This window comes from Schistocerca piceifrons, chromosome 3, assembly GCF_021461385.2.
Source record: "Schistocerca piceifrons isolate TAMUIC-IGC-003096 chromosome 3, iqSchPice1.1, whole genome shotgun sequence".
Lineage (NCBI taxonomy): Eukaryota > Metazoa > Arthropoda > Insecta > Orthoptera > Acrididae > Schistocerca > Schistocerca piceifrons.
The window spans coordinates 49,107,331-49,179,419 of record NC_060140.1 but is presented as its reverse complement, the minus strand read 5'-3'; positions in this window follow the sequence as shown (position 1 = coordinate 49,179,419).

Genomic DNA, 72,089 nt, shown 5'->3' with positions numbered 1-72,089 from the left:
GAACTTTTAAGTGTTACAGAGTTTAGGTTAGCATCTCACTTTTGTAGATCAGAAATGGAGAAAGGAGGAGTTGCCACATTCATCAGGAACTGTCATAAATTTAAGAACATAGACATTCATAAATTTAGCCTAGAACAGCATATGGAAGCATGTGCAACAGAAGTAGAATTTCACAAAAAATCTTTCATAATGTTAAGTGTATATCGAGCACCTGCAGGTAACTTTAATCTATTCGTAAACCACCTTGAAGCTGTACTGGCCCGTCTAACAACCAAAAACAAAGAAATAGCACTTGCTGGTGATTTCAATGTAGATTCCTCAAAGACTCTCCCAGTAAGAACTTAATTCCCACTGAAAAGTTCCCCACTAGGGTAGCCAATTGCTCACAAACAGCCATTGATAATATCTTTATAGAAAAGTCCAATGAACAAAATTATATTACAAAACCAATAGTCAATAGCCTCTCAGATCATGTCATGCAGTTCCTTCTGTTAAATGTTAACACTGAACAGGATATAAAATCTGTTAAATCTGAGCTCAATAGGGTAATCAATAAGCCAAAAATTGATTACTTTAGGAGACTCCTCAGAGACATTCACTGGACAGATGTTTACAGTGCTAATGGCATGAATAAAAAATATAACACTTTTGCTTATAAAGTGCTTTCCTTATTCGAACACCGTTTTCCCCAAAAACTTACCAAGGTTAGAGCAAAGTCTACAATGAAGCCAGGGATTACGCAAGGAATACGGGTATCTTGTAAAACAAAAAGAAAACTGTAACTGTTAATCCGAAACAGCTCTGATGTTAATGCTATAGCACATTACAAGAAAAACTGCAAGATATTAAAGACTGTAATACGAACATCACAGCAAATATATTACAAGGAAAAGATAGTCGTATCAGATAACAAATAAAGACAACATGAGACATCATGAAGACCAGTAAAACCAGACATGAAGAGGCACAAATAGCATTAAGAGTAAATTATACATTGGTGACATGTGTATAGTGTTGCAGAACTTTTTAAGAAACATTTCATAACTGTTACTGAAAAGATGGAGTTGTCTGGTTCTGTAGATGCTGCTATGGAATACCTCAGACCAGACATTTCAAGTTACTTCCATAATATAAATTTGACCCACACTACCCCAGCAGAAATAACGACCATCATAAAATCTTTAAAATCAAAAACATCTAGTGGGTATGATGAAATGTCAACAAAGCTAATAAAAGAATGTGATTCTGAGTTAAGTAACATATTAAGCTATCTGTGTAACCACTCGTTTATCAGTGGAATATTTCCTGAATGCTTAAAATATGCTGAAGTTAAGACACTGTTTAAGAAGGGAGATAAAGAAATAGCATCAAATTTCTGTCCAATTTCACTTTTGGAAGCGTTCTCAAAAATTTTAAAAAAACTAATGTATAATCGGCTTTATAACCATCTTATCTCAAATGACATACTGGCAAAGTCACAGTTCGGATTTCTAAAAGGTTCTGATATTGAGAAGGCTATCTACACTTACACTGATAAAGTGCTTAATTCATTAAATAAAAATTGCAGGCAACTGGTATATTTTGTGATCTGTCGAAGGCATCTCACTGTGTAAATCATAACATCCTTTTAACTAAATTAGAATATTATAGAGAAACAGGAAATGCTGCAAAATGGTTCAAATGTTATATCTCTGATAGGGAACAAAGGGTGTTATTAGTAAAGAGACATGTATCAAGCTATCAGGCATCATCCAACTGTGAACTAATTACATGTGGGGTCCCACAAGGTTCCATTTTAGGGCCCTTACTTTTTCTTGTGTATATGAATTACCTTTCATCAGTAACATTACCAGATGCCAAGTTCGTTCTGTTTGCTGATGATACAAACATTGCAATAAATAGCAAATCAATTGTAGTCTTAGAAAGATCAGCTAATAAAAGATTTGTGGACATTGATCACTGGTTCCTAGCCAATTCCGTGTCACTAAACTTTGAAAAAACACACTAAATGCAGTACAGAAGTGGTTAAGAGTGTCCCACGAGTATATGCCTAGCATACGATGACAAGCAGATAGAAGAAGAGGACAGTGTTAAATTCTTAGGATTACAGCTTGATAATAAATTCAACTGGAAAAAGCACACCACAGAACCGCTGAAGCGTCTTAACAAATCTCTATTTGCAATGCGAATTGTGTCAGACATAGGGGATATAAAAATGAAAAAGCTGGGTTACTATGCTTACTTTCATTCCATAATGTCATATGGGATTATTTTTTGAGGTAATTCATCAAGCCAAGCTAAAGATTTCCGGGCACAAAAACGTACAGTAAGACTTATGTGTGGTGTGAACACAAGAACATCCAGCAGAAGCCTGTTTAGGGAACTAGGGATATTAACTACTGCTTCCCAATATATTTATTCTTTAATGAGATTTGTCATTAAAAATATATCACTTCTTCAAACCAACAGCTCAATTCATAGAATCAATACTAGAAATAAGAATAATCTACACAAGGACTTAGAGTCACTTAGTCTTGTACAAAAAGGTGTGGATTATTCAGGAACATACATTATCAATAAGCTGCCAGCAGCGATAAAAAGTTTAAAAACCAATGAAATTCAGTTTAAGAGAAGCCTAAAGGATTTATAGATGGACAACTCCTTCTACTCTATTGATGAATTTCTCAGTAGAACCAACTGACAAAATTCAAGCTTTCGCAACCAACGGTTGTTTCGTCAGGAAAGAGGGAAGGAGAGGGTAAGACGAAAGGATGTAGGTTTTAAGGGAGAGGGTAAGGAGTCATTCCAATCCCGGGAGCAGAAAGACTTACCTTAAGAGGAAAAAAGGACGGGTAGACACTCGCACACACACACATATCCATCCACACATATATAGACACAAGCAGACATATTCAAAGGCAAAGAGTTTGGGCAGATATATATATATATATTTCCCAAGTGGAATGTTTGCCTCTAATATATATATATATATATATTACACGTTTATTACCTTATAAATAAATTAAAATAATAGTTTTTTATTTTATATTCAGTGCATTAGTATTTGTAAAATGATTCTTACCTGTTGTTGTTGTGGTCTTCAGTCCCGAAACTGGTTTGATGCAGCTCTTCATGCTACTCTATCCTGTGCAAGCTTCTTCATCTCCCAGTACCTACTGCAACCTACATCCTTATGAATCTACTTAGTGTATTCATCTCTTGGTCTCCCCCTACGATTTTTACCCTCCACGCTGCCCTCCAATACTAAATTGGTGATCCCTTGATGCCTCAGAAGATGTCCTACCAACCGATCCCTTCTTCTCGTCAAGTTGTGCCACAAACTTCTCTTCTCCCCAATCCTATTCAATACTTCCTCATTAGTTATGTGATCTACCCATCTAATCTTCAGCATTCTTCTGTAGCACCACATTTCGAAAGCTTCTATTCTCTTCTTGTCCAAACTATTAACCGTCCATGTTTCACTTCCATACATGGCTACACTCCATACAAATACTTTCAGAAATGACTTCCTGACACTTAAATCTATACTCGATGTTAACAAATTTCTCTTCTTCAGAAACGCTTTCCTTGCCATTGCCAGCCTACATTTTATATCCTCTCTACTTCGACCATCATCAGTTATTTTGCTCCCCAAATAGCAAAACTCCTTTACTACTTTAAGTGTCTCATTTCCTAATTTAATACCCTCAACATTACCCGACTTAATTCGACTACATTTCATTATCCTCGTTTTGCTTTTGTTGATGTTCATCTTATATCCTCCCTTCAAGACACAGTCCATTCTGTTCAATTGCTCTTCCAAGTCCTTTGCTGTCTCTGACAGAATTACAATGTCATCGGCGACCCTCAAAGTTTTTATTTCTTCTCCGTGTATTTTAATACCTACTCCGATTTTTCCTTTGTTTCCTTTACTGCTTGCTCAATATACAGATTGAATAACATCAGGGAGAGGCTACAACCCTGTCTTACTCGCTTCCCAACCTCTGCTTCCCTTTCATGTCCCTCGACCCTTATAACTGCCATCTGGTTTCTGTACAAATTTCAAATAGCCTTTCGCTCCCTGTATTTTACCCCTACCACCTTCAGAATTTGAAAGAGAGTATTCCAGTCAACATTGTCAAAAGATTTCTCTAAGTCTACAAATGCTAGAAATGTAGGTTTGCCTTTCCTTAATATTTCTTCTAAGATAAGACGTAAGGTCAGTATTGCCTCACGTGTTCCAGTGTTTCTACGGAATCCAAACTGATCTTCCCCGAGGTCGGCTTCTTCTAGTTTTTCCATTCGTCTGTGAAGAATTCGTGTTAGTATTTTGCAGCTGTGGCTTATTAAACTGATTGTTCGGTAATTTTCACATCTGTCAACACCTGCTTTCTTTGGGATTGGAATTATTATATTCTTCTTGAAGTCTGAGGGTATTTCGCCTGTTTCATACATCTTGCTCACTAGATGGTAGAGTTTTGTCAGGACTGGCTCTCCCAAGGCCGTCAGTAGTTCCAATGGAATGTTGTCTACTCCGGGGGCCTTGTTTCGAGTCAGGTCTTTCAGTGCTCTGTCAAACTCTTCACGCAGTATCGTATCTGCCATTTCAGCTTCATCTACATCCTCTTCCATTTCCATAATATTGTCCTCAAGTACATCGCCCTTGTATAGACCCTGTATATACTCCTTCCACCTTTCTGCTCTCCCTTCTTTGCTTAGAACTGGGTTTCCATCTGAGCTCTTGATGTTCATACAAGTGTTTCTCTTATCTCCAAAGGTCTCTTTAATTTTCCTGTCGGCAGTATCTATCTTACTCCTAGTGAGATAAGCCTCTACATCCTTACATTTGTCCTCTAGGCATCCCTGCTTAGCCATTTTGCGCTTCCTGTGGATCTCATTTTTGAGACGTTTGTATTCCTTTTTGCCTGCTTCATTTACTGCATTTTTATATTTTCTCCTTTCATCAATTAAATTCAATATATCTTCTGTTACCCAAGGATTTCTACTAGCCCTCGTCTTTTTACCTACTTGATCCTCTGCTGCCTTCACTACTTCATCCCTCAAAGCTACCCATTCTTCTTCTACTGTAGTTCTTTCCCCCATTTCTGTCAATTGTTCTCTTATGCTCTCCCTGAAACTCTGTACAACCTCTGGTTCTTTCAGTTTATCGAGGTCCCATCTCCTTAAATTCCCACCTTTTTGCAGTTTCTTCAGTTTTAATCTACAGGTCATAACCAATAGATTGTGGTCAGAGTCCACATCTGCCCATGGAAATGTCTTACAATTTAAAACCTGGTTCCTAAATCTCTGTCTTACCATTATATAATCTGTCTGATACCTTTTAGTATCTCCATGGTTCTTCCATGTACACAACCTTCTATCATGATTCTTAAACCAAGTGTTAGCTATGATTAAGTTATGCTCTGTGCAAAATTCTACCAGGCGGCTTCCTCTTTCATTTCTTAGCCCCAATCCATATTCACCTACTACGTTTCCTTCTCTCCCTTTTCCTACACTCGAATTCCAGTCACCCATGACTATTAAATTTTCGTCTCCCTTCACTATCTGAATAATTTCTTTTATTTCAGCATACATTTCTTCAATTTCTTCGTCATCTGCAGAGCTAGTTGCATATAAACTTGTACTACTGTAGTAGCTGTGGGCTTCGTATCTATCTTGGCCACAATAATGCGTTCACTATGCTGTTTGTAGTAGCTTACCCGCATTCCTATTTTCCTATTCATAATTAAACCTACTCCTGCATTACCCCTATTTGACTTTGTGTTTACAACCCTGTAGTCACCTGACCAGAAGTCTTGTTCCTCCCGCCACCGAACTTCACTAATTCCCACTATATCTAACTTTAAACTATCCATTTCCCTTTTTAAATTTTCTAACCTACCTGCCCGATTAAGGGATCTGACATTCCGCGCTCCGATCCATAGAACGCCAGTTTTCTTTCTCCTGATAACGACATCCTCTTGAGTAGTCCCCGCCCGGAGATCCGAATGGGGGACTATTTTACCTACGGAATATTTTACCCAAGAGGACGCCATCATCATTTAATCATACAGTAAAGCTGCATGTCCTCGGGAAAAATTATGGCTGTAGTTTCCCCTTGCTTTCAGCCGTTCGCAGTACCAGCACAGCAAGGCCGTTTAGGTTAATGTTACAAGGCCAGATCAGTCAATCATCCAGACTGTTGCCCCTGCAACTACTGAAAAGGCTGCTGCCCCTCTTCAGGAACCACATGTTTGGCTGGCCTCTCAACAGATACCCCTCCGTTGTGGTTGTACCTACGGTACGGCTATCTGTATCGTTGAGGCACGCAAGCCTCCCCACCAACGGCAAGGTCCGTGGTTCATGGGGGGGATTCTTACCTATAGTGTTCATTAAAAAATGACGATCATTCCACTTGGAATCTGTGCAATGGTACATTAGCTAATTTATTTGAGTTGTAAATACTTGTCATGTATTGTTGTTTTTTTGACGTGTTCTACATCCTGGAGGACCTCCTCACTATGGATCACTTGGAATGAAAGTAAATCTAATCTAACAGTAGGCATGGATACTATAGGGTTTGTAATATTAGTAATTTTCGCCTCACAAACATTAATATACGCTCAATAGTAAACGCCTGATGGTCTACAGTTATCGAACAATTGTAAAGTAAAAGAAATGAACCATCGCATAGCAGAGACAGAGACTATTATTCTTTATCTTTGCGGTTCTTGCGCGGTGCCAGTAAATCTCTATGTACATGTATCGATTAATGGTATAAAAAAGAAATCTGTTGTTCCATGACAAATGAGGCATTTGGCGCCTCACCTTTTATTGTTTGTATTCTATGAAAGGCGGACGCGGACAAGCTGCGTTCCGCAACTGTATTTTATATTTTATATGAAAATATTGAGTGAATATGCTAATTGTTATTTTTTTCAATCAGAAAACGTGTAGTTTCTTGTAACTGATTACGAACAGACAGCATCAGGAGGATATTTTGACTGTTATGTACAAAGTATTTAACCACAATGCTCGTCTATTGTAATTCAGTATGAAAAGGTACGTAGCATTAAAAAAAGTGTGTTACAGATAGGTGTGCTTATTTTAGTAAATTAACCTTGATGATTTAGATCTCCTTATGTACCTGAATGAAAATTATTTTGTGTTACTTCATCACCAGAAATTACGATCACGCTGATAGGACGAACGCAGCATGAGGAAGAAGGAACATTATCGTTTTCCTATTATTTCTTAACCAACTCTTTTTTTAATTGTGTAGTGTTGCATTTCTTTTAAAGTCTATAAATCTTCTGGTCCCTTAGTGTTGATCCGGGTATGACTACATCGTGACTATAAAAAATGCTCAGAAATGATAATGTTTCTTCCGAACGATCTGAAATATATCAATATGCTGCTCTTAGTCAGGTATTTAATGCTCAACGTATGTTATTATAATAGTGTAATCAATAACTGATTCTGTTGCCAAGTGACCCACCAAAAGATTCACTTTTTCGACCTTTAAAAAAAAATTAAATAACAATTCTTTTTATTTTCGTCCCCCAAGAGCAACGTTACAGGTTTAATAGCGACACTGTTAGCGAAAGAAATCGTCGATGCTATGGTGCGTGGGATACCATAAACTGGAAATAATCCATGTAAAAAAGATACTTCACCCCCAGCAGAAGATATATATGTTGACCGCAGACGCGCTACCCAATTGAGGAGTAGTAGACATGGATAATTTAGTATGTAGTGGCGACGCAGTTTTTACGTTAAATCGTCAGTGTCATTGTGTGAGGAATACAGCAAACTGGCCATGGTGCAATTAAATAACGGTACTTGACACCCAGGAGAAGATTCATATGTTGAACATAGACATGATTAGTACTTGTGGAGAAATCGGCATGGATCGTTTAGTGTTTAATAGCGACGCAATGACTGTGTTAATTCGTTAATGTGAGGGTGTGATAGTTACTGTAAATTTCCACTGGTGGATCGGAAGAAAGATACTTGACTCCCAGGAGAAGATACATACATTGACCGCAGCTGCATTACGCACTTGGGGAGAAGACAAAACGTATGAATTATTTTGTAATAGCGGCGACATTTCTGTCTCAATTCGTCAATGTGATGGTGTGTGGGTTACAGTAAATATCACTGGTGTATCTGAAGAAAGATACTTGACTCCCAGGAGAAGATACATACTTTGACCGCAGCCACATTACCTCCAGCATTTATCCATTAGTATTTACTAACGACGCAACTTCGAGTGAAATCGTCAATATGAGGGATTCACAAACTACCGGTGGTGCAACTGACAAAAGACACATGACTCCCACGAGAAGATCAATACGTTGACCAAAGAAGGTCTACGTTCTTGGTTATAACACAACATGGATTTTTAATAGCGACAAAATTTCTGTGTTAAAAAAAAAGTCAAGGAACGAGGGATACGGTAAAGTACCAGTGGTGCATACGAAAAGAGATACTTGACGCCCAAGAGAAGATCCAATCGTTGAACGTAGACATAATAGTCACTTGATGAGAAGTAGGGAGGTATCGTCAACTATTTAATAGCGATTCAATTGGTGTGTTATATCGTCAATGATCGGGTGTGAGGCTTACAGTAAACTACCACTGGTGCATCGGAAGAAAGGTACTTGACTTCCACGAAAAGATACATACCCATACCGCAGCCGCATTACTCACTTGGGGAGAATGCAGGACGTACCCATTAGTATTTAATAGCGGCTCAATTCGTTTGTTAAATCGCCAATGGGAGGGTGTGAAGGATACAGTTAACTGTCACTGGTGCATCGGAGGAAAGATAATTCACTCCCAGTGGAAAATACATAGTTTCACTGGAGCTGTGTTATTCATTGGGGAGAATTCAGCATGTATCAATTCGTATTTAATGGCGACGCAACTTCTGTGTTCATTCGTCAACGTGAGGATGTGAGGGATACAGTCAACTACCACTGGTGCATTGGAAGAAAGATACTTGACTCCAAGGAGAAGATCCATACGTTGAGCATAGCTGCATTACTCGCTTGGATAAAAGTCGTCATGGTGAATTTATTACTCCATAGCACCGCAATTTTGTCTTACATCGTCAAAGTGGGGGATACACATACTAGCAGTGGTGCAACTGACAAAACACACATGTCACCCACGAGAAGATCCATACATTGACCAAAGCACCTCTACACTCTTGGTTGTAAGACGACATGGATCCCGCGGTATTTAATAGCGACGGAATTTCTGAGTTAAATCGTCAATGAAATGGTGCGTGGGATACGGTTAACTACCAGTGATGCATCCGAAAAAATGTACTTGACTCCGAAGAGAACATCCATTCGTTGACCGTTGACATGTTACTCACTTGAAAAGAAGTCGGAAAGTATACTTTAGTACTTAATAGCGACGCAGTTTGTGTTAAAAAATGGTTCAAATGGCTCTGAGTACTATGAGACTTAACATCTGTGGTCATCAGTCCCCTAGAACTTAGAACTACTTAAACCTAACTAACCTAAGGACATCACACACATCCATGCCCGAGCCAGGATTCGAACCTGCGACCGCAGCGGTAGACAGGTTCCAGGCTGAAGCGCCTAGAACCACAGGTCCACACCGGCCGGCGCAATTTGTGGATTAATTCGAAAACGTGAGGGTCTGAAGGTTACAGAAAACTACCACTGGTACATCGGAAGAAAGATACTTCACTCCCAGTAAAAGGTACAGTCTTAGCCATAAAAACTGACCGCCGGCTGGCGCCACGAGTCCGAGTCGTTAACTTAAGGTGGCCAATAAAGCTAACGGCCCCTGACAACTCTAAGTCCGGCCATATGCACAATCTGGCAACGCTTTAAGACGCCGAAGTGGTGGCAGGAAGTGTTGTCTACCTCCGGAATGTTGTCTGGTTGTGTGAGCCCGTGGTCTAGTGGTAATCGTCGTGCATTCTAAACTTATAGTCACCTGTTCGCGTTACAACTTATGCTCGAGCGTTTCCTCGTGCTGCAGTGGCTACCGGCCACCGTCCAGACGTCACCCGCCGGCTGAAATCCGGCGCCGTCCATGTGAAACGAACGCGACGCTGTCAGTGTATTTATCAAACGTCATTTTCGAATTTGAAGTTCTAGTTATCACCTTGCAGTTAAGCGTTGGATTTAGCATACTTGAAAATGATGAACTAGGGTTAAGCATTGGAAAATTGAGTCTCAAGTGGAAATACGTGTAACATCTGCAACATAATAGTTACTTTTGGTATAACAGTGGGTTGAACGCAGAGGAGACAGCTAGAAAGATTTGAACTGTGTGTGGAGCGAGTGCTTTTGGGAAAAATACATTAAGGAAGTCTCGACTACTGATATATGTGATGGATTACCATTTAACCATCATGCGACATTTGCTTTCAAAAGACAATCTGCTGAAGTCTGGTGTAAGAGTACTGCGTGCTTTAATTTGAAACAACAAAAATCAACGGAGTGACTATTATTGAACGTCATCAGGTCGCTCATTGGGCATTCCTATGCAGTACTGTTACTGGCGACGTGTTATGATGCCTGTATCGTTAACTTCCTAAGAAGAAATGAAAGGCTGAGCACCACCAAAAGACGTAAACTCCAGCAAAGAGTAGTGTGAACATGATATTTTATATCTTATAGCTCCTAAAGTGTGCTTTGGGCTACGAATTCTGTCCCAAGGAGTTTGTGCATCACAGCTGGAATTTGTTGCCAAAAGCTGAGACACCTTTCGGTCGCAGTGTAAGAAAATCGAACAACAAAACTACATCATAACATGATAACGCACTCTGTTGATGTGAGAAACGAAACTATCCAGGAGACTGATAGGAAAGTCGTCTCTCAGGCACTTTTATTGATAGGGAAGTCCTCTCTCAAGCACTTGTCCCTCTCGTCATATACTCGTAATATTTTGCCTTTCCCGGTCTTGATCGATCAACCGTCTAGGTAATTCATTTCTAGATGAAAATACTCTTAAAACTACACTGGTTTAATGACATCGTTAGAACCAGTAGGTTTCTACGGGCGTAGAATTTGTAAACTACTTTAGCATTGTCAGATTGTTTTATATATCGTGAAAGAAAATTCTGCTGCTGATTAATTTCTCCTTGATGATTACTGTTGCGTACAGTAAACGAATGAAAAACGCAATTAAAATCTTCACTATACTAATACAAATTAAATTCATCTTACTACATAAACATCACGACCGCAGTCTATCTTAATAAAGAATTAAGGAAGACGATTGAGCCTATTTTAACACGAATTCGAAAAGTCTGTATTTACTTCATTTCCTGTATCATTCGCAAGTATTATGAAAATGTGGCAGTTCATAGATATAATTATGTATTCACAACAAAAAAAAATATGTCGGCAGAAAACAAAAGTGGCATTATGAATTTCGCAGTACCGTAAGGTTTTCGCTCTGACACAGAGTTACTGAAAGTAGCAAGACGAATTTTGCTCCAGCGTTGTCTTACGATTCCCTTATTGAGTTTGTATCTGCCTGCTTGTAGCTTTGCTACAAAAGAATTAAAAATCTAGCTTTCAGCGTATCTTGAAAGGCGAACGAAAGCATCTTGCACCTGGTAGCCAGGCACGTTACTTGGAAACTGGTTTTTTCCTAAAGTGGGTAAATATCCTTTTGAGGTTTAATTGTTGGCAAATGTCACTCAGACGTGTGGTATTAGTGTAAGTGTTTCGGTGTGTTGAATTTGTACCAATGATTTTTCTATAGGTTTTTCTGTCCAAAATAGGGAGTTGAAGTCTCCCATTAGAATTTTCACGTCATCTTGGTGGATTTTGCTCATAGTCTTTTCGTGTGTGTTCCAGATTTTTTCTACATTTTCGGTGTTTTTCTTATTTTCTATGTTGGTGGGGGCATGTGCATTGATGAGAGTATATTTTTTACTGGGGTTCTGAATGAGCATAGTCATAAGTCGATTGTTGATGGGTGTGATTTCTTTGACACAGATGATGATAGATCTGTGTTCGAGAAATGCCATGTCGAAGATTGGTGCGCCTTTCGCTACCTTTTGTTGTATTTTGCTCTTGAAGATGCAGTGGTTTCCTTAATGCAAGGTTTCATTGTCAGTTAGTCGTGGTTCTTGAAGAGCAAGGACGAGATTTTTTTGTCGGTCGATTTCTTATGTGAGATTATTTAGTTTTTGTGTTTGGATTAATGTAACGATGTTCAGTTTTCAAATGCATGTTTTCTCCTTGTAGGGAAATATCCTAGAGATCTTCGATATTCTCTGCCGTGTTAGCCCGGACTCCCCAGAATCCGAAAATCCAATTGCCGCCTGTCGACGGGCAGTTTGTGTACCACCTGGGGTAAAGTTGACTTTGCTTTAACAGTTCATGTTTTCTTGTGTTTCATTGGTTTGGTCTGGGTGATACCAGGACCCGAAAGGACCAGAGGTTGTTGAAGTCTTTGGAAGCAAATATTTTCATCCGAGCTCACTGAGCTAACAGACAGTGACTAGACTACCGGTGATTTTCACTCAGACGTGTGTGGATTTTGGGTTCAACGGGTTGAGCAGCCGTTCAGGATTGTGTTAGTATTTGCTTCACTCCAAGTATTTGATTTCCTCGGTACCACCCATATGGGGGAGGCTTTCCCCTATCCGCCACACGGGATTATTATTATTATTATTATTATTATTATTATTATGCAATTAGCAAATCCAATATGGTGTATCTTCCCACCACTGAAATAGATGTGGATTGTTCGATTAAATATTTGCATCACATAAATATGGGTTATAATTACGTTACATTGCTGCTAGTAGACACATTCCTCACTTTTTCTTAGACAGTTGCTACCTTTACTCCATCAAAGGAATTTATGTGCGCAGCATTGATGCAATACAGACGTTCAAATTATCCGATTTCTGTAATTTAATTTCGTTACCAGATCGTTCTAATCGGATTCAGCCAGTCAGTCTTAATGTGGATATCTGACTACGGCTCTCATCATGTGATAGACTGGGTAAACCACATTCTTAATCGGACTCTTGAATCCAGATCAATTATCTATGACAGGGTCTGAATTCTTAAACACTATGGAAAATACTAATAACAATGTGCTTATTATAACTACTTTATTTAAATACAAATATATGAAGTAATGAGATAACAGTTTATTTACAGGAACAGAGCCCCATCCATCAGAGCACAGCAGTGCAAGATTGGTTTCAGGGCCAAAAGAGGATAAAGCTGTTGCCATTTGTTCCACGATCACCGAACATCAACCAGATAGAGAATATGTGGGCAGAGGTACAACGTCATTGCCATGTGGACCTACAAATGCAAGCGACCTTTGGACGAATATAGAAAACATATAGTGGGAAGTAAACCATCACGCTGCACTATCGACGACTTAATGAAATCTAGGCGCTCAGTCCGGAACCGCGCGACTGCTACAGTCGCAGGTTCGAATCCTGCCTCGGCCATGGATGTGTGTGATGTCCTTAGGTTAGTTAGGTTTAAGTAGTTCTAAGTTCTAGGGGACTGATGACCGCAGATGTTAAGTCCCATAGTGCTCAGAGCCATTTGAACCATTTGAACTTAATGAAATCAATGCCCCTACACCTTCGAGAATGGTGGGTGGATTGGTGACTGAAAGTATACTAGTCCACAAAACCCATCTAGACAATTATCTGATAATCTGTCAAGCTTTGCTTTGTCGCATCTCTTTAGCATACAAGTCCATTTACTTTCAGTCTCCGCCTTACAGTTCTTGCAATGCAAGGTAATTGAAAAATCTCATCCACTCGACGCCAACTGAGGAATTGACTGATGGATGTGTTGTTCAACACACAGTAGTCATCACCCTCACTGGAATCAATGACTGTTTGTGTGTGTGTGTGTGTGTTTTCGTGTTCACGCACAATCTGAGTCAATACTATTAACACTAGAAAGACAACTAACAATAAATATTGCATCAAATATGACTGTAAAGTATTGTAATGCGATGGGAAGTTACAAACTGAACTTTTATCCAACCCACGTCCTGCATATCACGTTGAGTAAGTAGTATCGTTAGCAGAGACAGTGCGCTCTTGTTGTTGAGGCTCGCGACATGTGCAGCGATTTGCAGTGCCCAATGCCGCGATTTGTTTATGTTGGCTGAGCGTGGGCACTGCAGCAGACGCTTCGCCATGAACAGAAAGAAATCGCCTTGGCTCTGACTGCAGTGAGTGGACATCATTGTCTGCGTGTTCTTATAGTAACCATCGTGAGACTCTACTCACAGGTGCCATGGAGCAATTGCAACGGGTATCATGTCATTAGTCATCAGAATATTAACCAGTGATGAAATATTCACTCTATTTCAATCACAAGAAAATAGGAACCTTCCCACAAAGGAATGTGAGGTGATATCAAAATTTATCCAACATACAAAAATTAACTGCATGGCTTTCATGCACGAATTAGTAGCACACAAGGAAATATTATGTCTTGAAATCGTATATTTCATTTCCTCTTCTCATATCAACGCCCTTGTTTTAGTATGAAGTGAGAAAATAAACACGAAAAACTACAGTTCCTGAGAAGCATATGTCATTTCCTCTTCTCATATCATAGATTTTGTTTTAGTATGAAGTAAATAAACAGTTTTGGGTTCTAAAGGCTTCTAAAACATAATATGACACCAGATTCTTATCGTAGGCGCTATCGGAAACGCAAAAAGCAGGGAGCTGTCCATTCTTTTGTCCAACAGTCTGTTTCCTTTCATGCATTACTCCTGGTCGGAGATCCTTATTTAAGGACCTGTGTGCATCAAGTTCTTCAGCAGAATAAGCCTTATGTTATTGTGCCAATTACCGTACGGAAAAAATGCAACAAAGATGTGTTCCCCTAGAGCAGTGACGATATTTGCACATGTCTGTATTCAGCAATGACTGCCAGCTGCCACAACACCACTTCGCAGAATCCATGCGGCAGGCAACACAACTGTGCGTGCACTTCAGACTTCATTAAGCAAGACGGCAGGAGATGGACGGAAACGTCCAATTAACGTCGCTTTCCGAGTCGTATTCAATCCAGAATGAGGTGTTATTAAGGTAGCTGAGCGTTCTAGCAATTACATTTTAATAATTCCCATATGAGTATTCCGATAGCCAAAAGAGCCCGTTAGAGTGAAACCATCGGGAACTGCATTAATATCAAACTGCAAGAACTTGAGACAATACGTCGACTCTTCTTTTCGCTGGGTGACCTATTACTGTTATTTAGGATTCTCACGGTCCTAGGCGTAATGTAAATGGAACTTCTCATTCATGGGGCGCTTTCCGCTATTCTTGACAAACATCAGCAACTTGTAATCACTGCGAGTTACAACTGTGTGATGATAATGGTACAGTAGGTCAGTAGTTGTGGTGGTGTTGTTGTCAAACTGCTCACAGTAACGTTAATAGTGGCGCACATAATTTAGCGCTGACTACCTACTTAAGTAAAGATAGTGTTGCGGCGGCGTCGCTTCTCTTTATTTGGCATCAGCTTCAGTAATCCGATTTAACGAGCATAGTACTCCATTCGCGAGCTACTAATGATACAGTATGACTACAGAGATCATCGTGCGGGAATTGCATTAATTCTGCAGTGATTTGCTTAACAAATATTACCCTCAGTTATGCAGCTGGAATGACTCATTACACAGGTACTCTACGTCGCACTTGGTTAAGTGATCAGTTCGCTGGAATCCTGCTTCTACTGTTCGTAAATACTTGGATACTGACCATTCGTTATTTCACTAAATATGCACTAGAATCTGATTCGCATGTATATGACATGGGTTAGCGCCGTCACAAAGCAATGACTAAGGGCTGAATGCCGTTGAAATCCCATTACATTGATGGCAAGACAAATGTTCGCAAATCAACTCTATTTCCTCAAAAAAACAATTGCATCTTAAATATCGAAGGACTGACGTCCACACTGTCACAGCGCGTTGAAATACAGCAACGACGTCAAATGAAAATTTGTGACCGACTGGGCTTCGAGCCTGGACCTCCTGCTTACTAGACAGACGTGCTGACCACTGCACTATTTCTTTTTTTTTTAAGTTTAAGAATTTCAGCGCCACGTAGGCGGAGACAAAGGGGGCAGGGGTCGAAGATCTGAGGCCTGGTCACAATGCCTCCCACATGCCTGTCACTGAGTAGCTGCATTAGTCCCATGTATTCCATGTTTGTTCCCATACATGCCTTAAATTGTAGAACAAAATTGAAGTAGTAATTAAGGTAAAACTAATTACAGATTGCCATCTCCAATGGTGTGCGTTCCTTGTAGAACATAACTTATAACAGTGAAAAGGGCGACGGAAAAATACACTCCTGGAACTTGAAATAAGAACACCGTGAATTCATTGTCCCAGGAAGGGGAAACTTTATTGGCACATTCCTGGGGCCAGATACATCACATGATCACACTGACAGAACCACAGGCACATAGACACAGGCAACAGAGCATGCACAATGTCGGCACTAGGACAGTGTATATCCACCTTTCGCAGCAATGCAGGCTGCTATTCTCCCATGGAGACGATCGTAGAGATGCTGGATGTAGTCCTGTGGAACGGCTTGCCATGCCATTTCCACCTGGCGCCTCAGTTGGACCAGCGTTCGTGCTGGACGTGCAGACCGCGTGAGACGACGCTTCATCCAGTCCCAAACATGCTCAATGGGGGACAGATCCGGAGATCTTGCTGGCCAGGGTAGTTGACTTACACCTTCTAGAGCACGTTGGGTGGCACGGGATACATGCGGACGTGCATTGTCCTGTTGGAACAGCAAGTTCCCTTGCCGGTCTAGGAATGGTAGAACGATGGGTTCGATGACGGTTTGGATGTACCGTGCACTATTCAGTGTCCCCTCGACGATCACCAGTGGTGTATGGCCAGTGTAGGAGATCGCTCCCCACACCATGATGCCGGGTGTTGGCCCTGTGTGCCTCGGTCGTATGCAGTCCTGATTGTTGCGCTCACCTGCACGGCGCCAAACACGCATACGACCATCATTGGCACCAAGGCAGAAGCGACTCTCATCGCTGAAGACGACACGTCTCCATTCGTCCCTCCATTCACGCCTGTCGCGACACCACTGGAGGCGGGCTGCACGATGTTGGGGCGTGAGCGGAAGACGGCCTAACGGTGTGCGGGACCGTAGCCCAGCTTCATGGAGACGGTTGCGAATGGTCCTCGCCGATACCCCAGGAGCAACAGTGTCCCTAATTTGCTGGAAGTGGCGGTGCGGTCCCCTACGGCACTGCGTAGGATCCTACGGTCTTGGCGTGCATCCGTGCGTCGCTGCGGTCCGGTCCCAGGTCGACGGGCACGTGCACCTTCCGCCGACCACTGGCGACAACATCGATGTACTGTGGAGACCTCACGCCCCACGTGTTGAGCAATTCGGCAGTACGTCCACCCGGCCTCCCGCATGCCCACTATACGCCCTCGCTCAAAGTCCGTCAACTGCACATACGGTTCACGTCCACGCTGTCGCGGCATGCTACCAGTGTTAAAGACTGCGATGGAGCTCCGTATGCCACGGCAAACTGGCTGACACTGACGGCGGCGGTGCACAAATGCTGCGCAGCTAGCGCCATTCGACGGCCAACACCGTGGTTCCTGGTGTGTCCGCTGTGCCGTGCGTGTGATCATTGCTTGTACAGCCCTCTCGCAGTGTCCGGAGCAAGTATGGTGGGTCTGACACACCGGTGTCAATGTGTTCTTTTTTCCATTTCCAGGAGTGTATATAACAAACATTCATTCAGAAATATATTCACAATTTAAGTTATTATGCACTGGATGCATATGAGGTCTGTAAGGAAGCCATATATTTTTCAACAAATGAAAGAAATTTCGGAGCCAGAGGGGTTTTGCCAAATCAGAACAGTTCTGATTTTAGAGCCAACATCAAAAAAGAATCCAGGAATAAAAAAAAAGAATGAATAGTATTCTGCTTCTAATCAATAAAACTGTCCACCTCTTTGTAGCCCACATACAGCAATAGATAAAAAATTTTGAAACCATTCCTTAACTTGTTATTCTTCTTCGGCTTAAAATGTTCTTCTGCAATATAAAACATGTACACTTCTAAGTTCCAAGATTTGTTTGTTACGACGTAAAACGCAAACTGCCTCAGAAGCCACGAATTACTGTTTTCTTTGCGGACGGGTAACATTTACAGTCAGGTTGTAAAGCTTCAGTTATCGGTATATGACTTTCCGTGGTTCTGTTGATAGTGCTAATTTCTTCCTAGTCCAGTTCCGAAATCCGATTCTATTTTCACATAAGAAGATGTGCGCTACAGTTTCTACAAGCCGACATTTGTACAAGTATGGAGATGGTCTCAATTTCATTTTCCATAATCGTTCCGCTGTGGGTATGGTTCCGTTCACAACTTCGTACCGTACGGCACTGACTAGTTGGTAGAATTTTATTATTGATAGTTTTACAGACGTTCATCCAGTTTTTAGTAGGTTAATTTACCGGAATTGGGTTGTGAAGACGATGTCTGGTAATATAATCACAGACGGTACTAGTGTTGCTGTGTTGTGGTGGAAGTCTTATACAGCTCCAATCGCCATAGTACTTTCGGACGTAATCTAGGCTGGCATCTATATGTGCTACATTACCAGGAGCGTTCCTATCCCCAGGATTTAACGACAGGAAGAGAAGTTTCGTGATGCCTGTCTTAGTGGCATCCATTAGTTTAAAAGCACGTCTTTAATTCCAAGTCCTCCGTTTCGCCTCTGCAAAGTCGCCGTGTGCAAGGACACTTTGAAGATATTTTGTTTCCACACATACCAAGACGTTACAGCTAGTATTTCATGTGCGGTGACCTGCGGTATCGGTAAGACTCCTGTGACATGATATATTTTGCTAAGTATGTATGTATTTATGAAGTGAACTTTCTGCAGTCGGTCTAACGATCGCAAGTCGTGGTCCTTCAACAAGGTTCCTCTGACATTAAGTTTCCGCTCCCAAGAGTCGCTCTTCAGTTACATCTATTGTAAGAACCGAGATGCAGTATTTTGGATTTAAGATTTTGTAAATTTGTGGTAAGATCTTATGGGACCAAAATGCTTAGGTCATCGGTCCCTAAGCTTACACACTATCTACTTAATCTAACTTAAACTAACTAACGCTATGGACGACACACACACCCCCGCCGGAGGGAGGACTCGAACCTCCGACGTTGGGCACTGTCGGGGCACAGCAGCCAATCTCTCTGTAGCCCCTATCTACACACGCTCGTCGTCAGATGCGAATTCCCATCTCTGCCAGATACCACATGCGCGGTAAACCCCACCCCGCCACCGGCCATCGTCGACCATTATTCCACTCGCTCGCGGCCACACTGTATTCCCGCGAGGGCTCGGACGATGACGTGCGTCTAGCACTGAAAACTTTCGATGACCCGTTGAGATACAGGATGATCAGGAAGAAGAGTAAATATTGTAGGAGGTGGAGGCATATACAAATTGCAGAGAAAATGCCAATAACATATGTCCAATTTTTATGGCGTACATATAGCTGGGTCCAACGCATTTTCGTTTCGTATGTTGGTCCTTATAGGACCCAGTTGTCTAAACTTCCTTGAAAATGAGCTTCCAGCGTTATTGGAAGAGGTTCATTTGGCTACAGGAATACGTATGTTTCTTCAGCATGACGGGGCTCCTGCACATTCTAGTCGTCAGGTGACACATTATCCAAACCTGACATCTCCCTGAAGATGGATCAGTAGATATGGGCACTTTTCTTGGGCTTCAAGGTCCCCAGACCTTATCTCTTTGGATTTTTGCCTGCGGGGATGGTTAAAGGCGAAGTCTTCAAAGAAAAAGTAAATCCAAGAGCCGATTTCATCGTTCGGATTATGAGTAATGCAGCACTCATAAAAGAACGCAAAAGACGATCTCAGAAGAGCTACACATTGTGTTATCAAGAGAAGTCAAATATGCATTGAAGTTGGTGAAGAAATTTTTGAAAATCAAATTTGAACGTCCTCATTTGCCTTTGCTTTGAGTTTGTTAGGGTTACGTACTAATAGCTGTATCTCTGTACTCAATAAAAAGTGGACGCATCTATATGGAATTTTGTGATGCAATTCGTCTGTAATACCACCTGCCAAAATATGTACTATTCCTTCTGAAACACCCTTAATATGGACATATGGGTGATGTATTTTCTTTCGGACATGGCCGAAAGAAAAGACACTACGAATCCGGGTTCCAAAATGGTCAGGTACAAATTTTCATCTGACGCCGTTGTTCTATTTTAACGCCCATGACAGCCTAGACATCTGCCCTTCGATATTTAATTGACTGACAAGGCTGTCTATTTCGATTCGTAGTGTCTGTTCTTTCGGAAATGTCCGAAAGAACAGACACACACACACACATTTTTTATCTCAAGTGCTATTAGGAAAATGTTTGGCAATTCAGTGATAGAGCCGGACTGGAGCTGCGTCAACCTACTCATTTCACTAGATATGGTTGTAATTTTCTGAACAATTCCTGTTTATTAAGTGACAGCGACAGAGTCTCTTATCGTTTACTTTGTTGGAAACCTGCTTCTTTCTGCCCTAGCGTATGCTACAGCAATGAGTGATTGCTCACATTCTTGATACCTCACTGGACGTGCTACTACAACTGTAGCCAAACATTCAAATCACGCAGGAAAATTATTTCTCAATTCAGATGGTTTTGGTCCTCCCCTACTGTAATTGAAAACGATCACAACGAAATTAGGTATAGGAATCCTATGAACCCCTTGAGTTCATACTGCGGTGCTGTGCAGATTAAAAAAGTAGTTTTTCTCAATTATCACATGAAAGATGGAATTTGTCAAATTCCACTAATTATGACTGCATTATTAATTGTTGGTTCACAGGTGCTTTTCTGCCGCTTAATGTAACTGTTTTTTGAATGTTACAGCTGGAAGGATAGAAACATCAAATTTTCGCCATATGGAATGTTCGAATTCACCTTAAGTCTTCACGTTTCGAGCAAAGGCAGCATATCCGTCAGAAAACGGGACGTGCCAATGACAGTGATTTCAATAACAATATTGTACAGCAAAGATACATTGCTAACTAAACAACTGGAGAAGCTCCAAAATTGTGAATCGCGTCTGGTGAATACGCTTCGGAGGTAACTCACAGAACACATCACCTGGTTTCCTTACTGGCAGTATAACTGGAACTTGGGAACAGTGCAGAATATGTTTGGCAACTCTGTGACCGACAAGTTACTTCCTTGATCGCACAGAACTATCCTGCTAAATTCACTTATTATTATCGTGTCATTTCAATTGAATACTGTGAGCGATTTTCTCCTGAGATGAGACATCAAGATATCAGTTAAGGCTTTTCAGTCAACGAAAGTCGTTCCATATGGGAAATACAATTACTCTCGTCTCTTATGTTGCGATTTGTCTGCCATAGCGGTGACTGAGTCAATAAGTACGTCAGAGACACTGCACCTGGTCGCTAGCTCTTAGGTAACGTTCTTGCCTGTCAGGTGCACGCTGCCGTTGTTCGGATATCGAGACTCGTTGATAGCTAGATTTTTAATTCTTTTGTAGCAGAGCTACAAACAGGCAGATACAAACTCAATAAGGGAATCGTAAGACAACGCTCGATCAAAATTCGTCTTGCTACTTTTAGTAACCCTTAGTGTCGAAGCCAAAAGCTTACAGTTCCGCGAAATTCATAATGCCAACTTTGTTTTCTGCCGTCAAATTTTTTGTTCTTGTGAATACGTAATTTTATCTATGAACTGCCACATTTTCATAATGCTTGCGAATGATACAGGAAATGAAGTAAATGCAGACCTTTCGAAGTCAAAAGTCGGTTATATCCTACTAATTCGTGTTAAAATAGGCTCACCGTCTTACTTAATGCTTAATTAAGATAGACCGCGGTCGTGATGATTCTGTAGTAAGCTGAATTTTATTTGTATTAGCATAGTTAATATTTTAATTGCGTTTTCTATTAGTTTACTGAACGCAAGAGTAATCATCAAAGAGAAATTAATCAGCAGCAGAATTTTCTTTCACGATATCTAAAACAATCTGACAATGCTAAAGTAGTATACAAAGTCCACGCCCGTAGAAACCTACTAGTTATATCGATGTCATTAAACCAGTGTAGTTTTAAGAGTATTTTCATCTAGAAATGAATTACCTTGACGGTTGATCGATCAAGACTGGGAAAGGCAAAATATTACGAGTATATGACGAGAGGGACAAGTGCTTGAGAGAGGACTTCCCTATCAATAAAAGTGCCTGAGAGACGACTTTCCTATCAAATCCTGGATAGTTTTGTTTCTCAAATCAACAGAGTGCATCATCATGCAGTAGTAGCGGTGATGTAGTTTTGTCGCCCTAGTTTCTTACACTGCGACCGAAGGGTGTCTCAGTTGTTGGCAACAAATTCCAGCTGTGATGCACACACCCCTTGGGACAGAATTCGTAGCCCAAAACACACTTTAGGAGCTATAAGATATAAAATATCATGTTCACACTACTCTTTGCTCGAGTTTACGTCTTTTGGTGGGGCTCAGCCTTTCATTTCTTCTTAGGAAGTTAACGATACAGGCATCATAACACGTCACCAGTAACAGTCCTGCATAGGAATGCCCAATGAGCGACCTGATGACGTTCAATAATAGTCACTCCGTTGATTTTTGTTGTTTCAAATTAAAGCACGCAGTACTCCTACACCTGACTTCTGCAGTTTGTCTTTTGAATGCAAATGTCGCATGATGGTTAAATGGTAATCCATCACATATATCAGTAGTCGAGACTTCCTTAATGTATTTTTCCCAAAAGCACTCGCTCCACACACAGTTCAAATCTTTCTAGCTGCCTCCTCTGCGTTCAACCCTCTGTTATACCAAAAATAACTATTGTGTTGCAGATGTTACACCTATTACCACTTGTGACTCAATTTTACAATGCTTAACCCTAGTTCATCATTTTCAAGTATGCTAAATCCAACGCTTAACTGCAAGATGATAACTAGAACTTCAAATTCAAAAATGACATTTGATACATACTCTGACAGCGTCGCGTTCGTTTCACATGGGCGGCGCCGGATTTCAGCCGGCAGGTGACGTCTGGCCGGTGGCCGGTAGCCACTGCAGCGCGAGGAAACGTTCGAGCGTAAGCTGTTATGATCGCGACGCAGCCACGAGCTGTCCTGCGGAATTGTTTCTGGAAGTATTTGTTATTGCTGGTGGGTAGAATGTGAAGGAAATTATCTTCGATGTTCAATCAGACTCATAACTTTAGACGAGGGCCGAAATGTGGTAAATAAGTAAAATATAGTTGGACGTGAACAGGCGACTATAAGTTTAGAATGCACGACGATTACCACTAGACCACGGGCTCACACATCCCGAGAACATGTCGGGTAGACAACACTTCCTGCCAACACTTCGGCGTCTTAAAGTGTTACCAGAATGTGCAGATGGCCGGACTTAGAGTTGTCAGGGGCAGTCAGTTTTATTGGCCACCTTAAGTGAGCGACTCGGACTTAGTCTCTGTGGCAGCCGGTAGGCGGTCAGTTTTTAAGAATGTGCAGCCGCATTACTCACTTCTGGAGAAGTTAGCATGTATCCATTAGTACTCAATAGCAACGCAATTTCTTTGTTAATTCGTCAATGTGAGGGAGTGGTTCAAATGGCTCTGAGCACTACGGGACTCAACTGCTGTGGTCATTAGTCCCCTAGAACTTAGAACTAGTTAAACCTAACTAACCTAAGGACATCACACACATCCATGCCCGAGGCAGGATTCGAACCTGCGACCGTAGCGGTCTTGCGGTTCCAGACTGCAGCGCCTTTAACCGCACGGCCACTTCGGCCGGCCGTGAGGGAGTGAGGGTTACAGTGAACTACCACTGGCGGTTGGAAGAAAGACACTTGACTACCAGGTGGAGATACATTCTTTGACACCAGCCGCATTACTCACTTTGGTGAAGTCAGTATGTATATACTAGTAGTTAATAGCAACTCAGTTTTTGTGTTAATTCGTCAATGTGAGGGAGTGAGGGTTACAGTAAACTACCACTGGTGGTGGAAGAAAGATACATGATGCCCAGGAGAAGATCCATTTTAGCCGCATTACTAACTTCGTCAATGTGAGGGATACATAAACTAGCAGTGGTCCAACTGACAAAACACACATGACACCCACGAGAAGATCCATTCATTGACCATAGCAGCCCTACAGTCTTGGTTGTAAGACGACATGGATCCCTCGGTATTAAATAGGGACGCAATTTCTGAGTTCAATGTGACGGTGCGAGAGATACGGTTAACTACCAGTGGTGCATCCAAAAAGATATACTTGACTCCCAAGACAACATCCATTCGTTGACCGATGACATGCTACTCACTTGGGGAAAAGTCGGGAGGTACCCTTTAGTATTTAATAGCGACGCAATTTATGTGTTAAATCGTCAATGTTAGGGTGCGAGGGAGACGGTAAACTGGCTGTGGTGCATCGAAAAAAAGATACTTGACATTCAGAAGACGATACATAAATTGATCACAGCATCGCAACTTGGTTGGGGGGAGCATCGTCATTGGGGGAAGTCGCCATGGATCCGATAGTGTTTAATAGCGACGCAATTTCTTTGTTAAATCGTCAATGTTTCCCTTGGGGAGAAGTCAGAATGGTTCCTTTAGTATTTAATAGCAACGCAATTTCTATGTTTATTCGTCAATGTGCCGCTGTAAGTGATACAGTAAACTGGTAGTGATGCGTCAGAAAAAAGATACTTGACTCTGAGGAGAACAAGCATACGTTGACCGTACCCACGTTACTCACTTGGGGAGATTTCTGCATGGATAATTTAGTATTTAATAGCGACGCAATGTCTGTTTTAAACGTAAATGTGAGAGTGCATGCGATACACTACACTGACAGTCGTGCATCTAAAAAAAGATGCTTGACCCCAGGAGGAGATCCATATGCTGACCGCAGACGCGTTGCCAATTTGAGAAGAAGTAGGCATGGATCCTTGAGTACGTAACACGCCACAGTTTCGGTGTTAAATCGTGGGATACAGTAAACTGGAAATTGTCTATTTAAAAATAGGTACTTGACAACCAGGAGATTATTCATATGTTCTCCATAGGCATGTTAGTCGCTTGTGGAGAAATTGGCACGGATATTTAGTATTTAATATCTACGCATTTTCTGTGTTAATTCGTCACTGTGAGGCTGTGAGAATCACAGTAAACTACCTCTAGTGCATAGGAAGATAGATACTTGACTCCCAAGAGAAGATTCGTTCGTTGATCGTATACTTGTTACTCGTTGGTTTTCCTTTAGTATTTAAGAGCGACGACATTTCTGTATTAAATCGTAAATGTTAGGGTGCGAGGGATACAGTAAACTGACAGTGGTGCATCTCAAAATAGATGCTTAACACACAGAAGAAGATACATAAATTGACCACAGCCGCGTAACTTGCTTGGGGAGAAGTCGACATGGATCCATTAGTGCTTCATAGCGACGCAATATGTGTGTCAATTCGTCAATCTGATGGCGTCAGGGTTACATACATAAATTGACCACAAGCGCACAACTTTCTTGGGGAGAAGTCAGTTTGGATCCATTAGAGTTTCATAGCGACGCAATATCTGTGTTGATTCATCAATGTAAAGGAGTGAGGGTTACAGTAAACTACCACTGGTGCTTGAAAGAAAGACACTTGACGCCCACAAGAAGATACATACTTTGACCGTAGCCGCAATACTCACTTGGAGAAAAGTATCTTGTAATAGCACCGCAATTTTGTGTTACATCAGTAAAGTGGAGGATACAAGATCTAGCAGTGGTGCAACTGACAAAACACGAAACACCCACTAGAAGATCCATACGTTCACTATAGCAGCTCTACACTCTTGGCTATCAGACGACATGGATCCCACGGTATTTAACAGCGATGCAATTAATGAACACTACGGGATGTGGATGTAGGTTACGCCTCGGCCAGCACTAAAATTCAGGGAAACAACAACACGAAATAGTTGCCGCCAGGTTTTCCATAAGCCGATTTCCAGAAATCACAACCAGTAATGAGAACACCAATCAAAATGTCGGGATTTCAAGAATGAAAAGAAATAATAGGAACACCAATAAAGATTTCTAACACCCCTCCCCTTCATCCTAAACAGCCTATCGGAATTACACAACAGCCAAGTATGCAGGTATAGAGCAAACAAGGGATCCTCACTCAGCAGTAAACAAACCACCCGTTCAAAATGGTTCAAATGGCTCTGAGCACTATGTGACTTAACTTCTGAGGTCATCAGTCGCCTAGAGCTTAGAAGTAAATAAACCTAACAAACCTAAAGACATCACACATATCCATGCCCGAGGAAGGATTCGAACCTGCGACCGTAGCGGTCGCTCGGTTCCACACTGTAGCGCCTAGAACCGCACGGCCACTCAAACCGGCACACCGACCGTCAGAGTGTCGCATGCAATGGGGACAGAAACATCCGTAGTCTTATATTTATTGACAATGTAGTCACAAGCCCACAAAAATTTTATTGGATGTTTTACAAATATTCTATAGTAATAACATCAGCAGACAACAGAAATCAGACCATTGTGTTGGACACAGAGGAAAATAACAAACGAACAGGAGATCTTCTGCGTGAGTCCAAGTACACAAACGTAACGGAGATCCGATGGACGAGACAATCAAATCGAAGCAAACAATAGTAAAGTTAAATCGATCGAATTTCGATACCGCCAGAAGACTCATCCCACAACTTCCGCAGGCAATAAGAATATATGGTGTATAGAAGGTCCATACAGACTGTGTAACATTAATTCACCACAGTATGATCTAGGAAGGAACTGGCTCATGAGCCCCAACATTTGGTGGGCTACACAAATTCGAACATTAAGGACTCCACCTATTTTGTGAAACTTTTAAGACAACTGTATCTCAGTCACAGACATGATGGTTATGTGCGACATGACGACTTTATAAATGTACCTATATAAGACACCATGAACAGGGATGCGATCTACTCCTCCACTGTTTAACGACCATCTATTTCAGGCGGAAAAGGGGATTTTGTGAACAGACAAGTGGAGTAGCAATGGGCTCCCCTCTTTCGCCTATTGCAGCATACTTTTTCATGGAAGAATTTGAAGAAACAGCCCTCCACTACGCACCATTACACCCAGAATTTTGGCTCCAATACCTTTAATATACATTCTTTATCCGGTCACATGGAGAGGAAGAGCTACAAAATTTCCACCTGCACTTCAAATAGTAGCACGAAGAATCCAATTTACTATGACGATGGAAAAGAATCGGATGCTGCCTTTTGTCAACCTCGAAGTTAACAAAAAGCCTCATAGTTAAATGCACCATAGAAAACATAATAAGCCAACCTGACCGGCCAGGCACCTGCATGCCTCCTCCCAATAACACCCTACACAACAGACATCAACCCTGCACACTTTAACCAAGAGGGCTCTCAGAGTCAGCAATGAGGATATCTGTAGGTTGATCTACAAAACCACAAGTCCATTTTTTGTGCCGACGGTTAAGAAATGAATGTAGTACATAAAACTATGGCGACATAGTATGCAGGCTATGGAGGTTAGCAAAAGGAAGCACAAAACATTGCTTCATTACCATATGTTCAAGGTGTCACTGAACCAGTGGGCAAATTTCTCCATCAAGCAGGAATCGAACCAACTATGCGAGGCAGCATCAGTATGTAAGATGTTCTACTTCTACATCTACATCCATACTCCGCAAGCCACCTGACACCTGACAAAACGAAGGACACAGCTGACAAACTACACGCTGCTGGAGTTCACGAAATCAGGTGCAAATGTGGATTAGTGTATGTCGGTGAGATGGGATGACACATATCAGCACACAGATATCTGAACACGAACGACATGTCCAAGTATGACACCACATCAGAATCAGTGTGGCAAACAGTCGATTTTGGTAGTGCAAGCATGATGTGGAAACACCTCTTACTTCAGGAGGAAGAATAGAGAGGCAACAGAAATATCCAGGCGACTGGCCAGTACAAAGAGAGAAGACGGGCACCCACTTTTGACATCTTGGTTGCCAGCAATAACAGCACTAGGGGACAACAGGTAACCTGAAGACACACATAGAGGTGCACAGAACCCCACAGTGGCTGTAGGGTAGGTTAGGTTATGTTAAGTCGTACTGGCACGCTCTGGCCAGCACTAAAATTCAGGGAAACAACGCAACGTCATAGTTGTCACCTAGTTTTCCATTAGCCGATTTCCAGATATCACAACCAGTAATGCAGACATCAAACAAAATGTACGGTTACCACCAGTGAAAAGAAATAATAGAAACACCAATAATGATTTCTACCATCCTTCCCCTTCATCCTAAACAGCCTATCAAAATTACACAACAGCCAAGCCTGCTCATTTATAGGAAACAGAGGCTTCTCACTCAGCAATAAACAAACAATCCGGAAGAATGTCACTTACATTGACGACCGAAACATCCGTGGTCTTACATTTATTGGCAATATGGTCACAAGCCCAAAGAAATTTTACTGAATGTTTTACAAATGGTCAAAGGGATGAACTAAAAGGTATTCTGCTGAGCAACTGTAAGCCATTTACAGACAGGCCAGGCTTCGTAAAAAGTTGAAGCATGTGGAACTGTTTTCCAAGCAACCTCATATCACTCCAGTTACAAAAAAACAAATGGTGAGAAAAAAACATTCAATAGGTGCCCTCATGGGGGATCATTTAATGGTCAGCAAGCGGGAATAATCAAGCCATTTTCAGAAAGGCCAGGTTTCATAAAAGATTTTGAGTGAAAAATAAAGTTGAAGCATCTTGAACTGTTTTCCAGGAGGCCTCATATCCCTCCAGTTACAAAAAAACAAATGGTGAGAAAAAACACTCAAGAGGCGCTCTCATGGGGGATAATTTAAAGGTCAACCAGCAGTAATAATCATCCACTTGTAGTTCAATGAAGAATAACGGTCGTCTCAGGTTAGTTCTGGAAGCAAGGAAGTTAAATGAAATTGTAGTAAGAGAGAGTGACAGACTAGATAACGTAGATGAAATTTTGGTGGGCCACACAAAATCAAACATGAAGGGCTACACCTATTTTCTCGAACTTTTAAGAAGACTGTATGTGGCCCACTGACATGATCGTTATGTTAGACGTTATTTATTTATTTATTTATTTATTGTTCCGTGGGACCACATTTAGGAGAAGTCTCCATGGTCATGGAACGAGTCAATACATGAAATTATAACACGATTATAGAAACAGATAAAATGAAATATAAGAAACATATTCAGGCGACAAGTCGTTAGTTTAAATAAAGAAAATCAAGAATGTAACACTGGAATTTGCTTAATTTTTTAGCTCTTCCAGGAGCTCCTCGACAGAATAGAAGGAGTGAGCCAATGGGAAACTCTTCAGTTTAGACTTAAAAGTGTTTGGGCTACTGCTAAGATTTTTGAGTTCTTGTGGTAGCTTATTGAAAATGGATGCAGCAGAATACTGCACTTCTTTCTGCACAAGAGTCAGGGAAGTGCATTCCACATGCAGATTTGATTTTTGCCTAGTATTAACTAAGTGAAAGCTGCTAACTCTTGGGAATAAGCTAATATTGCTAACAACAAACGACATTAAAGAAAATACATACTGTGAGGGCAATGTCAAAATTCCCAGACTATTGAATAGGGGTCGACAAGAGGTTTTCGAACTTACACCATACATAGCTCGAACAGCCCGTTTTTGAGCCAAAAATATCCTTTTTGAATCAGAAGAATTACCCCAAAAAATAATACCATATGACATAAGCGTATGAAAATATGCGAAGTATACTACTTTTCGTGTTGAAATGTCACTTATTTCAGATACTATTCTAATGGTAAATAAAGCGGCATTCAGTTTCTGAACAAGATCCTGAACATGGGCTTTCCACAACAGCTTACTATCTATCCGTATGCCTAGGAACTTGAACTGTTCCGTCTCGCTTATAACATGCCCATTCTGTCTGATTAAAATGTCAGTTCTTGTTGAATTGTGGGTTAGAAACTGTAAAAATTGAGTCTTACTGTGATTTAGCATCAAATTATTTTCCACAAGCCACGAACTTATATCATGAACTACATTATTTGATAATGTTTCAATATTACACACAAGATCCTTCGCTACCAAGGTGGTGTCATCAGCAAACAGAAATATTTTTGAATCACCTGTAATACTAGAAGGCATATCATTTACATAAATAAGAAACAGCAGTGGCCCCAGCACCGACCCTTGGGGAACGCCCCATTTAACAGTGCCCCATTGGGACTGAACATCATTACCACTCTCAATATTGCGGAGGATTACCTTCTGCTTTCTGTTCTTAAAGTAGGAGGCGAACCAATTGTAAGCTACTCCCCTTACTCCATAATGTTCCAACTTCTGCAGTAATATTTTGTGGTCAACACAGTCAAAAGCCTTCGTTAAATCAAAGAAAACACCTAACGTTCGCAACCTTTTATTTAATCCGTCCAAAACCTCACAGAGAAAAGAGACTATAGCATTTTCAGTTGTTAAGCCATTTCTAAAACCAAACTGTACATTTGACAGCAAATTATGTGAATTTAAATGCTGCAGTAACCTTGTATATACAACCCTCTCGATAACTTTAGCAAACACTGATGGCATAGAAATAGGTCTATAATTGTCAACATTATCCCTGTCTCCCTTTTTATAAAGTGGCTTCACTACCGAGTACTTTAATCGGTCAGGAAACCGACCACTCCTAAAAGAAAAGTTACAGATATGGCTAAGTACTGAGCTAACATACGTGGAACAATACTTCAGTATTCTGCTAGATACCTCGTCATATCCATGAGAGTTCTTGGTCTTTAGTGATTTAATTATTAACTCAATCTCCCTCTTGTCAGTATCATGGAGGAGCATTTCAGGTAACAGTCTCGGAACACTTTTTTCTAAGAGCGCTATAAGATTCCCTGTTGGGACTAGGTTTCTATTTAGTTCACCTGCTATATTCAGAAAGTGATTATTAAGTACTGTACATATATGCGACTTATCAGTAACACGGACATCCCCACTACGCACTGATTCTATATTCTCGACCTGTCTCTGCAGACTAGCCACTTCCTTTACGACTGACCATATGGTTTTAATTTTATCCTGAGACTTAGCTATTCTATCTGCATACCACATACTTTTTGCCTTCCTAATAACTTTTTTAAGCACCTTACAATACTGTTTGTAATGGGCTGCTGCATTTAGATTTTGACTGTTTCTAACGTTTTGATATAATTGCCACTTTGTTCTACAAGATATTCTTATCCCTTTAATCAGCCACCCAGGCTGCCTGTTTGTGCTAGTACCCTGTTTTGAACGTTCCAATGGAAAGCAACTTTCAAAGAGCACAAGAAAAGTCTTGAGGAAGGCATTATATTTATCGTCTACTGTATCAGCACTATAAATATCTTGCCACTCTTGTTCCTTGATAAAGTTTACAAAAGTCTGTACTGCAACTGGATCAGCTTTCCTAAAAAGTTGGTAACTATATTTAACATGTGTTGCAGCACAAAAATCTTTTAGACTTAAAATTTGTGCATCATGATCTGAAAGGCCATTCACCTTTTTGCTAACTGAATGCCCTTCTAATAATGACGAATGAACAAAAATATTGTCTATGGTTGTTTTACTGTTCCCTTGCACGCTCGTTGGAAAGAATACGGTTTGCATAAGATTATATGAATTAAGGAGGTCTACCAGCATCCTTTTCCTTGCACAATCACTTATACAATTAATATTGAAGTCACCACATATAACTAACTTTTTGTATTTCCTATAAAGTGAACCAAGAACCTCCTCTAGCTTTAGCAAAAATGTTGTGAAATCGGAGTCTGGGGATCTATAAATAACAACAGTAAGAAGTTTAGCTCCACTAAATTTAACCACACCTGCACAACATTCAAACACCTTTTCAGTGCAGTACTTTGAAACATCAATTGACTCAAATGGGATACCGTTTTTCACATACATGGCTACTCCCCCACACCGCAAAGAGCTCCTCGAAAAGCTGCCAGCCAACCTGTATCCTGGTAAAGGAAGCCTCTGAATTATCTCCTTATTTAAGAAGTGTTCAGATATACCAATAATTTCAGAGTCAACATCTATAAGCAGTTCACTAACTTTATCTCTAATACCTTGTATATTTTGATGAAATATACTAATTCCCTTATTAATCGGATACCCAAGCTTTGTAGAAAGTGGTTTCTTTGTTAGAGAGATTTCCCTTAAGCAGGAATACCTATCAGCTGACTTCAATCTAAAAAAGGTACAGCTCTAACACCCACAACTACCGGAATTGTCCCATGAGTGATCCCACCACCCCCACCTATGCTGTCACCTATAAGTTTTGCCAACCTCCCCTTCCCATACCTGTTGAGGTGCAGGCCATGTCTAGTGAAACCCATCCTACTGATAGACTCCACCGACACCACTGAGATGTGACTCATGCCTTCTGTCATCAGCGCACCCCCAAGTCTCATGTTATTGCACCTGACGGCTGTATTAAGATGAGGCCGATCGTGACGCTGAAACAGTTCCACGAAATGCACATTCGTGTTGCCAGTCTGAGTGGCTATCTTTTCCAAGTCACCATCTATGTCATACTCCCCATCCCTATCAATACTATTACCAGCCCCACCCACAATCACTACCTGATCCTCTTTAGTAAAATCCCTACATAAGCCCCCTATGTTAAAAGTCACCTGAGCCAATCCTGCATTAGGCTTCACAATGCTGGTGACCTGGTACTCACTCCCCAAAACTTCCTGCAACTGCTGGCCTACACCTCTACCATGAGAACTACCTAACAGCAGAACCTTCTTCTTTCTCTTAGACTTTGCAACTGTCCTAGCCACCGTAACTGCTGAGGTCTGCTGCATACTTCCTACATCTACAGCTACTAGAGATTCCTCTCCACTAGACTCTGACAGTTGGTCATATCTATTACAAACACCAATAGTAAAACTATCTGAAAATCTCCTTCTCCTAGCAGATCTCTTGCCAACAGCCAGCTCCCATTCCACAACCCCCTTCTCCCTCCTCATCCTATCTAGCTCCTCCTGTGCGTTTTTCAACTGCACCTGAAGGGTACAGATCTTACGCCCCTGCTCCTCTATCTCACACAGCAATCCACTACTCACGAACCTACGGCAAAGCCCACACTTCTCACTCATGGTAAAATTTTACAATTATTGAAACAAGAAAACAACTTTATCTAAGTTTCGCTACTACAATAAGAACATGTTAAAAACTGACTACAATTATCACAAACTTGCTCTACAAGGGAAGTAACTACTATTATTGACAGTATTAATCAACAACAAATGAGAATATAACAAAATACTAACACAGAAAGAAAATCAAACATCTAATGACAGTAACGAAACTGAAAGCAGTTCGCAAAAATTTCTTCTGAAGTTATTTCACTGGAAAACACCGAGAACACCGGTTGAAGACTACTAAAGTTCCTAAATAAACTACTATACACAAACAATTAATTAGTACTTAGCTTTCGATGCGCCGCTACAGCTGCGTGATGTCTTTCTTCAAGAATGTACCTATACAAGACACAATGAACAAGGACACATGGCACCTGGTATCTGCGATCTACTGCTCCACTCCTTAACGACCGTCTATTTCAACCAGAAAGGGGAATTTGATGAACAGACAGGTGGAGTAGCAATGGGGTCCACACTTTCGCCTATTGCAGCATAATTCTTCATCAAAGAATTTGAAGAAACAGCACTCCACTCCATACTATTACACCCAGAATTTTGGCTCCAATATCATTAATGTACTTTCTTTATCTGGCCAAATCAAGAGGAAGAGCTACAAACTTTACACCAGCACTTCAAACAGTAGCACGAAGAATCAAATTTACTATGACGATGGAAAAATATCGGATGCTGCCTTTTGTCAACCTGGAAGTTAACAAAAAGCCTCATGGTTAACTGCGCCATACAAAACATAATAAGCCAACCTGTCCGACCAGGCACCTGCATGCCTCCTCCCAATAACACCCTACACAAAAGACATCAACCCTGCACCCTTTAACCAAGAGGGCTCTCAGGCTCAGCAATGAGGATTTCTGTACGTTGATCTACAAAACCACAAGTCCATTTCTTGTGCCAACGGTTAAGGAATAAAGGTAGTACATAAAACTATGGCGATATAGTATGAAGGCTATTGAGGTTAGCAAAAGGAAGCACAAAACATTGCTTCATTACCATATGTTCAAGGTGTCACTCAACCAGTGTGCAAAATTCTCCATTGATCAGGCATCAAACCTATTATGCGAGGCAGCAACAGTATCAAAGATGTTCCTCACACAACGAAACACACAGCTGACAAACTACATGCTGCTGGAGTTCACAACATCGGGTGCAAATGTGGATTAGTGTATGTCGGTGAGATGTGGTGACCCATCAGCTCACAGATATCTCAACACGAACGACATGTCCAAGTATGACACCACACCAGAATCAGTGTGGCAAACAGTCGATTTTTGTAGTGCAAGCATGATGTGGAAACACCTCTTACTTCAGGAGGAAGAATAGAGAGGCAACAGAAATATCCAGGCGACTGGCCAGTACAAAGAGAGAAGACGGGCACCCACTTTTGACATCTTGGTTGCCAGCAATAACAGCACTAGGGGACAACAGGTAACCTGAAGACACACATAGAGGTGCACAGAACCCCACAGTGGCTGTAGGGTAGGTTAGGTTATGTTAAGTCGTACTGGCACGCTCTGGCCAGCACTAAAATTCAGGGAAACAACGCAACGTCATAGTTGTCACCTAGTTTTCCATTAGCCGATTTCCAGATATCACAACCAGTAATGCAGACATCAAACAAAATGTACGGTTACCACCAGTGAAAAGAAATAATAGAAACACCAATAATGATTTCTACCATCCTTCCCCTTCATCCTAAACAGCCTATCACAATTACACAACATCCAAGCCTGCTCACAATAAACAAACGATCTGGAAGAATGTCGCTTACATTGTCTGTGGTTGTTTATCAGAGCTGTTGACAAGATAGTGGGTGAGATATTAACCCATGAAATAATGGTCTATGTAGATAATATCCTCGGAGTGAGGGCAGAATGGTTCAAGAACTCTAACATTTTCAATAAAGTAATGACAACTATGTACAGAGAAGGTCTGAAACTAAAATCAGTAAGGATGAATTTGGAAAGAAGGAAATTTCATTTGTGGGTTACAGGATTAACAACAAAGGCATACAGCCTGATGCGGAATACCTTGCTACTACTGCAGGTATCACACCACACAAGCTGGAGTACAGTATCCATTTAGTAATAACACGAGCAGACAATAGAAATGTTACCATTGTGTTGGACACAGAAGATTATAACAAACAAATGGTGGATCTTCTCAATGAATCCATTTACAGAAACTTCATAGAGATCCGATGACCAAGACAATCACACTCAAGCAAACACTCTTAAAGTAAAATAAAATAAACTTCGACACCCCCAGAAGACTCATCCCACAACTTCCACGGGCAACAAGAATATATGGTGTACAGAACGTCCATACGACTGTGTGTACCATTAATTCACCACAGTATGGTAGAGCAATGTGACATTTGGTGGGCCACACAAGTTCAAACATGAAGGGCTCCACCCATTTTCTCAAACTTTTAAGAAGACTGTATGTGGCCCACTGACATGATGGTTATGTTAGACGTGATGTCTTTCTTCATGAATGTATCTATACAAGACACAATGAACAAGGACTCATGGTACCTGGTATCTGCGATCTACTGCTCCACCCCTTAACGACCATCTATTTCAACCAGAAAGGGGAATTTGATGAAAAGACAGGTGGAGTAGCAATGGGGTCCACTCTTTCGCCTACTGCAGCATAATTCTTCATCAAAGAATTTGAAGAAACAGCACTCCACTCCGCACCATTACACCCAGAATTTTGACTCCAATATCTTTAATATAATTTCTTTATCTTGTCACATGCAGAGGAAGAATTACAAATTTTCCACCAGCTCTTCAGATAGTAGCACGAAGAATCCAATTTACTATGATGATGGAAAAGAATTGGATGCTGCCTTTTGTCAACCTGGAAGTTAACTAAAAGCCTCATCGTTAACTGCGCTGTCCAAAACATAATAAGCCAACCTGTCCGGCCAGGCACCTGCATGCCTCCTCCCAATAACACCCTACACAAAAGACATCCACTCTGCACCCTTTAACTAAGAGGGCTCTCAGGGTCAGCAATGAGGATATCTGTAGGTTGATCTACAAAACCACAAGTCCATTTTTTGTGCCGACAGTTAAGGGATGAATGTAGTACATAAAACTATGGCGACATAGTATGAAGGCTGTAGAGGTTAGCAAAAGGAAGCATAAAACATTGCTTCATTACCATATGTTCAAGGTGTCACTCAACCAGTGGGCAAAATTCTCCATTGTGCAGGCATCAAACCAATTATGCGAGGCAGCAACAGTATCAAAGATGTTCCTCACACAACGAAACACACAGCTGACAAACTAAACGCTGCTCGAGTTCACAACATCGGGTACTAATGTGGATTAGTGTATGTCGGTGAGATGGGGTGACCCATCAGCACACACACATCTCAACACTAACGACATGTCCGAGTATGACACCACACCAGGATCCATGTGGCAAACAGTCTATTTTGGTAAAGCAAGCATGTTGTGGGAACACCTCTTACTTTCAGGAGGAAGAATTGAGAGGCAACAGAAATAGCCAGGCGACTGGCCAGTACAAAGAGATAAGACGGGCACCCACTTTTGACATCTTGGTTGCCAGCAATAACAGCACTACGGGACAACAGGTAACCTGAAGACACACATAGAGGTGCACAGAACCCCACAGTGGCTGTAGGGTAGGTTAGGTTACGTTACGTCGTAGTGGCTCATTCTGGCCAGCACTAAAATTCAGGGAAACAACGCAACGTCATAGTTGTCGCCTGGTTTTCCATTATGTGATTTCCAGAAATCACAACTAGTAATGCAGACATCAAACAAAATGTACGGTTTACACCAATGAAAAGAAATAATAGAAACACCAATAATGATTTCTAACATCCTTCCCCTTCATCCTAAACAGCCTATCACCATTACACAACAGCCAAGCCTGCTCATTTATAGGAAACAGAGGTTTCTCACTCAGCAATAAACATACAATCCGGAAGAATGTCCCTTACATTGACGACCGAAACATCCGTGGTCTTACATTTATTGGCAATATGGTCACAAGCCCAAAATAAATTTATTGTATGTTTTACAAATGGTCAAAGGGATGAACTAATAGGTATTCTCCTGAGCATCTGTACGCCATTTTCAGACAGGCCAGATTTGGTAAAATCAGTAAAGATGAATTTGGAAAGAAGGAAATTTCATTTGTGGGTTACAGGATTAACAACAAAGGCATACAGCCTGATGAAGAATACCTTGCTACTACTGCAGGTATCACACCACACAAGCTGGAGTACAGCTTTCATTTAGTAATAATACGACCAGACAAAGGAAATGTTACCATAGTGTTGGACACAGAAGATTATAACAAACAAATGGGGGATCTTCTCAGTGAATCCATTTACAGAAACTTCATAGAGATCCGATGGCCAAGACAATCACACTCAAGCAAACACACTTAACAGAAATTTATATATGGGAAACGTAATGCTCTATGAAAACTTGCCGAGTGCATTATTTTGGTAATGAATGGAAAAAAATATTTTGCTGTGATGTCAATAGTTTTTCAGTAATGATGTGATAAGTTAGAAGCTGTTTGCGAAATCGAGAATTTAAATGGTATCAAACAAATCAACGTAGCTCTTGTCCTAATTAAAATTAAGAATAGATATTTGACAGTTTGAGAGATATTGTAGAGATATACATCATATGTGGGTTTGAAATTTTTTACTTACTTTTTGTAGAAGATACAGGCTTTAAACGATTTTCTATCGCCGGGGGTAGTGATGCGCTGAGACGGCTACCTCCAGCCAATGCTTGACGTGACAACGCCGCAACTTCGCAGCGCAAACTTCAAGTGACAACTACTTTAAATCAGACTATAGTCAGTGTATAGGAGTCATATATAAACAGTTCTTTTTGTACTCTGCACCAACTACAAACATATATTGTCATTCAAGTCAACACCTAATGCATCTAAGTTAGTTGGTTGATATGGGAGAGGGGAACAAACAGTGAGGTCATCGGTCTCATTAGATTAGGGAAGGATGGGGAAGGAAGTCAGCCGTGCCCTTTCAAACCAACCATCCTGGCATTTGCCCGGAACAATTTACGGAAATCACGGAAAATAGTAAAATAAACTAATATTACATGTGCACTGTTGTAACGGCTCAACCTCCACCTGCATTAACTATAGGATTGCTACAACTCACAGAAGTGGCAAAATAATTCTTTGCTTTCAGGTAGTGTGGTTATTATGAGAGAACAATCATAGCAAAAACATAAAATTGTATGAAATAAACAAACAAATAAAATAATAAAGAAGCAGCAGCTCTATGTTAGCCTACCCTGTGCATGACTCTCTAAATCAGTATATCTATTGAAACCTACATCCATCTGAATTCACTTACTACTGTCAAACCTCAGAATTTGTCTAAAATTCTTAGCTGTCACATACAAATTAACTTTTGCTTCATGCCTTTGGACACATCCTAACAACCAATAAGTTCTTCTAGTCAAGCTACACCACAAACTTTTACTCTCCCCGAATCTATGCAGTACCTCAACAATACTTACTTTATCTACCCACCCAATCTTAAACATTCTTCTGTAATATCTCATTTAATAAGCTTCTGTTCTCTTCTTAAATATGCTGTTTATTTTCCACATTTCACCTCCATATAATATTGCACTCTTGACTAATACTTTCAGAAAAGACTTTATAAAACTAATATATATTAGATATTAACAGTTTTTTCTTTTTCAAGAACGCTCTTCTGGCTACTGCAAATCTGCATTTTATGTCCTCTTTTCTGCCATTCATTTTGCTGCCCAAGTAGGAAAACTCATCTATAACTCTGTAAGAGTCGGTGGGTTGTCACCTTTACAGATGCTGGACGATGAAGTGTGGAGCACAGTAGTGAGCACCTGTCACGCACACTGACTGCTAATGAGAGAGACAGCATTAGACAGTTATTATTTACAATCAAATAATCATCTCCTTGACACCAGCGAGGTCAGTGGAGGCGGCATGCAGAATTGGAATTCACTGACGCATCCATATCAGCAGTCTTGAGGCGGTCAGTGAGGTCAAGGCTGATAGCACAGCAGAAGTGATGTCACGCAGGCCACTTTCCTAACTGGCAGCAGGCATCGTTTGTCCGGTGGTGGTGCCCTACAGCTTGATGACACAGTTTACTAGGGCACACTCGTGGATAGCTAATGAGCATTCTAGAAAGCTTCTAGTAGCTCTGTACGGTATGACGGTGGTGGTAGTGTCGATTAACCTGAGGAAGGCAGTGGATGCCATCGTCCACTTACAAATGCAAGTGGGGGTAGCAGCAGCTATCATGCCTCCCCAATACAGTGACAGTTTGACAGTGTGCCAATCACCGTCAGTTTGCCCCCAAGCAAGCTGGTGGTAGAAGACTCCAAGTCTTCACATCAACAGAGAAGAGGCGAGCAGTTCATAACAGTTAAGTTCAACAGACGGGGCTGGCTGCAGTCTCGATGGTAGTAGTTGCAAATGGTGTCAGCATGAGAGTCACTGGTCCTGCCTCTGTGCTGGCTCACTGCAACTGGAATAGAGAGAGGCTCGGGGGCCAAGTATAACTGGCTGCGGGAGGTAATGACATTATCCCTCGGTGTGGATGACTGAATGTGGCCCAGTTTTCTGGGCTCGTCAGCATTCTTAACCACTCTTCTAAGTGTCAACTGTGGCATGCAGCTCTTCAGCTTGGCACCTTCTCCAATGTCAGCAGGTTGAAAGGCATTTTTGTGTAAGATTTACATATAGTTACTGCACCTTGCAGTGCTGTCAGAATGACATTATGCTACCTCCAAATCAAAGTCATACTGCCGAACTGCCAATTCTGATATCTTGTTCGACCGATGTGTGGCAATGACCTCGGCTGTGAGTCACAATATTTGCAGTTCTGGTTCTCCTGCCTGTTTGATATTCCTGACATTCCTGTTGTGATACTGAGCTCAAGCCTGTCTTGGCTCGGATCAGTGCTGGCTGTGAAAAACTTTTAAAAAAATTATATATTCACCTAGTATATCTTTCTGCAATGCAACAACTTTTAGCATTTCATTTCCTAATTTCATCCCGTCAACATCAACTGATTTAATCTGACTACTGATCTTCAAAGTCCTCCACTGTCTTTGACAGAATTGCAATGTCAGTGACAAATCTCAAACCCACAAATTTAATTTCTTTTCTGTATTTCTCCCTGGTTTCCTTTACTGCTTGCTCCAAGTCATATCGAATAACCTGGAAGACATGCTACAACCCTGTCTCACCCCTTTCTCAACTGCTGCTTCCCATTCACGTGTTTCGATTCAGGGCTGCAGTATGGTTGTCAAATATGTTGTAGACAACCTTTTACTCCCCACAGTTTATCCCAGATAACATTATAACTCCATGGAGTGTACACAGACAACACTGCCATAAGTTTTTTCTAAACCTACTAATGTTGTTTCTGTTCACAGAATGTGGAAAAAAATTATTTGAGATTCTAGCAACCAATTGTTCACCAAGTGGTGTACCTCTTCTTTGGAATGGAATCTCTTTGTGTTGTTTGCTTCTATGGTGGATCCAATTACATGGAAATCAGTGGTGTGAGGTCTCATCAGTATAACAGATGGGGAAGTACTGCTGGCCATGGAGTGGTTTTTCTGGAGTATGGGTTGGTTTGTTGGTTGGTTGGAGGGTTAAGAGAATAAACAATGAGATCATCAGCCCTACGGTAAAGAGACAGGTCATCTAGAGTTATGACAGCAGACAGAAATTTGACTGAATTATGAAAGTATGTAGGAATGGTAAAATCGAGTCACTGAAACAATATTGAGGCTGGAGCTAAGATGCCATTTAAAGAGATTTAAATTTGTAAGGCCAATATGCAGCTCAACGAGTAGATGAGGATGGCTCCAGCATTCATCTGTGGTTAGAGAAACCTCACTTGCACCTGACCTCCACCAATCAATTAAGGGCTATAACAGTTATGGAGTAAGGAATGCATTCTAGCATGGAAATTCATAATAATATAAGTGAGACATCTAAAACTGCACAGAACATCAGTTGGACTGACAATGATAAAATAAGGTGAGGGAAATATTCAGGTCAGTATGTGGATGGGGCCAGGTGAGTGTTTCCTGGCACTAAGCATATAATGGGGCCCGTACCCATAGTTGTCCTACCCCAGCTCCGTTATAGCAAAAGTATTAAAGACACAAATAATAATAACTATTATGAAGGGAACATAAAAACCAGCTCAGCTGTCTTTCCTCATAAAATAACATCAAGGATAAGAAACCCTTAACACGCTGTGTTTGTCAGAGTGCTACCCTTATAAAGTTACATGGGATGCAGCAGTGAAAAGAGCTAACCCCATTGAAATATGATTAAAATTGAGTAAAAGTGGAATGACAAAGGTAGATGATAAAGGACACAGGGTTGAGGGTCCCCCAGGCCCAGCAAGCAGTGGGAGATGACCCAATCCCATTCACACTGTCCCCACCCCAGCAGTAGTTTAAAATGTTATATCTGAGAATAAAAACCACTTTCATGTAGAAAACACAGAAACAGATCAGCTTTCCATGAATTGTCTCACAATGTTAGAGGCAAAGGATCTGGAAGACAATGCTTGGCACAGAGAGTGAGAATAGGAGTCATACCATGAGGATGCGAGCTACTGTCTGTAAGGTTCTGCAACCATAATGTGGTGGTGTTTCGTTAAATAAAATAAAAGTATCAATGTGGTGAAAACATAGGACAAGGAATAGGAGTATGAGGGTCATGCTGCAGTAGTCTCCTTGATGGTGCAGAGTTTATTAAAAGAGACAGCAATCCACCAGATTTTCCAACTTCAAGTGAGGACAGGTCTTATCTGCATATGGAACTCTGTTCCTGCAATCATCAAAGCAAATATACGAGAAGTAATTGCATCTTGTCAAATGGAAAACCTGTTCATTCTCTGGGATACCCATATGACCTGGGATCCAGAGAAAAACAACTTAGCAGGCAGTATGACTGAGGCCCAAGAGAAAGCCAGCAACAGCAGATATCACTGGGTGACATGAGTAACATCGATCAATAGCCTCGAGATTGCTCACTGAGACAATACAAATTAAAAGACAATCAAGGGAGATCTGTTTAATATAATGTAGGGTTCTGTCAATGACCATCACCTCTGTCATAATAAAGACTATCTGATCCAGCAAACAAATGTTGTTCCTGACCACGTGGAGATGTATCCATGTCTTCACAGCTGTCAGGGTAAATGATGGTAGGACCCTACTACTCCTGAAGCATCAAGAGGAACAGGCGCTGAAGGGTCATGGGGGCAACAAACTTACGGAACTGAAAATAGATCAGTTCCAATTCATTGTCTGGATACTAACCAAGGAAGGGTGGAAGAAGGGGGGCGAAAGGAGAGGAATTGCAGAAAGGGCTTTGAGCCACATTTCCACTGGTAATGCCACCCGAGAGTCAATGTCTTGGGGTCAACACCCCTTCTACGCAAAAAGACTTTAAGAATTTGGATAACTGTGAAGTTTTTGGATGGTGATTGCAGAAGTGAGCAAGGGCTGCTAGCAATCAATTGAAGATGGAAAATTTCCATTTTGGCAAAGAGACTTTCTAACAGACTAGTCCAGAAAGCACCAATAGCCACTCACTACATGATGATGAACTGACTCCCACAAACTCAAAACTGAAGTTGCAGCTGAGCCGTAAGTCCAGCAACTGTAGCCCAATCGGAATGAGACCAGAGCCCGATAAATAGAGAGTAGAGTGGTGTGATTCGCACCCAAAGAGTTATGGGTAAAGATGCAGAGCTCATTAATCTTTCCCATGAAGCTAGCTTTTAGTTGAATATTGGACAGCATATCCACTTTTTATCAAAGAAGGGTCTTAAAAATTAGGACTGTGTGACAACACCCCAACAGTAGACACCCAAGTACAGCTCTAAGTTAAATGGACTGTTGTATGACAACAGAAAGGCATGACTTGTGCTTTCACCAGACAGAATTACAACCCATGGGAAAGGATTTGAGCAGGAGCCATATGGATGGCATGTTGGAGCTAGCATTCAGCCAAGGCAAATGGAAATTCTGTGTGGTTAGGGCTTCCCATCGGGTAGACTGTTCGCCTGGTGCAAATCTTTCGAGTTGATGCCACTTCATCAACTTGCATGTTGATGGGGATGAAATGATGACGATACGGACAATGCAACACCAAGTCCCTGAGTGGAGAGAATCTCAGACCCAGCTGGGAATCTAACCCAGATCATTAGATATGACATTCTGTCATGCTGACCATTCAGCTACCAGGGATTCAGCCAAGTTTACAGACTGCGAGCTACACTACATGCAAAATTCTTTGAGATTGTTATATACCATGACATTTCATTAGGAAATGCCATGGTAGACTCTTAGGCCCTTTGAGAAATGGAAGACTATACATGAATATGCAGAAGAACCGTTACTTTACGTTAACTGAGCTAGAGTGAAGCAAAACATTTTTGCTAGGCTTCTGTTTACCTAGAGCCACCAATATAAGCAGTTGCCTCTCCCTTGGGAATGAGTGGTGCATAGACGTCGTCACTTGCTGTTGTGGATAGTTATTTTGTGCAGCTGCTAATGGAAGGTGTTATGGTGGCTCGCCAAGCAATAACCAAAGAGCCTGTATTACCAATTAATGTTATGTAAAACCTAATGATTTGACATACCCTGTCACTATGGGAAATTAGAGAGACCTCTGGAGAAAAGAGAACCACTTGCACGAATACCAAGAGCTCAGATGGAAAACTGGCCCTAAGCAAAGAAGGAAAAGCTGAAAGGTGGCTGCAGTATATAGAGGTCTATACAAGGGAGATGTACTTTAGAGCAATATTATAGAAATGGAAGAGGACATAGATGGAGATGATGTAGGAGATAAGATACTGTGTGAAAAATTAGACAGAGCACTGAAAGACCTAAGTTGAAACAAGGCCCCAGGAATAGACAACATTCAATTAGAACTACCAACAGCCTTGGGAGAGCCAGCCATGACAAAACTCTTTCATCTGGTGAGCAAGATGTACGAGACTGGCTAAATGCTCTCCGACTTCAAGAAGAATATAATAATTCCAATTTCAAAGAAAGCAGGTGCTGACAGATGTGAAAATTAACGAACTATGAATTTAATAACTCATGGCTGTCAAATACAAACATGAATTCTTTACACAAGAATGGAGAAACTGGTAGAAGCCAACCTGGGGAAAGTCAGTTTGGAGTCTGAAGAAATGTAGGAACACAGGAGGCAATACTGACTCTATGACTTCTGATAGAAGATGGGTTAAGGAAACAAACCTACATTTATAGCATTTGTAGACTTAGAAAAAGCTTTTGACAATGTTGACAGGAATACTCTCTTTGAAATTCTGAAAGTAGCAGGGATAAAATGCGGGGAGCAAAAGGCTATTTACAACTTGTACAGAAACCAGGTGGTAGATATAAAAGTCGAGAGGCATGAAAGGCAAGCAGTGGTTGAGAATGGAGTGAGACAGGGTTGTAGCCAATCTACACTGTTATTTAAGCCTTACATTGAGCAAGCAGTAAAGGAAACAAAAGAAAAATTTGGAGCAGGAATTAAAGGCCAGGGAGAAGAAATAAAAACTCTGAGGTTGCCATTGCCATTGTATTTCTGTTAAGAGACAGCAAAGGTCTTGGAAGAGCATTTGAACAGCATGGACAGTGTCCTGCAAGGATGATATATGATGAACATCAACAAAAGCAAAACAAGGATAATGAGTGTAGTCAAATTAAATCAGGTGATGCTGAGGGAATTAGATTAGGAAATGATACACTGAAAGTAACAGATGAGTGTTGCTATTTGGGTAACAATATAACTGATGATGGCTGAAGTACAGAGGATATAAAATGTACACTGGCAATGGCAATGAAAGCTTTTCTGAAACAGAGCAATTTGCTAACATTGAGTTCAAATTTAAGTGTAAGGATGTCTTTTCTGAAAGTATTTGTACGGAGTGTTGCCACATTTGAAAGTGAAACATGGATGATACACAATTTAGACAAGAAGAGAACAGAAGCTTTTGAAATGTGGTCCTACAGAAGAACAATGAAGATTAAATGAGTATCACATAACTAATGATGTGGTACTAAATATAATTGGGGAGAGGAGAAATCTGTGGTACAACTTGACTAAAAGAGTGAATTGGTTGGTAGGACACGTTCTGACACATCAATTTGGTAATGGCAGGAAGTGTGGGGGACACAAACTGTAGTGGGAGACCAAGAGATGGATACAGTAAGCAGATTCAGAAGCATATAGGTTGCAAAAGTTACTCGAAGATGAAGAGGCTTGCACAGAATAGAGTAGCATCGAGAGCTGCATCAAATCAGTCTTCGGACTTAAGACCACAACAATAACATTGTATACAGACCAGAGAGAAGGAGCAGCCTCATGCTCATTGTAGAGTACATTGTATTAATGGTTAATTTGACAATATATCGTTGAAATGATAGAACTCTGGTTATGAATGGTTTATGTTATTTGAGGAGAGAAATGAGCTCTCATCCCAGTCAATTCATTAAATGTTCAGGGAAGAGGATCTGAGCATTGTGAAGAAAATTATTAGCTGAGACTGAATAGCAGGACCATTTATAGCCGACTGTAGTATCCAAAAGATATCAGCAAACAAATCAAATCTACAAAAAGTGTGTGATACTCTGGGAGGACATATGTAACTTGTAGGTTTGGCATCTCCCCAAAAGCAATGGGCACATGACAACATACAGTGCAGAAGTGACCAGTGGCCTGGCAGAGGTCGCAAGCCTAGTGATGGTGATGTAGAAGAGCGTGCTGATCAGTGCAGAGCCCCAACAAACATTGTTCTCCTGGACCCAAGGAGCGCTCAGTGATGTATCAGTACAGTCCTGAAACAACTGACATGATAAAAATTGATGAATAAAAATTAATAGGGAGCCTCCAAAGCCCTAGTCATGGAGGATAAGTAAAATGTAATGAAACACAGTGGTGTCATATTTCTTATGTAAGTGTAGGCACACTGGAAAGAGGAGTTGGCATTTTGAAAAAGCCTGGCAGATTATTTTTTCCAATCTATCTAGATGGTTGGTTGTGGATTGTCCTTCCCAGAAAACACACTGATAGGGGGAAAGAAGGACCTGTAATTTGAGAACACAGCATATAACTAGGTTACCACCCTTTCAAGCAGTTTGCAGAGCATGTTGGTGATGCTAATCGGTCACTAGCTACAGATGGATGACGGTTTTTTGACTGGTTCGAGGATTGGAATGATGATACATCTTGCCATTGCAAAGGGAAGACATCTTCTAGCCAAATACAAAGACCTTGAGTAGGTAGAGTCCTTTGAGTAACATTTGGATGTTGGATCAGCTGATTATGAACCAAGTCAGGGCCTGGGGCCACAACGTATGGTGAGTCAACAGCCTGAAGCAGCTTCAGTCAGTGAAATGTTCATTGTATAATTTGGCATGATGAGAGTTTAAGGACATGGGGATGTCCTCAACTTGCTTTTATGCCATTCGAGTGGCAGGCACGTAACAAGACCATGCAGATGCTGTCACAATGTGGGCCATGCGGTGTTCAGCAAGAATCAATGTATGGTAGAAATACCACCATTAACGAGGAAACTCTGGACAGTAGACTATGCAGCTTGAGATACATGTGGGATAAAGAGGCATACATTCCTAAGGGGACATAATGATCCCAGCATTCCCTCTTACTGTGATTAACTCTTTAAATGACACTGGTAAGTATATATACTACTGGTAAATGACTGGTATTACAATGTATAATTTTTTTCCTGATTTATTGGTATGAATATTTACTACCGCTAATTCATGCTACACTTAAGAATAAGTATAAAACTGAGTAGGTGTATTCATTGGCATTACCAGAGCACACACCGATATGTATTGAATTGTTAGGTTGGGAAAAACCTCTTGTCACTTAAAGAGTAATATAGATAGAGGGTGGCCTGTGAAGGATGTAGCTTGAGATACTGTATGCTCCTTTGATGAGCCTGAATAGTTCTTGGAATGTTTCTAGTATGCAATGGCACCGACCAGCATGGGGTTGGCTCAAATAAAGGGGGAAAGCAGATCTTGCAGTGCAGATGATCACACTGGAGACATATCCTACAACCTCTTCAGGGCAATTTGACAGAGGGGTGGTGAAAGTACAGCAGAAGTATATAATTGCCAGTTGGCTCTTTGAAGAGACCACTGTAATAACTGGTCCATTAAGTGATGACGAGGAAGTGACAATATCCTCAAAAAGTCACAAAGATCCCCATGCAGTAACCACTTACATGGAGCCACAAGACAGGGAGAAAAGACTGTACAGTCGATAGCCAAGAAGGTACCAAGGATGATACTAAAGTGGATAGAGTATCATCAACGAGGAGACGCAGATCATGCTCTTCACTTTTTCCATTAGCACATGGTAATCATAGGCTAGAAATAATGAATATTATTTAATTTATTCTCGCAATATCATTAAGAACAGGGATGTCACAACTGAGAGCAGTGATAACTGTTTATTGATAGCAAGAATACTTATTAATAATGTTAGTGATTTTCTTCTTCAAATTAATAATTGAGTTGCATAAGTGTCTCCATATTCATTTGCAAATTCTCAATAGTGTTCTTATCTAAGGCCATAAACTACCTACTCTGTAACTGTCATGACAGACTTTTGGAGACTAAGAGTAAATTCAGCAAAACAATATGCATTGACGAGATTGGTGACTTTTCCCCTCTGCTTATACAGGACAACAACCATCAGCCTAATCATGTGACTAACAGTCTATCAACCAGAACAGTGATACTATATAGTGGGTAAACAGTGCATCAGCAAATGAGTGTCCCTCTGATGAATTTCACATAATGACTCTCTCATTCTGTATACATTATTGCAGCTGTAACGAGCTTTCACATCTGCCTCATACTCCTGCATTACATTGTTATATTACATTGTTATAAACAAGCAGAAAACTTGTGGTGGGGGAGAGGAATAATTAAGCATTCACACCAACAGGAAAAGAGAGATTCCAAACCACTTCACAGTACTGTGAGATGAGAACCAGCTGGTGGGAAAATGGTGTAATGAGACTGAAAGCTTCTTGTAATAATTCTGAACTTGTCTTTGTAAGCGTCTAGTTGGTATCTGAGAGATTTATACAATTTATTTTGATATCGAAATGTATAAATTTTGATGCTGGGCAACATAACTACGAGAAAATTTAATTCTGAACAGAAATGTTGGGAGTTTACATTACACCATGGGAAATCCAGACTTGCCGGTGCATAAAACAGTTCATCTGCAAGGAAACAATTCATTTCCAATGAAATTTGCACGTGCCATCTGACTGCAAAAGAAAATGATTCAGATTAAAATGTTGGACCTGAACATTCCTAATCTTTATACTTAGTCTTGCAAACAATAAGTGTATCACAACTGTTACAGTAATTACTGAGCAAATGAACATAAAATTAATGCCTGAATTTCTGGTCAAACTGCTTGAAAATTCACAAGATAGCATTTTACGGAAATCTTCTACTGGTATTAAGCCTGGGAACTGATACATTATTTTAACAAATCACTCTAACACTCACTATACCTTACAGTGGACACGAACTTAGATGATAATTAAATTTATTGGCATACCTGTGCGCACAGAACACTCATCCACTCTGAAACACATTCCTATTAGGAATATATTGAGACTGTCAAAAATCAAATTTAATTTGCCATACATGTGATGTGCATTGTGAGATGGTATCTTACCATCTGTGATAAAATGCTTCTCAGTACAGAACTGACAAAGTGCAATGCAAGTATGCAAACAGTCATGAAAGTAAAGAATAAAAAATAAGGAAATAAACTTGAACAACTTAGAAATGAGAACAAAGATTGAAAGTATAACTATGCTTCATTAAGCCATAACATCAATACACCTTTTCATAAAATTCTCACACCTTAAGCAGCAAAAGTATTTCTTAATAACTCTCTTGTGTACAATTGATTGTTCAACTATCAGACAAGTCTATGTGGTCCACTATAAAATTTCTACAGCAAACTTTAACCATATACAGCATCCTAACAATAAGAAACTATAGTCACAAATAATTAAAAAATGGATTACCTTAAAAATTGGCTTTGTCATTCCTGCATTTTCAATCATCTCATTTCCTCAAAATTTTTTCTCAAGACATATTGCTACAAAATCCTTTTTAAATAATTCTGCCTCCACTATATGGCAGGCCAGCTTCCACCCTTTTCAAACCAAGTACATAGTCAGATTGTCCAACACACACTGCTACTCTCTTTGAAAGAAGTAACCTCTCTGACCCAGTTGGATGACTTGTTTCATAGGTTTCCAATTTCTGGCCAAGTTTATGCCCCACGTCTGAAACACGGAGGGGGTTCGATGATGATTTGGGCAGCCATAAAACAGTACTCCATGGGCCCCATGGTGACTCTGCAATGTTGTGTTCCTGCCACGGATTACGTGATCATTTTGGCTGACCAGGTCCATATCGTGGTACAATGTTCCCCAGTGGTGACACTGTGTTACAAGACAACAGGGCCCTTGTTCACAGAACTCACATTGTCCAGGACTCGTTTTGACAACACAAAGATGAATTGTTGCATTTCCCCTGGCCACCAAGGTCATCATATCTCATTATTATTGAGCCTTTATGATCACTATCCATCCACATTGTCACTGCCTAAATTTGCACAAAAAATGGTATAAGATTCCCGTAAAAACCTTACAGAACCTGAATTTATCCATACTGAGACAAATGGAAGCTGTTTTGAATGCAACTGTTTCCCTACACTGTATTTGGCATGGTAGTGTGTTGTGTTTTTGGTGTTTTATAATTTTTATCTACCAGTTGTATGTTAAGTTTGGTGATACCTGTGACAGGGCTGAGAAAAATTACTGTGTCATCTTATGTTACATTTGATCAGCACATTATGTTAAATGCTGACTTTGGCAGTTGCTAACATGTGTGAGAATTACTGAATCATAAAACCTGAATCATAAAACATGGTAACACATTTTATGCACACAAGAATGGAACAACTGGTAGGAGACTATACTGGAGCAGATGAATTTGAGTTCTGGAGAAATGTAGGAATATGACAGGCAATGTTGGCTCTGTGACTTGTCCTTGAAGGTAGAGGTAAGAAAGGCACATTTAGGTTAAGAAAAAGCTTTTGCCAATATTGTCTTGAATACACTCTTTGGAATTCTGAACTTATCACGAATAAAATTCTGGAAGCCACATTATATGTACAACTTGAACAAAAACCAGACATGAAAGGAGGCCAGCAACTGAATATGTAGTGAGACTGGAATGTACACCATACTGCAAGTTATTCCATCTTACACTAAGCAAGTAGTAAAGGAAGCCAACGAGAAATTTAATTTTTGGATAAAACAAGGGGTAAATTCAATAAATTAAAATTAAGTGACCAGAACTAAAAACATAAAAGATCGCTGCTGATGTTGCAATTTTGTATGAGATATCAAAGAGTTGGAAGATTAAATTACCAGAGAAGATAACATCTAGAAAAGATTTTATAAGATGAACATCAACATATGTGAAACAAGGATAATGGAGTGTAGTTGAATTAAGTCAGCTGATGCTGAGGGAATTAGAATAGGACCAAGAGGCAAAAAGTAGTAGATAACTTTTGCTATTTGAGCAGCATAATAACTGATAACAAAAGAAGATGAGAGGATATAAAGTGCAGACATATAATAGCAGCAAAATCACTCCTGAAAAATAAAAATATGTTAACATTTCAAAAGAATCATCAGATTTCACAAGACCATATCTTCTACATGAATGAAGGTGGAAACTTAAGGTGAATTTTAACTTGCATCAGGTTACAAAAGTTTTGTTTTCAGACCAATTTATAATTTTGCAAGGTTTTGTCTTCTACATGTGTGTGCATAAAATCTCCGAATACTTTTTAAAATTATGTTTATTTATGAAACTTTTCATTACTACCACAAATATTCCATGTGCCCTCCAGCAGAAGCATGACAAACATCAAGATAATAGTTGTACTTGTCCCACAGTTTTGCAAGCAAGTCTGGAGTTCCAGCATTCAATGCTGTTGCTAGGCAGTGTCGCAGTTCATCCAAAGTCATTGGAAGCCAAGGTACATAGTTGGAGTCTTACAAAAAACCCCACAAAAATAAATATTATACTGTGCAATCAGGAGATCTTGGAAGTCAGAGGCACAACGTGAGAACCTTATGTCATAGTTGCACTAAACTGTATCTGTTGAGATGAAGAATGCAAAACACCCTCTGCTGCTGTTATATTGCCATCTCAAGTCAACACACATCACACAATAAACGAGCAAGCATGTGATCTGGGTGCACCAGGAAGAACCCTACAGCAATCACATTAACTGGCAAGTTACAACTGAAACCGAGGTAAACTCTTAGATTCAATGTGACACACTCACCTCTTTCTTGATGTGTCAGAGGTCCTGTGCACTACTGAGACTGTCAGGAAACTCCCATTTGTTTAGAAATTGAAAAGGAGTTACTCCCAAGTGTGCATTCATGCACAAGTCATGTCATTACCACCATCAAAATGTTTTATCTATAATGTGCACCAAATTACAAATGCAGAGTTGGCTCTACATAATCTCGTGCCCTCGGCAATTAGTATACTTGGTATTCCCACTGAAAAAACTAAGTTTTAGTATAATGTTTCTTCCAGAGCCATATAATCGACTCTACCTTAACTGGACATCAAGCTGTAGCTGTCTGAGTGTTCCAGCAAAAAATACTCATACTTAGTCTCTGCCATGTTGTTGTAAGACAACAAACAGAGTGGGACTAAGGCAAAAAGAAAATATTCGAACAACTTACGGGTTTGCTGCCGGGTGACGTCGTCGACCACCACCGATATTTCGACAGGAGCACATCCTGCCATTCTCAAGGCACAAATGTAAGGAGGAAGAAATGTGCCAGGAAATTTAATACCTCAGTTCACAGAGGAGAAACAAGGAAGATGCCACACACAGAACAAGTGTCAACACAAACAGAGATGACCAACACCACAAATATCGATAGTGACTAATCAACAGGTGAAGTAGCACTAATTCTGTCCCTCTGTTTTTTGATGAGAGACAGAACCAGATTCCAAGCAGCATTTAAACAAAATCCACCATCTCTGTTAATAAGGTTGCCTGATAGTTTGATTTCAACAGCTTCCTTAATAACACTATCCCAATAGCTCGACATGCAAGCCACAATCTCCGTGTTGTTGTATTCCATAGGATGACCAGTGTCAAGGCAGTGTTATGCAATAGCAGATTTGCTCGGCTGTTGTAAGTGTGTCTGATGCTTATGTTCAATACACCGGTCTTCCACAGTCCTGATTGTGTGACCAATATATGACATGCCACAACTGCAAGAATACGATAGACCCCAGCCTTACGCAAACCAAGATCATCTTTTATGGGTGCCAACAGGGCCTTAATCTTGGAAGGTGGTCGAAAAACACATTTCACATCATGTTTCCACAAAATACAACCAATCCTGTTGGAAATGATTCTTGCGTAAGGCAAAAAGGCTGTAGACTTAGGTGGCACTTCGTTGCTATCATCACTCACCCGTTGCACAGAAGGCTGATAGCGCAATGCACGTTTGATCTGCCTCTCACGATAACCATTCTGACGGAAGGTGACTTCAAGATGTGATAGCTCAGCCATCAAACTTTCAGGGTCTGAGATAACGTGGGCCCTGTGAACCAAGGTACGAAGTACTCCTTCATGCTGAGCAGGACGGTGACAACTATCAGCACACAGATACAAGTCAGTGTGAGTAGGCTTCCTATAAACAGAATGTCCCAACGTACCATCAGTCTTCCTTTTGACCAACACATCAAGGAAGGGAAGGCATCCATTCTTTTCCACCTCCATAGTGAACTGAATATTAGTGTGGATTGAATACAGGTGTTCCAAAAACTGATTTAAATTCACACTACCATGAGGCCAAACAACAAAAGTATCGTCTACATATCTGAAAAACATGCAGGTTTCAAAGTCACTGACTCCAATGCACGTTCCTCAAAGTCCTCCACAATCAAATTGGCCACATTAGGTGACAACGGGCTTCCCATTGCAACTCCATCAGTCTGTTCGTAGTACTGACCATTGAATAAAAAGTAAGTGGAAGTCAGCACATGTCAAAACAAATTTGTTAACTCGACACCAAACTTAACCTCAAGTGGCTGTTTGGTCCTGACCATTATCAGTAACAAGAGTAGAGGAAAGGCCCTCCAAAGAGAAAATACGAGCTAGAGCATTGGTGGTTGCCGCGGTGGTAGGTGATGAGCAACGGACAATGAAAGGAAAGTTAGAATAGGCTTCAATAACGAGAAGCCATTAAGTACCTAAAAAAGGTCCCACAAAGTCAGCATGTATACGCTCCCAGGGCTTCTCAGGCGAAGGCCACGGTGACGAAGATGACTTCCAGGCGGCAGCCTGTGACACACAAGAGCTGCAGGCAGCGACCATGTGTGCGATTTCAGAGTCGATGGCGGGCCAGTACACATGACGGCACGCCATAGATTTTGTGCGAGAGACACTCTAGTGCCCTTGGCAAAGCACGCAAAGATGCAGTTACAACAACACGTGGCGAAGCATTGTCAGTGGAAAGGAGGATAACACCATCCATAGCCATGAGGCGGTAAAGCAAAGCATAGTAGTTCTGCAACGGATCAAAAGTCTTAGCGGACGGACGCCCTTCTGAACACAGCGTAAAACCCGGGAGAGGGTAGGGTCAGAACCCGTAGCAGCCGCCAGCCGGTCCCCGGTGATGGGGAACCCATCCACAACCCACTGCTCAGCAACATCCAGGTGGAAACACAAAAGTTCGTCCCTATTGAATGCCAGATCAGGACCTATAGGAAGGTGAAACAGTGCATCAGCATTCGCATGTTGAGCCGTTGACCAGAAATGAATCTCATAATTTAAACGAGACAAGTAAAGAGTCCAATGCTGGAGGCGGTGTGCAGCCTTGTCGGGAAGCGACGTTGATGGATGAAACAAGGAAACAAGTGGTTTGTGGTTCATAACAAGATGAAATTTGGATCCATAGAGAAAAAAAAACAAACTAATGAAGAGCATAAATAATGGCCAAAGCTTCTTTTTCAATTTGAGAATATTTTCGTTGGGTATCCATGAGCGTTTTGGAGGCATAAGCAATGGGTTGTTCAGAACCGTCAGAAATACAGTGCGCAAGGACTGCACCAACCCCATATTGAGAGGCGTCCGTGGCAAGAACAAGATGTTAGCCAGGTCGATAAATAGCCAGGCATGGGGCCTGTTTCAGCATAGTCTTCAATTTCTGGAAAGCCGCATCACATGACGTGGACCAGTGAAAAGGCACGTTTTTATGCAACAGGCAATTTAACGGCTGAGCCACCAAAGCTGCAGACAGTGAAAACCTGTGATAGTATGCTATTGTCCCCAAGAAGGCCTGCAGTTCCTTAACAGATGTAGGGCAAGGAAGAGCATCGATCGCAGCGACAGTTTGCTGAAGCAGACCAATACCATCCCAAGAGAGCTAAAACCCCAAGTACATGATAGATGCCTGACCTGATGAAAAAGTGTGCGGAGCTTCTGAAGATGTTCTTCAGTGGTGGAGCCAGTGACAACAATGTCGTCCATGTAATTTACACACCCAGGGACAGGGAGCAATAATTGTTCCAAGAATCGCTGAAAGAGAGCAGGGGCGCTGGCAACCCCGAATGGCAATCGTTGGTATTGATAGAGGCCGAAGGAGTGTTAAGGATCAGGAACTGCCGGGAAGCAGATTCGACAGGAAGTTGATGATAAGCTTCTGACAGGTCAAGTTTAGAAAAATACTGACCTCCAGCAAGTCGGGGCATAGGGTAAATGTCGATGAGGCATTGAGCATTTACAGTGGCTTTGAAATCGCCACAGAGACGAATATCACCATTGGGCTTAGCAACGACAAGGACAGGAGAGGACCTCTCACTGGAAGTGACAGGAAGCAAGACCCCTGAAGAAGTGACATGATCCAGCTCCCGTTTGACCCGATCACGAAGGGCCACAGGAGTGGGCCAAGCCTGAAATAACTTAGGCTGAGCAGTGGGTTTGAGCGTGATATGAGCTTCAAAGTCATTTGCACGGCCTAACCCAGGAGAAAAAAGGGACGAAAATGTCGTCAACAAGGAATCCAATTGAGCATAAGGAGTAGCATCAGAGACAATATTGACAGATTCATCTATGAAGAACCCAAAAGCACAAAAGGCATGGAAACCAAAAAGATTCTCCGCGTTACTATGGTTGACCACAAATATGGGAACAGTGCGAACAACGGATTTGTAAAATACCTCAGCATTAAATTGTACCAAGAGAGAAATCTTCTGTTTATTGTACGTCCGTAATTGCCTAGTGACAGGTGATAGGATTGGAGAACCCAACTGAAGATACGTCTGAGAATTGATGATAGTGGCAGCAGAACCAGTATCCACCTGCATGCGATCATCTCGACCAAGTATTTGGACAGTGAGGAACAACTTCCCTGAAAGAGAAGAAGTACCATTGACAGACAACACAGAAGCAGAATCAGCGTCACATTCATGAACGTCAGGTATGCGGTCAGATTTGCAAACGGATGACACATGACCCTTCTCTTTGCATGTATAACACACGGCCCAACGTTGTGGACAATCCTCCCATGAATGTTTCGTAAAACACCGCGGACATGAAGGAAGTTGTGGTGGGTTTTGCTGCAGTTTCTTAGAGGTTTGTTTATGGTTAGGCCGAAGCTGCACTTGGGAGCGTACTGCGGCCACTTTGGCTGGCGGAGACACGCCGCATGCTTCGTCAACAGCGCACAGAGGTTGTACTTCCCCGACATCACCCCATGCCTCTATTTGTGCTCCAGCGTCGTGAGAAATTTCAAAAGACTGAGCGATGGATAGGACTTCATCTAGAGTTGGATTTGCCAACTGAAGAGCATGTTGCCTAACTTCTTTGTCGGGCGCTGACCAGATAATAGCATCCCATACCATGCAGTAGGCATAGGATTCTTTGTGAACGTCAGTAACAAATTGATGCTTTCGACTGAGGCCATGAAGTTCAGCAGCCCAAGTGTGATAGGATTGATTCGGTTATTTTTGACAACGATAAAAGGCAACACGAGAGGCTACCACATGCGTATGCTTTTGAAAATAGACGGCCAGAAAAGAGCACATTTCAGCGAAGGACAAAGACGCAGGATCTTTCAAAGGAGCCAATTGCAACAACAACCGATACATTTGAGGTGAAATCCATGAAAGGAACAGAGACTTATATGTTTGGTCATCCGCGACATGAAATGCCAAGAAGTGCTGTTGAAGACGTTTTTCGTAATCAGACCATTCTTCTGCCATCTCGTCGTAAGGAGGAAAAGGAGGTAGAGACAACGATGAGAGATGCCCCGCATTGGATACCGTGATGAAATCACGGATCGCAGATGTGAGAAGCGTTTGCTGTTCAATGAGACCTTGCAATAGTTGCTCTAAAGTAGCCATGGAAACCTGTGGGTCAACGATGAAAAAAAGAAAAATTCACTACCTCATCATCAACTGTTATAATGTCAAGTTGAACAAATATATTTCTAGGATGACACAATACATGTAAGTCACACATCAAGTAAACAAAGTAAGACATGTGTACACTTAACAGTCAAATCAGCACTGAGTCCAAGTCTAGCGGCCGCTGGCTCGCTGGCCGCTTAGGTGGCGTGCCTGCTGCATGGCTGGCAGACAGCGCCGTAAGTAGAGGGCACGCATAACTGCGCGGCGGCACTTTGAAAGATCGGCGAGTCACAACAGAATTATTCTGGTTATGAGGCAGTCAACTGACGAAATATCGCTATGTATTTATGTTGATCTGTTATGTATTTTACTTACAGTTCTTTCACAGTTAGGGACAACATTAATGAACAGTAATAGGTAAATACACTCTAACCACATACAGACAAACTGAAACTGTTTGCTTAACTCCAATGTGACACGTGATGGAGATGTCAGACATGGAGAAGTTCTGTGCTCCGAGATCAAGTAATACAACAATTATGATGTCTCACCATTTATTTTAGTAACAGTTTCAGAGATCTGATTATGAAAAAAAGGGGAGCAGCAGAACAGCAGTAAATCAACAGAGTAAAATGATTCTTAGATGAATAAATTATTAATATTAATACCAAATATGCAGGCAGTAAAGGTACCAACACAATGTACAGTCGTCTATCTGCTATCATCCTGGCATTTGGACTGATGCACTGCATCTAATGAGAAAGCAAGATAAAATTTAAGTGAAGCATAGAAGCAGTGTGTACTAAGATCTGATGAGATGAATGTGGACAATCATATCAACATGTTCAAGAGACTGACACCACCATGGACCACATGGTGGGCTACATGTTGTTTGGCACATGGTTTACGTGAAAACTGGCAGCAGCCAATAGAGCCAAAAGGATCTGCACGCTGGAATACCTGTACACTAAATTAAAACATCTACAGCAGGCTTTCGAGAAAAATGGCTACTCAGGGAAAGAAGTAACCAGAATTCTATGACTAAATAATGGAAGGTCAAAGGACAAGCATGGAAAAATACAGTTTCTCTGCCTTTTGTTAAAAAATTAATAGATCAGATCGAAAAGATTTTTACAGAAACAGGACATCAGACTGGTTTTTACATCAACAAAGAAAATAGGTCAAGCACTCTGTGCTGTGGATAAACACCCCTCTCTATTGGCATGTGGCATGCATAAAATTTTGTGTACATGTAGCAAAATTTATATTGGAGCAACCAAGAGAAGTGTGAATACATGGGTAAGGGAACCCAAAAGTCTTTGCCAATTAGAGAAAATAGTCAAATTGGCTTTAGCAGGACATGCTCTTCAGCCAGGAAGTCACAAAGTGAAGTTTTCTGAAACAAACATTTTATCTACAACAATGAACTATTATCCACAGCTATGTAGAGAAGCCATTGAAATACATAAACATAGGCAAAATTGTAATAGGAAAGCAGAGACCATGAAACTTGGCGACATTTGGACAGTAACTCTGCACAATTGCCAAACAGTTTTTGTCTTTGACAAGATGACAATTCCAGAATGAGATTTTCGCTCTGCAGCAGAGCGTGCGCTGATATGAAACTGCCTGGCAGATTAAAACTGTGTGCCGGACCGAGACTCGAACTCGGGACCTTTGCCTTTCGCGGGTAAGTGCTCTACCAACTGTCTCCGCAATATCCTTTCTTTCAGGAGTGCTGGTTCTGCAAGGTTTGCAGGAGAGCTTCTGCAAAGTTTGGAAGGTAGTAGACGAGGTACTGGCAGAAGTAAAGCTGTGATGATGGGGCGTAGAGTCGTGCTTGGGTAGCTCAGATGGTAGAGCACTTGCCCGCGAAAGGCAAAGGTCCCGAGTTCGAGTCTCAGTTCGGCACATAGTTTTAATCTGCCAGGCAGTTTCAAGATGACAATGAATAAATAAGTTTTATCTTTGACAAGGGTCATCATTGATTATCACATGTAACTCCGGCCACATCCCTTATTCTCCAGTATATATCGAGACAATACAGCAGACTGACGGTGCCTTAATTTTTTTGGTAATTTACCTAATTTTTCACTTGGGTTGTTACAAGTGTAGAAAATTGTCAGTCAACACTTTAGGCCAAATTCAGCACCTATTGTGGTCGCTAGATGAGTTACAGGAACAAGGTGAAAACTGTGGATTGACAGGACAACACTTTTATAAGTTGCTATATCCAAAGCATGCAGGGCAGTTAATGTGTTCTGATAATACAGCTAGAATAGCACAGTGTAGCCTTAGTGAATTTTGGGGCGATTTGTGTATGAAACTGATACCTTCTCTGTAGATGCTGTAGGAATTAGTGCAAAGGGACTACTGGTGGGTATAAGAAAACAGGGAGCTGTTAGCACAGTACATGCGGGATATTAGGCGCGTAGTAAAGGCATTATATTTACCACAGAGTGAAGCAGAGGTGGAAGGGGTAAGTCCAGAGGATAGGAGTAGGTTGTTGTTTGTGGAAAGGCCAACTCATTCGAGGATTTACAAGGCAGACACCTATGTACACGATCCAATACACAGATATGAATCTGAAAGATATCATGTGAGACAAAAAGGAAACTCCATCTAATACATAGGGACACCTTTGATACTAGCATTACAGATCATTACAAAAATTACTGCAAAATACTGGAGAAGGTTATCCAGAAATCTAAACACCTGCATTATGAGAAGAAGTTAAATACATCCAGCAATAAAATAAAAACAATATGGGATATAGTTAAGTCAGAGACAGGTAGGACCAGAAATGAGGAGGAACAAATAGCTCTAAAAATAAATGAAACCCTGGTAACAAACGCATGTTGTGTTGCAAACCATTTAAACAAGTATTTTGTCTCTGTTACTGATAGCATGGGGTTGTCAGGTTCAGCAAATAATGCAATGGAATATCTGAGGCCAGTGCACACAAGCAATCTCAGTAAAATGGAATTGACACTTACTTCACCCAAAGAAATAGAATCCATCATAAAGTCCTTGATATCAAATCATTCTAGTGGTTATGATAACATATCAACAAAGTTAATAAAAGAGTGTTCATGTGAGCTTAGTCATATCTTAAGTCATTTGTGTAATCAATCAATTGTCACAGGAACATTCCCGGACTGGCATAAATATGCTGAAGTTATACCTCTCCACAAGAAAGGGGACAAAGAAATGATGTCAAATTACCAACCGATCTCAATTTTGCCAACTTTTTCAAAAATCTTTGAAAAGGTTATTTTCAAGCATCTACTTAAGCACCTTAGTGAAAATAACGTACTGTCAAAGTCACAATTTGGGTTTCTTAAGGGTTCTGATATTGAGAAAGCTATTTACACTTACAGCGAAAATGTCCTTAATTCATTGGACGAAAAATTAGAGGCAACTGGCATATTCAGTGACCTGTCAAAGGCATTTGACTGTGTGAATCACAGCATTCTTTTAAGTAAATTAAAATATTATGGCATCACTGGTAGTACTGCAAAGTGGTTTCAGCCATATCTTACTAATAGAAAACAAAAGGTGTCATTACGTAATACTTCAGCAGTAGAAAATCAGACATCAACTGACTGGGAAGAAATTACATGTGATGTTCCCCAAGGTCCCATACTAGGTACACTACTGTTTCTTGTGTATATTAATGACCTGTCATCTGTTACATTACCAGATGCCAAGTTTGCCTTATTTGCAGATGATACAAACATTGCAATAAATAGTAAATCAAATATAAATTTAGAAAGGGCAGCTAATCAAATTTTTACTGACATTAATAAGTGGTTCATAGCCAATTCACTGTCATTAAACTTTGAAAATACCCACAATATGCAGAACTTCCAACAGATTTCCTTCTGGTGTGTGTATAAAATATGATGACATGGAAATAGGAGAAGTTGAGAGTGTAAAATTCTTGGGATTACAACTTGATAATAAATTCAGTTGGGAGCAACATACTAACGAACTGCTAAAGTACCTAAACAAGTCTGTGTTTGCAATGTGAATGATGTCAGACATAGGAGATATAAATATAAAAAAAACTGGCATATTTTGCTTATTTTCGCTCCATTATGTCATATGGTATCATATTTTGGGGTAACTCCACAAATAGAGAAAAAATTTTTAGAGTACAGAAGCGTATAGTAAGAGTAATGAGTAGTGTAAATCCAAGAACATCATGTCGAAACCTGTTCAAAGAATTGGGCATATTAACCACAGCTTCCAACTAACTGCGTAGTACACAGCATCAGTACTAGGAATAAGAACAATATACATAAAGATTTAAAATCACTTACTCTTGCCCAGAAAGGAGTCCAGTATTCGGCAAGGCATATTTTTAATTAGTTACCAGCAACCGTTAAGAGTTTAGTTTCAGACAAGGCACAATTTAAACATAATTCAAAAGAATTTTTGGTGGCCAACTCCTTCTATTCCATCCATGAGTTTCTCAACAAGTGCAGTAGACCATTTTAATGAAAATTTATTATACTTTAATTTTTGACAATACTTGGTTGTAATAGCCAAGAAACTAGAAAAAGTTGGAATTACGGATTTAATGAAAGCAGATGTAAGCATTAAACCTGTAAATATTAGAAGTTTAAATTTAATTCATGTACATAATTTTACTGTTTATTGACTGAGGATCATTAAAATTAATGAAACTCAAGATTTTCTAATTCCATTTTTGTAATGTGTTTATCTGACATGTTCCACACCCAGGAGGATTCCCTCTTTTATGGGTCTATGGAATGAATAATTAATCTAATCTCATTTAATCTAAAGGCCAAGACCGGGATACAGGATTCAAAGGTGCCTTTAGGAGGCAAAAAGGGCTGTCTTACACATAACAGGATGCCATGTACACATTTTGTAGTCATGACCATTTCAAATGAGACTGTCCAGGCATCCAGCCGAAAGAAAAGCGAGAATTCTGACTGATTAGAGGCCAGTAATAGGAGCGAGGTTAAGGAGTAGACCCTCAGTATGTAATAAGACAGTGGCTCACAGTCAAACCTTCTAAGGTAAAGTTTGCACAATCACAGATGTCATTTTTGGCACACAGTTTCTTCCCAGGGTATTATTGTTGACCAAAGCTGCTTTAAGACTGTGCACAACTGTTTGCCACCTAAGAGTCCCAATGCTATGGCAAGGTTCAGTGGCATGATTAATTTTTTTCAAAAATTCACACTTAACTTTGCCCAGATCGCTAGTCCACTGAGTTAAATGAGAAAGAAAGGAAGGAAATTTGAATGGGGTCCACAGAGGAGTGGAGGAGGGGGAGGGGGAAGGGTGGGGATTTCTCAGAAGGGTGGATTATCTGCAGGAGGTGTCATAAATCAATTAGCAGGACAAAAGGTCAAGAGAAGAGGAGGGGGAAGGGTCAGGGTTTTCTCAGGGTGGATTATCCCCTGGATGCTTCTCTGTCAGGTGTAGCACCTCTTCTTTTATTAGAACACTAGTCAAGGAGAAGACCGATAGGGTACACCTCTCTCAGTTTTCCAAGATTAGAAATTTTATATTCAGTTTACAGACTGGAAAGGTTGGCTGTATTGTTTGCTTTGCAGAAAATCCGTACATCCCGGGAGCACCGTCCATTCATTGTTGGAAGTGATAACCATGCCCTTATTCGGTACGGGGACTACCGAGGTGGATGAGGTATATTGCAAGAGAAGCAATTTGGATCTCTGCCTCCAGTTTAGAGTGTGTCATATAGGTGGAGGGTATAAAGCTGTTGCTGACAAACATAATTTTATGTTCGGGAAAGAAGATATTGAATCATACAGTGAGTGGATATTTCAAGGAGGCAGTAAGCACAAAGCAGACTTCTTTGTGGCTATGCTCACCTATCTCCTGTGGTTGTTTATAGACAGTGCAGAACATCAGGATTCCAATGTTAGGTTACAAGAAATTAAAGAGATGATAAAGGGAGGAGAAAAGGTTAAGCCCTACTGTTTAACTGTAAATGTTTTGAGCTGTCCTGTCAGGGGAAGTAAACAGGACAAAATAGCTTCATCTGTCACTCCTGGAGTAGTATCTTTACTATGTAAATATTACCGAGAGTTGTTACTCAGTAGCCATTTAGGAATATTTAAAACACAACTGAAAATTCAGGAAAATTTTATATGGCAGATCACAGACAAGGGAATTACGGGGTGGGGACAGTTTTGCAAAGTCTGTGCAATGAGTAACCAAATGATGAGTACACGGTGCAGAGTGACTGCTAGCTTCTGAAATAGTGACATCACCCACACAGATATTATACATAAATTATGTAGACAATCTTCTGCAGTAGCAAGTCAGGAATAGGTTCATATTAATTTGTGTGGATATCTTTACCTGCTTTTACTGGTTATTTCCGAGCTGTGATATGACTGCACATGGTGCTATAAACAGCTTAAAGTCCTTGTTTTATAAATGAAACATTTGCAGTCATGAAAACTTACTGATTAATCCCTGTTGGGTCCTACATAAAATCCACAAGTGAATTACTAAAAACCATTATTTGTTGAACATTGTTCACACCAATTGTAATAAATGAATAAATAAATAAATAAACAGCAGAACTGATCCACAGAATTGCTACAAATGGCCTATTCAAGACAAAGTGACCTTCTCTACAGCGATGAGTCATGAGTGATGTGAAACCTATCCTGTACTCTTCATATGTGATACTCCTACAATGGAACCACAGTAGCTTGGATGACTAACACTGAATAAAAATTAGATTAAAATAAAGAGATATGTATGGTCTATCACCCATCAAGGTTATTTATCCATAAACCTTAATATTTTAACACTACCAATGTTCAAAGGTTAACGAATCAATGACTACAGAAGCATACATTTCATAAATTAGATATCATATGGAAAAAGCTAAATATTTGCTTGAAAAAGCATGCAGTACCTGAAGACTCATATTCCCCAAAATAGATGCTGCTGGGTTTCTGTACAATCTTCCCCTATTAGTAACTGAAATGTGACTGTGGAGATTCAAGGAGATGATTCAAATACCCCAAGTTTTATTTTGAGAAATATAATACTAAATATTGCATGTGTTAATTTTTTTGCCGAATCACTTATGATTCTTATGAACCTTCTGTGACTTTTGCTTCTGTAGTATTCAAATTTGTTAACTTTTGATCATTGATTGTGCACAAATGCACAGTTTCACAGATAAATGACACTGATGAGTGGCAGAGAAGACATTTCTCCAAACTTAAAAACTATTTTTATTTGGGTTAATCCATGTCAGCTGGGTTACTTTCCTTGTGAGAGTTATGGATATGACTTGGATTTGGTATTACGACACTCTTCAGAAGTTTTTGACTCAGCATGTTTTTTTGGAGACCTAGTCATGAATGTGACAGTCATAATATGTCATGAATGGATAAAGAAGCATCTACAGTAACTGAATTTCATACCTGGTATCCTCATGGATGTGTAATAGGATCATTACTGTTCATGTTATACATTAATTGCTTAGCAGATAGTATTAGTTGCTGGCTCAGCTTTTAGCAAATGATGTATCTATGACAAACAGTCATTCAATAAAGAATTTTAGGAATGTCCAGCTGGTTTTCAAACAAACAAATGCAGTAATGAAACTTCCTGGCAGATTAAAACTGTGTGCCTGACCGAGACTCGAACTCGGGACCTTTGCCTTTCGTGGGCAAGTGCTCTACCGACTGAGCTACCAAAGCACGACTCATGCCCGGTACTCACAGCTTTACTTCTGCCAGTATCTCGTCTCCTACCTTCCAAACTTTACAGAAGCTCTCCTGCGAAGGTAGGAGACGAGATACTGGCAGAAGTAAAGCTGTGAGTACCGGGCGTGAGTCGTGCTTTGGTAGCTCAGTCGGTAGAGCACTTGCCTGCGAAAGGCAAAGGTCCTGAGTTCGAGTCTCGGTTTGGCACACAGTTTTAATCTGCCAGGAAGTTTCATATCAGCACACACTCCGCTGCAGAGTGAAAATCTCATTAACCCCGTAGTGCAACATTACTGCATTTCCGGAATGAGTCACAGCAAAAGTCAGACCTGTCCTACCGGTGTCTGAGTGTAAACAAATTGTAGAGATAAGAAGTTGAACTACTAGACAATCTTAGTCTTAGGTGAAACAAATGGCAAGATTTAATCCATCGATTGGCCACCAGGGATTTTCAGTTTGGCTGTGTTGGAGACTGCTAATGCCATACATTAGAGTACAGCTTAATCCAAAACTGTTTAAACTAACAGGGACCATTAAACTTGTGCAAAAGAAAGGGATAGCAGAAATGGTTACACACCTGTCTGTTTTGTGGAAGATGGTAATGGAAATTACGGGTAAAGTATACTGATAAGATAACAAAATCCCATGAAATACATTTACAAAAATATAAGACTCAGTTATCAGGACAAAATCTTCACATACCTTTTGAACACCATATATATCTGCTGAAGAGACAGCAGAAATAAAAACTTACAGCAGGGCATGGAGAAAGGCATGCAAGTAATCATTCTTGCAAGCTTCATCTATGAGTGGAACTGTTAAAGAACCGCCTACAAAATACTTTGCCATCTTAGTATATAGATATACAAGGGACATTCCAAAAGCAACTTTTGTCATTGTTTTTGAAAGAGAACATGGTACACCAGGTGACACAAACAAGTGCCATACGAGTCGACATCCATTGCTAGTTTAGAAAGAGAAGGGGTGCCAGTGGAAGAAGAATGAGTATGCACAGAGCACCAGAAAAGAGAGAATAGCAGTAAACTGGCGTAACTAAGGTTATTAGAGCACCTATCATGATGGCAGACAGATGTGCACTGACAATATGGTCACCAATGGAAATGTGTGCTGTTATCTGGTGCGAATGGGTACATGGGACTAGTGTGTGAATGCCTACAGGCTACCCCATCTAGTCTCGGGATGTCACTTCCAAACCAATGCTGAAGTGCAGCAGGCTGTCAAAATTTTCTTGCATCCCGAGGCACCAAGTTTTACCGGAGTGGTTTCTTCAAACTGATTGCATGCTATGACAAATGTCTTAATATTGGTGGTGACTATGTCGAAAAATAGTGCAAGATGTATAGTTTTTGATGCCATGGTGTATTTGATTTTGGCAATCAAGTTTCATCATTGTTTTTCAAACAGAACGTGTTTTCAGAACATCCTTTGTAGTTTACTTTACTTTTTGCGTATTCTATGACTCACATTCACAACAACTCAACTGTGATCTGGAAATCATCAATAGTTTCCAAATAAGATACATTTTTCTCTGTTGAAACACTGCTACATTATGACCATTTATGTATCCAGATTTTTTATCTTAATATACAACAAAATTTGACAAATGTAACCCAAGCACATTCAGAAATTCATAGTTGTCAAATGGAAAGGCTTTCAATTGGTTTTTAAAACTTTCATTATATACCAGCAACTTTAATTCATATTGGTGATCAAATATTTTTGTTGTAGCATACTTTGTAACTTTCTGTGCAAGAGTTAAGGTAATATTGGAGATAGTGGAGGACATTTTTGTGCCTATTTAATGGTGCTGCTATTTTCAAATAATGTGACTAACTCTTCGCAACAGAAGGTCATAAAATACTAAACATACGTGAGGCTGTTGTTACTATGCATAATTTTTTAAACATCTGTGTACATGAAGTTTGAGGATGGGCACTTACTTTCACAGTTCTTTTCTGTATGATGGATACTTTATGTGTACATCCAGAAATGACACAGAATGTTACTCCATTTGACATCAATGGATCGAAGCATGTAAAGTAAGCTAATTTTGCAATGCTTTCCAGTACCAAATGTCATGTACAGTGGACAACACTGAACCCAAGGGTTTCAGAAGATATATCATATTCAATAAAATGCACTTTGCTACCCAGGAACACTGAACAGTCAGTTTTACATCTTTCCTTTCTCCTGTGATGTCCTTATATTGATAGTGACCTATTTGCCTTGCACTGTACAGGATGAACTGTGATTCAAAAAGAGTACGTCAAGCAATATACCATTTATTGACAAATAATCAATAATACTTCTGGATATTTGATTTATAGTTCCTTTTACCTCAGCATGCCAGACTGAAGGAGATTGAGGGAAGGAAGCAAGACAGATTGGGGCTCAACATCTTGCAGGTGTCAAGATCTTTACAGAGAAAGGATGGGAAAGAAAATCAGATGCAACCTTTTCAAAGGAACTCTCCTGCATTTGGCCTATCCAAATCAGGGAAACTCTAAAAAATTTAAATATGGCTGGTCATACAGGACTCTCAACTCCTGTCCTCCAGTGTCTTAACCAGTGTTCTACCTCACTCAATCCAGTTCAGGAACCAGCAGTCCAGATAGAAGACTGAAACCCAATTCCTGTATCTCTATCACACAAGGCACACCAGAAGTTTACAAATAAGGTACAAGGCTAGGATGTGTGTGGGGGCCGGTAACATTCCTTGCGGATCACCTATGAGTGAAATAACAAGACGAGGAGTTAATATCCACACAAGTCACCTTCCATCATGCTGTGCACATTGGTTTGCAGACAATGTAAAGACAGATGAATTTTGATACTTGCCAAAGTTTCTTCCTTTATGAATATGTCTTCAATCTCTTGATTTGGAGATGTGGATGGGTCAGTTGCAACCTGAATGAAAATAAATGAGAGATACAGGTGCAACACAGGCTACAAAAATACAGAAAAAACGGTTCTAAACAACATAAATGAATATGTCATGACAACTGAAAGTCTGTGACAGACTGGGACTTGAACCTAGACAAAATTGCCACAATAGTCAAATTGTCTGACAAACCGTCCTAGCCTGATTCAAACTTTCATTTGTCACTGATGTTCCCTGCTACAATTTCACAATCCTATTTCCTGAGGTTCTACAACATGTGTGGTACAGAACACAACAGCAGCTCTAGGGGAACACAGTCAGTGGACCACTGTGGCTTAGCCTCACACAAAGGCTGTACATAAAGTTAGTTAAATGCTGCGATATTAAATAACTGGGTAGTTACGGATGAAATCAATGCATCATATTTCAAACACTCCTACTTTGAGGGAATCAATGAGATTGTATATATGCTGAATTTAGCTGTACATGCAGTTTACTCAACAAAAAATTTACAACAAATTTAAAATTATTCAAGAGCAGAAAGCATATCCTTTGCTTTACTCATCTTTACTGATCAATGTTCTCTTCTATTGTTGATTGTAGTCATTCCATTATTTATTTAAAGCACTGGATTTTCCTATTTTGTGTGCATCAAATGTGGAATTGGTGATTTCTGAGTTAAATCCAATAAGCAATTTTACTCATTCTTGGGTTTGTTTATATTTTCTTGAAGACATACCATTCAGAATGTGTTTCCACTCTACCATTCAGAATGTTTCCACTCTACTCAAGTTACCACTTCACATACTGCTGACCATACTATTACCATCATGCCTATTACCCAATGAACAACAACCATAATGTAAAAACATCTCATTCCAAAACCCAGAGTAAAAACCATATGTAACAGTACAAATTCTTACATAAGTTAACAAGTAGTCATTGTGCTAATCTTGACAATAATTTAACGTTCTGAAAGCTAATTCTGTGAAGTGAAACTATTATTTTGGAATTTTTTTTGATTCTATACTGTAAATAGAAAAGGCAAATATAATTTTGCTATAACTGCTTTTTAGATGTGATACGATCACCCCCATAGCTATTATTTCCATAATCCATAGAATAAAAGTAAATCTGTAATGGTTTTGTCTGAATTTTTTGGTACGAAAATGACAAATTAAACTTATCAATACCGTACAGTGACATAAACTGAAGAGACTGTTACCCATCAAAACAAACTCGCATACCTTCAACATATTTCACATTGTAGGTTCAGCATATCCTGAAAGTTTTCACTGGCATAATTCATGTTACGCTGTCTACACCAATTTAATCCGTACCAATCTCTCCACTCATTTCTGCTCTTTTAACTCATTTCAGTTACATAATATACACACAGCTCCCAAAACACAAGCATGAGAAGTGTTCAGTACCCACTGTATTAGGCACCTCACTGTGCAGCTGCAGGTTGAATGTCGGGAATCAGGTTGTACGCAGGTTGCAGGGAGTTGGCTTACAGAGATACTGTACGGCTCTACAACAAAAGAAGAGTAGACCATTCACACCGGGGCACCACTGAGGTCTGCCTCCCATTTACTCAAACCATACTGAGGTGACCTTTGTGACTAGGAGAATACTTGTGCTCAATCTGGAGCCAATCCCAGACATTGCGTGTCTGAACACAACACCCAACTTCAACTTGGCAGTTGCTTCCAGTTTTCCAAGACTGTGTACAGGTTCTCCTCTAACCCTCTATTGAGTTAGCACTCCTAGGTGAAACAATATTATGAGGATTAGCTCATCCAAAGATTGCAAGTTGATTCCTGGAAGAATCTTTCATTTTGGAGCAGCACTTGTACTTATATTTCATCTCAGTGCCTTATAAGTGTACCTCAAGTTTCACCACAAAGGACCACAGTTTTATAACATTAATGGAGGGAACTACTTTCAACTAAAACATATGAAACCATATGTAACAGTACTTTACAGTACAACTATATTATTTTTAAAGTCCAGTAATACTCATTGAAAATATTCAAACTAATAATTCCATCCTTTTATTATCACCATGGCAAATCATAAGATAGGCAATTATTTTCTGGGGACTACACTCACTACGGATGTAATGGAGTTGGTTTTCTCAGAACTCAAGTTGAAGGTGGTATTCACTTCATTATCATTGCTGAAATGGCCTAAGACTGCTAATTTACTCATTTACCTGATAAAGTTGGTTTTATTGTAAATTACTTATGTAATTAATGATGGCAATTTGCATATTGCAGCATTCCTCTGTGGAGGGCCAAGCTCACAATGGCACTCAACCATCCACAGTACAGAGCTGATAATACCGATGTCACTACTTGATAATTTTGCTTTTAGAAGTTTCAAGTTCAAATTTTGAGCCTTCACCTTCAGCAAAACTTGCATTTTCAAAACTATATGAGCCAGAAATGTAACTTCAAATGCAAGCTCCATTACATCCTGGATCAGGAATTAATGTGTGAATATCAGAAAGGTTTTATGTATAGGACTATTTTTCCACCTTATCACATTCTGGACACTGAGGTACCTGTCTTAACAGTGTACATGCTTCGGGGATGTTCATTAACTAGCTGAACTCAAAACCTCACCAAATCTCATTTAATGGTGGAGGGGAGGGCAATGAAAACCTCACATCAGTTTGTTAATGGAAAGAATATACATTATTATAGTGGATAACATTTTCATTTACAAAATTACTCTCCTGTATAACAATATTAAAGTGTCCATCAACCTTTACGGCCCCTCTGAACTCAATGTTATCATGCCAGCAAGACGTTAAGCATTCATGGGCGGATGCTAAGATGAAGTGCACCAATGTGACCTCTCTAGTGATCATACAAATGAAGTGAGAGAAAAGCTAAGTAATCGCACAGTTCAAAGGAAAGTAAAAACAATGTCGTCTTTCATTAGCAAAGTAAGTAAAGGTTCAACAAGATTTAATGTGTTGTATAAAATATATCAATACAAGACTAGTTTTTTATCTATCCACCAAAACTATGAATACTATATTCGCAGAGCCTTTTCATCTGTCTGACTCTTGTCTGTCCATCTGGAAACTCCTCAGAGCTGGAATGTTTAAAATAAGTGTTTTAAAATGTTTTTAATCAGGAGTTAAAAATACTATTTAATACACTTTCTAAATGTATGTACTACATTTTTTCTGCAAATTAGCTGTCAAATGACAGCTACATTTACAATGGAAAACAACAATTTTAATTGATTTAACTTTCTTGAAAGCTGCCAAATGGAGGAGAATATTCAGAGAATATCTGTTATAATACATGACATTAAGTTTTATAAAAATAATTCTGAGCATTGCATTAGGTATTTTTAGTGGTAAAAGCAAAAACATGAACATATCAAATACATTTAATTATTTAAAAATTATAGGGTAAACTTCAAGTGAGGGGAATGGAGGGTGTTTAAACACATCTCATCTGGGGAGGAAGGTGGGTTCAAATTTTCTTAAAAAACCCTCACATAATTAATGGACGCACCCTTTCCTATATCATCGCAGACAGGCCTGTTTATCGAGATGCCACTCTCTACATCCACATTCCTGTTCCTTGTTTCCTTATTTTACATACTTCTTGAGATAATACTGCATCATCTCCACTGATAGTCATGTGTGACAACATTTATTTCAATCGAAGGACATAAATAAAGAATGAAGTTGGAGATACCACACCTTGTCAAGTTTATAACTAATATTTCTGGTATGATTGCTGTACTTTTGGCATTTGTATCCTGTGTATTGATATTTACAGTTCATTACAAACAATGTGCCAAATAGATTAAGAAGTGGTATTAGTCATCAAAACAATTAAAACAAGTCCAATTAACATGTGCCAAGGGAGGCATACTTTCTGAAATCTGCATGAGGAGCTGAAAGACTATTGGTTGCTGATGTGAGCACAGTCACCACTTGGTGCTTCATAAAGTGTGTCAACAGTACACATCACTCTGATGTGGTCAGTAATCAGTTATGGGGCTAGAGTTGTGTTGTAGCATAGCTTGTTTTGTTAGCCTATGTAACTGTACAGTAAATTACTCACAACCCTTGGTGTTTATTGTGGCATCTTAGCTACTTATACAGATTACTTTCACACTGATTTTAAGTACAAATGGTCCAGTGCATTTTCTTTTCTCTCCAACAATGGAAACCTACTACTCCACAAATGATATGGCAAATACGATTTTTTGTTGCAGTTTAGCAAATGTAAATAACTTTCAAGTATGTTAACTTCATGCTGAAAACTATCTGCACCTCAGAGTAGCACCTAATAAACTGTTTGCCAAACATTTCCACAGTCCTAGTTACACAGGTTCTTTGGAAACCCAAAGGGTAAACAGTCGATACCCTTGTCCACTCCATACACCTGATATGCATGGAACATGCCATCCTTAACAGACAAAAATTCTATAAAA